Below are 72089 nucleotides of genomic sequence, written 5' to 3'. Positions count from 1 at the left end.
TTTTTACTGGAAGGGTAGCATTAGATAGGCATAGAGGATGAACCTGATTGGTGGACTATCCATATTTATACCGAAGGTCGCGAGCTTCGATTGACAGAAGTGTTTGTATCTGGTCTTGGTTGTGTTGTGAGTACCTTCTGACAACCTAACTTAACCTAACCTAACGTAACCTAAAGAAAAAAAACAGTTTTGCGCACAGACTTCAAAGCTATCAAAGTGGCAACGTTGGATCAAAATTTGTGCGCAATTCTGGATCTATAGTGTGCGCAATTCGGTTGCGGCGAAAACTTGCTGTTTAAGATAAATTTACCGGGGTTCCCGTCCGTCAATCTCCAGATTTGGAGGCGAGAAGCAACGCGCTCCTCGGGTAGATCGTTTGATCACCACCAGTGTCCTTAAAGCATTTGCTGTTATCGCAGTCAGCTCAAACCCGACCGAATGGTCATCTAACATTGTGGATATCGGATCCAGAATCCGAGGTCCGAATACTAAATTATGCGAAACTTGGACATTGAACTCAAATTGCACAGATTACGATCCGAACGCCCATCCCCAACACAAACTCCAGCTGTTTACACGTGACGTCGCCTCTCAATATCTTTAGCCACCTTTCTGCTGTCCCGCCAACTCATATCATTTTGAAGCGAGTAAAAACATTGCCATTTCGTGAACTAGGTCATATTAATCTCGAAGCATCTTTTTAAATTTCTCTAAGTCGCACAACCCCTTCCGATCCACGATTATTTTCGTTCGGAAGCTTCCTCTTCGGAACAGCAAATTATCGGAGATTGCTGACGATGCAGCCAGCGTCAGGAGAAAGGATTCAAGCAAAAGAAAATCGTTTCTTCTGGCTGTTGCTGCATGCTTTCTTAGTCTTCGCCATTCATGCGGAATTTCCGAACGGGGCCATGAAAGTAAGGATTGGAAAAAAGAACAAGTTCGCAGAGTTGGCAGGTATGCAAATTTTCCACACGCTGTTCTAACCGCAGGAATCCACGTGTTGTCGTTGACTGGTTGTATTCCCACACAGCTTAAATCTTGCTTGCAGTAAGAATTTACAGAATTTATCACCAGAATCAATAATCAAGTTTTGTTCAAATAAAACACGGTGCCATAATGTTGGTTGAGATGAGAAAACAGATTTACTAAAGAAAGAAAGGTGGGGTTTCAGATATGAAATGTTGAGTCCTTAAATGAAATGCAAACAGATTGCTGACTCCCGTGGCGGAGTGGTTTCCATAGAGCGCTATGATGCCAGGGTTCTGGGATCGAATTCCGCCTGGGCATGGATGTTCTTTGTAAGTGTCCCTTCATCAATTGCATCATATCATCACTCATCTTCATCTTCGCGATTAGCCCAAAGTGATACACCAAGTCAATCAGTAAATCAAAATACGTCAAATTGTCATATCATGGAGTGAGATAGGAAGACACGGAAGAAACTACAGACTGAAAGAATGCAAGAGGAATGCAAGAAGCTAGTAACTCAGAGACAAAGGAGAGAGAAGAGAAGAGACATAGAGAGTCGAGGGAGGAATGAGGAAGGATAAATTAATATAATAGAAGAATAGGAAAGAGGACAGATAAAGAAACAAGTGGGAGGAAGGGACATCAGGAAACGAGACAGAGGAAGAGAAAATAGGGTAAATATAGAAGCGAGAAAGAAAGTAAAGAAGAATATAGAATAGAAAACAGAACAGGAAGAAAAAAGTGTGCTCGGTGATGCTCGCATTAAGTGGTCGACTTTCAAACCTTCCGCCGAAGTTTTTGGGTTCGAGTCACGGCCAGAGCATGGGTGTTCTTCGTAAGTACCACTTCATCTCTTTCAACTAGTCATCTTCATCGTCGCGATTAGCCGAAAGTAACACAAAACTGACGCTGAAGATCTAAAATAAAAATATGAGGATGTGAAAGAAATTACTGACATTCAGAAGTGAGAAAATAAACACGAGCCGGTAGATACTAAAACTGGAGAAAGATGAATAAAAGTTGGAAAGAGTATACAAGAAAATAAACAAAGAATCTAGACAGAGAAAAAGGTGGAGGGAAGAATAAGTAGACAGGGGTCCGGAAGGTGCTTGAGGGTTAGGTGGCAGCGCCCCCCTTGGAAAATAAATGTCAACCTAAATTTATATATTTCACACATATAATTTCATTTTAGCCACAACATGTTAATTATTATTAAGGGCGTTGCAGGAACATGATGAATATTTTTTTGGCATTTTGGGAGAAAATATGCCTTTATAAAAATACCTTGCTTCCTACCCCCACTGAAAAAATTCCCGTGGTCATCCATGGAAGGGGGAGGGTCAAATGCCCCCTCTTGACACCCACTTGCAGTTGCTCATGGATTCAACTGTACAAGGGGACAGCTCCGCGTGTGTAAACCCTCATAGCACCTGCATCATCTATTAAATCCTGAAAGGGGTTGAAAATGGTGGGTTTATATCGGATTTGATTCTAGCACGAAGCAGATTTCAGCTCCGGGATAAGTTTTGCAATCCCGATTACTGGCAACACTGATTAAATTTTGGCAAGGTAATTACTGTGCTCGTAGGGACGTGAAAGAAAATCCAACTTCTTGTTGCGAGCAAAGCAGAAGAAAGATGGGGGATGCTTCTTTTGTTTTTAGGGCAAGGGAGAGTTTCCATGGAAGGAATCATTACAGCGATGGACCAACAGAAGCGATTTCAATGGAGCGAAACGATCCAGGTTCGTCACGAACCGCTTGAATTGGCAGGTGGGAGGCTGAAGAAGAAGAGGACATGCAGCTGCTACTCTGATCTTCTTCTTCTTCTTCTTGCTTTCATCTCAAGCGAAGGAACCGCTTACCTTGGCAGAGTGGTTCGCGCCATATTGCAGATCTACGGATCTAAGCCTGCAAGAGGTGTAACGTCATTAGTTAATAGCGTGTGTTTTGTTTAACTTATGTTCACTCCAGTGGCGGCAATTGGATTCCAAAACTGGGGGGCAACGCTAGTTTTCTTACCCTCGTAGACAAGGTTAAGCACAGTGCGGGGGCAAAAGTGACAAAAAGGGGGCACTAGTCCCTCACCCCCTAATCGCTGGTTCACGCCATGTGGTATACCCGCGTTTGAGTTTGTTTCAAGTTGACTTTATGTACAAAGAGGCTAATCGGGACTGGACCTACAGTTGAAAGTCGGATCCAAACAACTATATCCTGTCCCAGCTGTCTCCGGAGCAAGGCTGCACATAGCGGCAGAGAAGGGGGGAAATCGAGTGGGCAGAGCGAAGCAGTACACGCTGCTGGGAAGGCTGGTAACTGCAGTCGCTTTGCCCCCTCCACGTAATCCCGTTCCTCTCATTTGTTCATTGGTGGAGCCGTCTCGCGTCACTACTTGCGCAGAGACGTGTTTTCCTTGGCCTGCTCCAGAGCTGGGACAGAGTGTATGTGCCTCACCGGATATCGAACCCGAGGCCCTGGATGGATTTAGTTTATTTTACTTCACTCACCTGCCAGTTTGTGCTAATCGCGAAAATAATGACATGGAAATGAGAAACCTAAGGAGACAACACAACACGAGCCCCACTGGCTGTGACTGGCAGACGCCAGAGCCCGATAGTGTGCAGAATGCAGTCCAGCATGTTCTACGTGGAAGGGAGGTAGGCATTCGCGTGTTTTCGGAAAGGGTCGGCCTGTTACACCCCCGGGCCCTTTGAATACAAGACGACTCCTTCATCAGTACGCAATCGGTCAGTTCCCCGGGTTTGAATCCCGAGCTGAGTCATTTCATGCGGATGTCCTTGCATGGAGGAGCTCTGATGTTCACTCAGTCTCTAATGAATGAGAACCTGGGACAACACTGGCCGGAGCGTGATGCTGATCGCACCACTTCCACAAATAACAGCGATTGTGAATGTATCTGATAAAAATTTCAAACCGGCGTCATTGAATTGTGCTAGATTCACTCTTTAACTTAAATGTATATTTCCAATGGACATCCAATGAAAGTAGACTTCGTCTTTGACTTAAATAGACAGAGTGATCCACTGAAGTGTAGACCGCCGCGTCACTGTTTGCTCTATCGGCAAGCGAAGCACTCGCGGCCGTTTATCGGTATCGTAGAGTGTCGATGAAGCAAGTGCACAACAATTTCCGTAATTATTTTTAAAATTGATTTACTTACCAGATTTATAAAAAGATGTATTCACACTAGTCTCCTTCATGCACACGCATTTTTTATACGTCTTTATTACCTATTAACGTAAGATAGCGAAGGGTGCTAGAAACAAGGGTTGTTAAAGGTCCAGGAACCCATAAATTCTAATGGGTTCCATTCGGTTCCGCTGCAGGACCGGAATCTTTTTATCGCACAACTTAAATTCGGTCCAAGTTGCGTATTGTTCCTTAGAAAAAAGGTTCCTGCACCGAATTTAAATTCATCTGGGGAAAAGGTTCCTGGACCGAATTTAAATTTATCCGGGGGGAAAAGTTCCTGGACCGAATTTAAATTTATCCGGGGGAAAAGGTTCCTGGAACGAATTTAAATTTATCCGGGGGAAAAAGTTCCTGGACCGAATTTAAATTCATCGGGGGGAAAAGTTCCTGGACCGTATTTAAATTCATCTGGGGAAAAGGTTCCTGGACCGAATTTAAATTTATCCGGGGAAAAGGTTCCTGGACCGAATTTAAATTTATCCGGGGGAAAAGGTTCCTGGACCGAATTTAAATTTATCCGGGGGAAAAAGTTCCTGGACCGAATTTAAATTCATCGGGGGGAAAAGTTCCTGGACCGTATTTAAATTCATCTGGGGAAAAGGTTCCTGGACCGAATTTAAATTTATCCGGGGGAAAAGTTCCTGGACCGAATTTAAATTCATCTGGGGAAAAGGTTCCTGGACCGAATATAAATTTATCCGGGGGAAAAAGTTCCTGGACCGAATTTAAATTCATCGGGGGGAAAAGTTCCTGGACCGTATTTAAATTCATCGGGGGAAAAGGTTCCTGGACCGAATTTAAATTCATCGGGGGGGAAAAGTTCCTGGACCGTATTTAAATTCATCGGGGGGAAAAGTTTCTGGACCGTATTTAAATTCATCTGGGGAAAAGGTTCCTGGACCGAATTTAAATTTATCCGGGGGAAAAAGTTCAAGAACCGAATTTAAATTCATCGGGGGGAAAAGTTCCTGGACCGTATTTAAATTCATCTGGGGAAAAGGTTCCTGGACCGAATTTAAATTTATCCGGGGGAAAAAGTTCCTGGACCGAATTTAAATTCATCTGGGGAAAAGGTTCCTGGACCGAATTTAAATTTATCCGGGGGAAAAAGTTCCTGGACCGAATTTAAATTCATCGGGGGGAAAAGTTCCTGGACCGTATTTAAATTCATCTGGGGAAAAGGTTCCTGGACCGAATTTAAATTTATCCGGGGGAAAAAGTTCCTGGACCGAATTTAAATTCATCGGGGGGAAAAGTTCCTGGACCGTATTTAAATTCATCTGGGGAAAAGGTTCCTGGACCGAATTTAAATTTATCCGGGGGAAAAAGTTCCTGGACCGAATTTAAATTCATCGGGGGGAAAAGTTCCTGGACCGTATTTAAATTCATCGGGGGAAAAGGTTCCTGGACCGAATTTAAATTCATCGGGGGGGAAACGTTCCTGGACCGTATTTAAATTCATCGGGGGGAAAAGTTTCTGGACCGTATTTAAATTCATCTGGGGAAAAGGTTTCTGGACCGAATTTAAATTTATCCGGGGGAAAAAGTTCCTGGACCGAATTTAAATTCATCGGGGGGAAAAGTTCCTGGACCGTATTTAAATTCATCTGGGGAAAAGGTTCCTGGACCGACTTTAAATTTATCCGGGGGAAAAAGTTCCTGGACCGAATTTAAATTTATCTGGGGAAAAGGTTCCTGGAACGAATTTAAATTTATCCGGGGGAAAAAGTTCCTGGACCGAATTTAAATTCATCGGGGGTAAAAGTTCCTGGACCGTATTTAAATTCATCGGGGGAAAAGGTTCCTGGACCGAATTTAAATTCATCGGGGGGGAAAAGTTCCTGGACCGTATTTAAATTCATCGGGGGGAAAAGTTTCTGGACCGTATTTAAATTCATCTGGGGAAAAGGTTCCTGGACCGAACTTAAATTTATCCGGGGGAAAAAGTTCCTGGACCGAATTTAAATTCATCGGGGGAAAAGTTCCTGGACCGTATTTAAATTCATCTGGGGAAAAGGTTCCTGGACCGACTTTAAATTTATCCGGGGGAAAAAGTTCCTGGACCGAATTTAAATTCATCTGGGGAAAAGGTTCCTGGAACGAATTTAAATTTATCCGGGGGAAAAAGTTCCTGGACCGAATTTAAATTCATCTGGGGAAAAGGTTCCTGGACCGTATTTAAATTCATCTGGGGAAAAGGTTCCTGGACCGTATTTAAATTCATCCGGAAAAAAGGTTCCTGGACCGAATTTAAATTCATCTGGGGAAAAGGTTCCTGGACCGTATTTAAATTCATCTGGGGAAAAGGTTCCTGGACCGTATTTAAATTCATCCGGAAAAAAGGTTCCTGGACAGAATTTAAATTCATCCGGGGAAAAGGTTCCTGGACCGAATTTAAATTCATCTGGGGAAAAGGTTCCTGGACCGTATTTAAATTCATCCGGAAAAAAGGTTCCTGGACCGAATTTAAATTCATCTGGGGAAAAGGTTCCTGGACCGTATTTAAATTCATCTGGGGAAAAGGTTCCTGGACCGTATTTAAATTCATCCGGAAAAAAGGTTCCTGGACAGAATTTAAATTCATCACGGAAAAGGTTCCTGGACCGAATTTAAATTCATCTGGGGAAAAGGTTCCTGGACCGTATTTAAATTCATCTGGGGAAAAGGTTCCTGGACCGTATTTAAATTCATCCGGAAAAAAGGTTCCTGGACCGTATTTAAATTCATCTGGGGAAAAGGTTCCTGGACCGTATTTAAATTCATCCGGAAAAAAGGTTCCTGGACAGAATTTAAATTCATCCGGGGAAAAGGTTCCTGGACCGAATTTAAATTCATCTGGGGAAAAGGTTCCTGGACCGTATTTAAATTCATCTGGGGAAACGGTTCCTGGACCGTATTTAAATTCATCCGGAAAAAAGGTTCCTGGACCGTATTTAAATTCATCTGGGGAAAAGGTTCCTGGACCGTATTTAAATTCATCCGGGGAAAAGGTTCCTGGACCGAATTTAAATTCATCTGGGGAAAAGGTTCCTGGACCGAATTTAAATTCATCTGGGGAAAAGGTTCCTGGACCGAATTTAAATTCATCTGGGGAAAAGGTTCCTGGACCGTATTTAAATTCATCTGGGGAAAAGGTTCCTGGACCGTATTTAAATTCATCCGGAAAAAAGGTTCTTGGACAGAATTTAAATTCATCCGGAAAAAAGGTTCCTGTACCGAATTTAAATTCATCTGGGGAAAAGGTTCCTGGACCGTATTTAAATTCATCTGGGGAAAAGGTTCCTGGACCGTATTTAAATTCATCCGGAAAAAAGGTTCCTGGACAGAATTTAAATTCATCCGGGGAAAAGGTTCCTGGACCGAATTTAAATTCATCCGGAAAAAAGGTTCCTGGACAGAATTTAAATTCATCCGGAGAAAAGGTTCCTGGACCGTATTTAAATTCATCTGGGGAAAAGGTTCCTGGACCGTATTTAAATTCATCCGGGGAAAAGGTTCCTGGACCGAATTTAAATTCATCTGGGGAAAAGGTTCCTGGACCGAATTTAAATTCATCTGGGGAAAAGGTTCCTGGACCGAATTTAAATTCATCTGGGGAAAAGGTTCCTGGACCGTATTTAAATTCATCTGGGGAAAAGGTTCCTGGACCGTATTTAAATTCATCCGGAAAAAAGGTTCCTGGACAGAATTTAAATTCATCCGGAAAAAAGGTTCCTGGACCGAATTTAAATTCATCTGGGGAAAAGGTTCCTGGACCGTATTTAAATTCATCTGGGGAAAAGGTTCCTGGACCGTATTTAAATTCATCCGGAAAAAAGGTTCCTGGACAGAATTTAAATTCATCCGGGGAAAAGGTTCCTGGACCGAATTTAAATTCATCCGGAAAAAAGGTTCCTGGACCGAATTTAAATTCATCCGGAAAAAAGGTTCCTGGACCGAATTTAAATTCATCTGGGGAAAAGGTTCCTGGACCGTATTTAAATTCATCCGGAAAAAAGGTTCCTGGACAGAATTTAAATTCATCCGGGGAAAAGGTTCCTGGACCGAATTTAAATTCATCCGGAAAAAAGGTTCCTGGACCGAATTTAAATTCATCCGGAAAAAAGGTTCCTGGACCGAATTTAAATTCATCTGGGGAAAAGGTTCCTGGACCGTATTTAAATTCGTCCGGAAAAAAGGTTCCTGGACCGAATTGAAAAACTCCACAGATGAAAAGGTCCTTTACAGTCCAGAATCCATTTACGCTTCCTGATTTTCTCTCCCGAACCGGAATTGAATTCATTTAATATTCCTGCACTTTAACAACCCTACTAGAAACTGGTTTTTACTGAGGTCCTGAAAGTAGACACGAGACTGTGCAGTGATAGGGTGCTTGTGAGCAACCCCAATGGGTGTTATGGCTGTGCAAATGTTTTCTACTGCACAGCGTGTATTTATTTATGATTCATATGTGTTAATCGTCACGTGATGGTTAAAGGCAATTTGAAACAAGATTCCCAGGTGTAAAAGTTCCATGTCGTATATAAATTGTTCTTTAAACTAGTTACGGAAACTTGCGCGCTTGAATCACGGACAGTCTATAGTGTCGACATACCGCTGCGAGCGCCTCCCCTTGCCGATACCGCAAACACTGACGCGGTGGTCTACACTTCAATGGATCGTTCTGTATAATGGCAGTCATCAAAACGAAGTAGATTTCTTCCAGATACCTTGCAATCAAATCATCTGAACTAATCTTGAAGTTCGATTTTCTTTTTTTAACACTGTACAGAGAAAGGAAAATACAAGAAGTAGTTCCGTAAACTTGAATTTACAAGTTTCACACCTAACCATCAATAAAATATGGACATTAGCATGTTAAGCTTCCATTATTATAAACAATGAACGAGGAAGCTATCTTTGGAATCGTGAGATTATTTTTTATGCATTTTTCACATTTATTAACATAATTGCTACTCTCTTTCCAACTCCACCCCCTCTTCTTTTTCGAAAAATACTGAGGGGATTCTTGTGTCGGCATTTCTAGAGCATGTGCTTTACTCTCATTTACCTCGGAAGTGGGAGGGCTTATTTCTCCACACTGCAAAAAAAATATATAATTATCGTGAGAATTCCAAGGCCATTCCCAAGAGAAGCAAGGTCCTTGTGCTGATTGTGTCACGTGACTTGCTTTAGTCTTGACAAACAACCAACGACGTATGAATGTAAGTGTTGGTGTATGTACCTTATTAATATCTGGTTCTTTGGAGAAATTTTGGAGGAAACAGAAAGTACCTTTACCCCTCCAAAAATGGACACCGCGAATCCTGGTGCTAATCTGCCCTGAATTAAAAAGCACTCAGGGGATTTCCTTTACATAAAAAATGCGCGTTAAGTGATCCACTTTCCGATCTCGTCCCGGAGTTCCCCTGGTTCGAGTCCTGGCCGGGTGATGGGTGTTGGTTATGAGTGTCACTAAATCATCTGATCGTCACTCATCCTTGTCGTGCCGATTAACCAAAAGAGGCGGAAAAGGAACGCTAAGTAACAAAAATATACGAAGGAAGCTCACCTTCTGGCAAGGCAACCAATAGTAATCCTCACTTCCACGTAGTGCAGCTACTTGCAGGCCAACAAAGCTCTGGCGCCTGAACACCTTCTTATACGCGTATCTTTCGAGCAGGCCTTATCTTCAGGAAAATATCAACTCGGGACAAGCCCCTGCACCTATCAACCTGTTGGGTGAGATGAGTCAAGGCAAGAGCTTATAAAACATTTTCCTGTTCCCCCAAAAATAGGCAATACAGAAGGTCAATCCGCGTATATGTGTCCGATTTTGGACTAGCACTTATCGTATGACAATCCACGGGACCATCATCGGTTGGCCTCAATGTGATCATCGTGTGTCTTGGCAATAGCCCTGCACCGTAACTTCCATTGTATGAGGCTACGATGAAGTACAGGAAGTGGAATCTTCTGCCATTCCTCCTGACAGGCTTTCCACAGGCCCCGGAGAGTGGTGACACGATGAGAGGAAAGTGCCCGTTTCAGTAGACCAAACACACAGAAATCCATGGGACTAGCATCCGGTGACCGAATGCCGGTATCTGTCGCCATCTGTGGCAGAAAGTTCTGGGTAGAACGAGATGTATGTGACGAGACCTTACACAGATAGGCCTCACTGAGGTAATGTTCACGGCTTTTAAAAACCTTCCGGAGGTTTAATTTCTCACACAAGGTGCGGTTCACAGTTGACTGGGCCACGTGGAGTCGTGTGGTATCACACGTTGCGTCAGGGTTTTTTCCTGTAGTGTCATTAGATGCAACTTCCGAGACACGGGTGGCATCACTGCAGTGCACGTTCACTTCCTCGTCCCCCTGGTGGGCGACTGAATAACTGAAACCTCGTGGTTTTTATGCCGCTTGATTATGTTATTGATGGTCGTCGAACCCAAGGCACATCCATGTTCTTTGCACTGTTTCTAACTTTTTGACACCGTATATTTGGCGTGGAAAAGTGCAACTACGTAGCCCTCCCAAAAAACTGTTCACACTGTGCACACAACACACACTCGTGATAGTGCCACGATACTACAGGCTCTAATCGTCCTCCCACGCTTTTAACCGCTTGGATCGGTCGATTATGTGCACAAGGGTGACGGTTCAAAGTCGGACACATATACACGGATCGACCTTCTGTAGTTAGGCTGGAAATTTCAATGAACAAACAGATCTCTAACTACGCACTGGTGTATATCTGTTAGCTGTGTTTGTCCTGTGTGTTGAGTGCCCTTTTATCAGTGGCGTGCGGGGACATTTTTTGTTGGGGAAGCAGATCCCGAAAACTTAAGATTGATTGATTGATTGCTTTATTTTACTTCGGTTTTTGTGCAACTTTTGGCTAATTTACGAAGATGGAGATGATTGATGACATGATGAAACTGATGAATAGACACTCACAAAACATCCATACCCATGCCGGGTTCGATCCCGGCCCCCTGGCGTCGTAGCGCGATGTGCTAACCACTCCGCCACGTGGGTCGGCGAAAAGTTAAGAAAACCAAGAATCCATTGCTTTTACATGGTACGTTATACTGAAATATGAGCACTCTACCTGATTCTGTTTCCTTAACAAGTCTCTGGTACTTCAAGATGGTCTTCAATCACCGAGTATTTGAAAGGGAAAGTTGAATGTCCTGGCGAAGTAGTTCATTTATTCAAACTTAATTTGGCCTGTTGTCACACGTTGTTGCAACAGACGAACGCAGGTGATTGAATCAGTTTTCACCATTTTAACATATTGCAATATTCACAACTCCATTTTGGCACCACGTAGTGCTTTCCGTAGAAAATAGTAAACAATGGCAGTACTAAAGTTCTTTAAGCTTTCGGTTTCCACTCTAACTTCCCGCAAAAACAAACAAATCAAACGGAAATTCGCACGCCCCAGAAACTTTTAACCTCGCAAAGCGCTTGGAAAAAAATCGTGACCGCGACCAGCGAGTGTTACGAACTCTATTTGGCGGATGTGTCTACGGACGTGATGTCTTAATAGACCGAACGCTCTGAAACGTTTATATTCACATAGAATATGTCATATGCATGTCAGCAATCATATTTTTGTGTTTCTGGTGTGCTTTGAAATTTTATGGTTTATTTAAAAATATTAAAATTGTAACTTGCTTGGTTTATATGCTACAACGCGGTTCGCAACACTGAGGACATCAGTCGATTTCACCGATGGCACCCCGACTTTCTTCCATCCCTTACTGAATGGGATACAAAGTATCCCCCCCACATAAAACAGTCTCCCATTGGCTGATTCAAGGTCGCCTGGTTCTCTTGGGGAATCTTGCTGGCGTTGGCCAGATGGTTTGTCAACAAGCCACGAGAGGGTGTGGATGAACCCATATCGGAAAAGGACGAACATTACAGGTCTACGGCGGGTTGATTCTGTTGAGGTAACCACAGGGAAGACATAATGAATAACTAAAAGTTAAAGAAGTAATTTTTTAACCATAATGCTGTGGGCCAGCACTGCTGGCCTTGTTGTACTGGAGCTCTCGCGCATGCCTTTTATAGCCTCAGTTTTAACTTAGCCAAGGATATTTTTGACCGAGACAGAATATGTTCTTGTTAAGTAACGAATGAATCCATTTGTGTTAAAAATTGAGTTAGCGAGTTTTTAACATACCATTAGAAGCCTGTCCTCAATTTTGTTCTGCCTGTCCCTATCCCGGAAATCTCTGGATCAAGGTCGCGCATAACGACAGAGAAGGGAAGATAGCTTCAGGACTGATAGCTATCAGCCACAGTCGCTTTCCCATCCACGCAATCCCGTTCATTGGTCGAGCCGTCTCGCGAGTCACTACTTGCGCAGAGACTTGTTTCGTTCGCTTGCTATTCCCGAGACAGAGTATATGTGCCAATTATATAAAGATCCACCAATCAATCAAGAAGGAAGCGGTTACGTTTCTCCCCCCCACCCGCCCCCTCAAAAATCTAACACTATGGATGCACCTCTGGTCAACAACATATGCAAATTTTAGCGTTTGAAGGAGCGTGTAAAGGAAATGCATTACACGACACCTTGAAGCTAGTCTGTGACCATCGTCCATGGAGCACGTATCGTCAAATCAGTCTGGGATGGTTCAACAAACAGACAGGACGAAAGGCTTCGACAAACAATGAACGCCAAACACAAAAGCGCTAAGTGTTTAAGCGAGCCTATTCTTTTTTTCTTTTTTATCTAAACACAGTTGAGTTTGATGTTTGAAAGGGAGTGCCTTCCGCACTTACTTTCACCTCACGACTCTTTCGCTAATGCAAAGCGAACGGCATTCGTTCCTTTGTCAAGGGGCTTCATTACCATCGTCCTCGTGTCTTCCTGTGTTTACATTAAGGTCTTCAAGCTACTCTCTGCATTTTTGGGGACATAATTAGCGAAATCTGCGAAGATGGCGAATTTGCAAAACATATTTCTGATCCCTCGAAACCAAGTGTTCTTAATAATTCTCTGAATTATTTTCAATTATTCCATGCTCTTACCTCTAACTTTTTTACGGGGTTTAACCCATCCCCCCTTCAGCTTTTGAAATAATATGAAAAATGCTGTGAAGCAAATTAAAATTGGCCAATGTATCATAGTCAAAGCTCTGCGACAATACTACTACGACTACTACTACTACTACTAATAATAATAATAATAATTCGAATTTTTATTCCCATGCAGCATGGAGAAAAGCACAGCATTCCAAACACAGGCGTCTTTCAGAGTGAATGCGTTGAAAATATACACGAATTCTTGAAAATAAAATATGAGGGCAATTATGATTTAAAAGAGAAAAAAATTGTTTTGTATCTCAGCTGCATCATTGTTCAATGAACATTCTATTTATTTTGTGTGTGTGAACAATCAATATTAACTAAAGAAAGTTCTTGGTTCGTTGTAAGCGGGTAATGTATAGCTAGGCGGACAGAAATACACAGACACAAGTCCACCTTCCCATTCTTTACACTGGCAAGTTTAAATTTCTCATTTCATTCGACAATAATATTAACTATTGTAAAATGTTTTGTTGGTAAGAAGAGCGAGACATTCCAGATGAGAATTATCGGCGACGTTTATGAGGGGGACAACAGCTGAAAAATTCCATACAATTCCAGGCATCGAACCCAGATCTACCGCATGGTTGTCAGAACCCTACCGACCAGATCACTGCATATCCTTAGATGAGTTCCATACTTTGATTATTTCAATTTATTTTCATATATTTTCTTGATTTTATGGAATTTTTCGCACTTAACATGTCTCACCTTGTTGACTAGATAATTATTTCGTATCAAAGAAACAAGAAAATGCTTCTAGAATTTGTCAAAATCCTATGGCTAGAAAGTAATTTCATTCTATTCCATTCATAAATACTATATTTATGTAGATTTTTACTACTTAATAGTAGTAGTGGTATTGGTAGTATTATTAGTAGTAATTCAACTAATTAATAAATGATAAGTATTATTAATTAATTATGATTATTATTATTTAATTAAAGTATAATAAAAGAATGGTAATGTGAATTTTGAGAAAGCTTTAGAAATAATCCCCCCCTTGATGAAATCCTGAATACACTACTGGATAGAGATGTCTCTAACAATACACGATGTGCCAGAACCTAATTTTTGTTGGATACATTAGAAACGATCTCACTAGTTTGGAAAATCAAGTAGCCAAAATGAGCAATCTTATTTTCTGATCCTAACACTATTAGGTGTAAATTAAATTGAGTAGTGATACAAACTACTAGTAGTTTGAAATCAGCAAAACTTTATAATCTATATAAAAAAGTAAATAATACCCATAAATGATGTAAAATATGCATTTGCAAACAAAACCCCCATACTGTGAGAGATCGGATATAATTTCAATACACAGTGTAGCAATATCAAGAAGATGAAAATACAATCACATACTGTACTGCAGCCTATAACATATGCTACTGGAGCTTTACGTTTAAATGCAGTCATTAAGATAATAGTTTCGTAATTTTTATTTTAAAAATGCCTTCTTAGTGTAATATTCTTCTTTTTATGCCAATTATGGATACATGATTAGCATCAGTATTCTTCCATGAATGCATTTTTGTGAAAGTTAATTAATTTTCATTCCATTTATATAATGAAAACATAATCCAAGTTAATAGAAACATGTTCTTTACTTAATGTTTCACAAAGCGTAGAAAAAGTCAAAGTTGTTTTTATGCTCATATAGTCTAATCGGGTCTCGGCCTACTTTTAAAATTAATATCCGAATCTTGTGCCCCCAGAGGAGATTGAACGTGGGATCTCAGGCCCATCAGAAACGCCCGTGAAGTCGAAAGATTCTACAGATTTAAAGAGGACTAGTGAGATGTTAGGCTGTAGGAAGTGAGCTGAGTGAATATTTAGATACCTTACACATTTCGTTGTTCTACCCACGTCTGTGAATGCAGGTGATGTATTACTGACATCACTAAAGATTTTCACCTCATCGACGGAAATGTTAACCAAATTTTTAGCAACTTTCCATGTTTACCTCAAATTCTTTCCAGTGCGAGTGAAAATCGCTTAGTGCTAAATTTGACGACGGACTGTATACTCTTGTAAGCTTTTTACTAATTATTTCAAGCCATCTATAAAACAAAACTCATGAGCTTATACTTTTCTGCTCCTCAAGAAGTAGTTGCAGTGGCTAGGCTGGATAGTTTAATGAACAAACTGTAGTTTGTAATAAGGTTCAGGTACTCCGAAGGTACCGAGTTCGAGCCCCTGCTAGGAATGAGTGTTTTATTGTGATTGTTTCAGTGTTGTTAAAGGTCCAGGAATTTTAATTAAATTCAATTCCGGTCCAGGAGAGGAAATCGGTAATCATAAAAGGGTTCTGAACCGTAAAGAACCTTTAAAGTATTTCAGTTCGGTCCCGAAACCCTTTTTCTTTTTCGGATCAATTTAAATACGGTCCAAATTCCTGAATTTAAATTGTGAGAAAAAAAATTCCGGTTCTGTTACAGAACCCCATTTGAATTTGAAAAAAGATAATTTTTTGTTATGTAAGATAACGATACCTAGTACGTTGATTCCTGGTGAGGGAACGTTTTTGAAGTTAACTTGGCCGACCTCAGCATAACGCGCCACGAAGCCAAAGATCCCAGGTTCGAATCCCGGACAGGCATGGGTGTATCATTGTATTTGTCCCGTGGCTTGCATTTTTTAATTTAGCGTCGCTTTACTTCTACTTACGGCTAATCGCGACGATGAGGATGAGTGACGGTTCGATGAAAGTGACGAAAAGACAGTCACATCCATGCCAGTGATGTGCCGTAGACTATAAGTTTACGTCTACATGCGTTGTCTACACGTAATCTACGCGTAGATTACATTGGATTGTAGTTTCCATAGACTACGTAGACAATCTAAAATGCATTAAAATTAATTTTCAAGGGTTTCATGAAATGAAAGTGACATTTTTAACTATATTGGTAAAAAAAAAGGTAAAGTGTTCCCCTGTGCATAGCACCACGCCATGAAGGCGTATAGGGGGTGTGGGGGTAACGCCCCACACTTTCTTGATCCGGTCGTGAGTGGGGGTGATGTGATCAGCATCACGCCCCTGACCGCCTTTACCCCCCAGGGTTTCCCCCAGGTACCCATGTTATTCGACGCTGGGTGGGCGCCGGGGCCGCTTCCACCGTTATATATACTATATTGGTTCCTAACGAAATCAAAAGAACCCCATTTACAACAAAATTTCTCTTCTCTTCTATTATCAGCTATGGAAGAAGATAAATAGTATGCAAAAAACAACAACAGATGGCAGTCGTGAGGCAAGAGTGATCTTTTTCACATAAAACACTAGAATATTTCCTATATTAGGTTTCTTCCTAGATGATAAATTGTTCGAATTTGAAAGAAAGAGTATGAAAAGTTCTCCACACACATCAGCAACTGATACGCAGTATAATTTTCTTTTAATTCCACGGCGCTCTTTGTTAAGTTATCACCTTTCGCCATGTTGTTTACATACATTACGTAATCTACGTGTATAACATTGTCTACGTGTATAATGTAGACTATCGTTGTTTACGCGTAGACGCACATCACTGATCCATGCCCAGGCTTGGACTCGCGAACCAGTTCATCATATCCATTCTCGTCGTCGCGATTAACCCGAGAGGTAGAAATGGGACGCATAATATCAGAACTAGGATCAGACTATGAAATGAAGACCTAGAAACTTGTGCAACCGTACTAGACAAGGGTGCCCGCAGGATTTTCTGTCAGGGGTGCAGATTTATAGAAACGTTTTAAAATTATTATTATTATCTTGCTATTATTACTGCTTTTATTGTTATTATTTTGTTATTACTACAACAACTACTACTACTTGTTTCTTTTAAAAATTAAATTCATTTGTAATTTCCATATTCTGTATATCTATATACCAGGTGCTTATAATTAAAGTGACGGTGTTCAGAGTGGTACAGCACGGGCTGTAATGAGAGTAGCAGTCTTAAAGTTCGTAGATATGCTAATGAAGTAATGCGCTCGCGAATTATGAAAAAAATAGTTCCAATTCTCGCCACCAGGGTAACAAATGGCGCTGTAAGCAGTCAAAACGTGGAATTTTCCGTAACTCTGACGTCAAAGTCGGTGACATTGCCTAACCATTGTGTGCTCCCTGGTTGTTGTTGGTGACGCTTGTTTGCTTTTTTTCCTTTAGTGGTGTGAATGTTCGCCGACCATTAAAAGTTTGAATTTTTCCATGTAGAAAGCCATGGCAATTGCCAAGAAAGACCGCGCACTGCTGGTGAATTTGTTTTATCAGAGTTGGAGCAACAGCAACGCTGCACTGCGGAAATATCGCCAACAGAAAGGGCTGAGAAGAGGGCCCATGTCAATTAATGGGCTGAAGAAGAAGATGAAGCAATTCGAGGAAACAGGTGAATTGGGTGTTGCACCAGGGAGAGGAAGGTACAATTTGCATAACTGTATACTGACAAAAAGCTGTTTCTTTGTGTAAAATAGACTGTAAGCTTAAATGTAACCCTACTTCAAATAATAACAACATCAATAATAATAATAATATAATAATAATAATAGTTGCTGTAACTTTCGGCCTGTAAGTCACAGAAAACAATATTTTTTGTTATAAAATATCTCTACAATTTCACCTTTCGAATTACATTAACTCTTTCAAGAAATCTCAGGAGGGCAAGTGCTCCCCTGGCCCCCCCCTTGCAACTAGATAAAAAAGGAAAATAAATTAAGGTTTTTATTTGAGTTCCCCTCGTACATTTAAAAGGGGAGAGCTTCGTGGTATACAATAAGCAGGTCTCCTAATCAGTAAAAGCAGCAGAAAGGCGCGAGGGGGGGAGAGGGGAGCAAGTACACGTGATCGTTCCGACTGTCCCCATACCTTCATCCAGCAAACGCTCTTTTAGCTCCAATATGCAGTTTTCGTTTAGTATTTAGGTGTGTCATAAATAGACCTCGGATTTTTTGCTTCTAAAAAGGGTGCTTTTTGGTTCCTAAAATAGGCTCTAAAATCCTAAAATAGGTTCTAAAAATCCTAAAATAGGCTCTAAAAATACTAAAATAGGTTCTAAAAATCCTAAAATAGGCTCTAAAAATACTAAAATAGGTTCTAAAAACCTTAAATTAGGCTCTAAAAATCCTAAAATAGGCTCTAAAAATCCTAAAATAGGTTCTAAAACATCTTAAATTAGGCTCAAAAAAGCCTGAAGTAGGTTCCATGAAATGTGCAATGGTTCAAAATTCATGAAAGATACTGATTAGGTACAACTATTAATAAACAAAATTTCAATTTTTGGATACATTGTTATCGCACAGACACATTTATATTGTTAATATATATTTGTGTGTGTGTGGTGAGAGGCGATAATACGTAAGGTTGAAATAGAGAAAATATCTGCCTGTACCATTGAATTTTTGAAAATTTCGCTTTCAAAAACCAGGAATTATAGTTGAATTTTATCATGGTAATAGTGACCACCCTGAATACATAACAACTTTTCCCCCCTGTTATCCACAGTAAAACTGCGCTTTTTTTATGTGTTGATTATCTTACGTATTTAACATGATCTTTCAACAAAAACAGTCAGTGGTGCAAATTTGAATGTTCAAACGTTAGTTTGCAAGGCATGAATCCCACAAAACACAGAACGATCTACAGGGAACAGTGGCGCCAGTTATTTTGCTTTGTTTACAGGGTGTACCTAAAGTCCCATTAACCCCTCTTTGAATTGTAGGCAAACCTGCAAAATGTTATTTTAACAGCATGTGTATGATGAGAGGATGGTATACCATTAAATCAGGCCAATGACCACTATTTTCTCCAGAAGATCTGTGTGCGCACCGCCATTTTCATTGCTCAGTATTATTCGCCTCCAGGTGCGATGTGAAATCCTCCGTAACATAAGATGTCAGATCTGGTTTCAGGTGGCCATTTTAAGAGAATACCTCAATGATGTGTTCAGAGACAAATGGATTGGACGAGGATCGCCCAATTTACCAGCATCTCTAAAAAGGCCACCCCCAAAGTCCAAATCTGACATCTTGTGATAATGCGCTATAGGGGCACATCAAACAGAAAGTCGCCCATAATCGTTATCAGACAACTGGGTAACTTCAAGAAGCTGTTCGCAGCACGTTTGTTTCCATCACGCCAGCCAAGTTACGGAAGATTTCACATCGCACCTGGAGGCGAATAATACTGAGCAATGAAAATGGCGGTGTGCACACAGATCCTCTGGAGTAAATGGTGGTCATTGGCCTGATTTTATGGTATACCATCCTCTCATCATACACATGCTGTTAAAATAACATTTTGCAGGTTTGTCTACAATTCAAAGAGGGGGTAATGGGACTTTTGGTACACCCTGTAGACCTTTGAAAAACATCATGGACTTGGAGGAAGGGAAATCGACAGAAAGTTAGTTTCAAACACGTTAATCACTGACTTTTTCGGCACCAAAGCAAGAATTAATACCTCTGTGTGATTCAAAAATTCTTAAAAGCCTTAAAAAATACATACAAACTTTTTAAAAAAGTTTGATTTAGGCGTATAAAAATAAAATAGGTTCTAACAAGCAAAATAGGATATTTTAGGCACTATAAAACTTCGTCAGTTGTTGCGTTTTTTAATTAAACGCTGATATAACTTGTTATTTCTTATTTACCTGCAAAGGGAAAAAATAGATTAAAAACCTATAATCCGAGATCTAGTCATAAATGTGACAGCAAACCAGAAAAGTATCTCCCATCCTAACCTTTACATTCTCCTTGTTTTTTCGTAACACCGTCAATGCTCGAACTACGTGTTGTTTTTTTCTTTTCCTGTTGACTAGAGGTAAGCTTGTTGGCGATCGAAAGCACGCTGGCCAGACAACGAACACTCTTTACTGTTCGAACCGTATCACGTGATTCAGACACCCACCCCTTCCTGGGCTCGTGCACCAGTTTCTTCGGGGATTTATTAGGTGTCGAGTGCTGTACGCGGTGGTGTCTAACTGTTCGAATTCGTGCGTCAAATTCAGCGATGTAGGAGTTGAATAGTAACTAAGGAGTTCCTTGCACTCAGTTTTTCTGGAGGTAGGTCACTATTTTGCGTGTTTCTTCACGTGTTACGGTCTACAATATAACCAGTGATGTGCCGTACACTATAAGTTTACGTCTACATGCGTTGTCTACACGTAATCTACGCGTAGATTACATTGGGTTGTAGTTTACATAGACTACGTAGACAATCTAAAGTTCTTTAAAATTAATTTTCAAGGGTTTCACGAAAGGAAAGTGACATTTTTAACTCTATTGGTTCCTAATGAACTTAAGAGAATCCAATTTACAACAAAATACTATCTCTTCTCTTCTATCATCAACTATGGAAGAAGATAAATAGTGTGCAAAGAAAACCAACAGATGGCAGTCGTGAGGCAACATTAGTCTTTTTTTCCATAAAATACTAGAATATTTTCTATGTTAGGTTTTCCTAGGTGAGAAATTGTTCGAATTTGAAAGAAAGAGTATGAAAAGTTCTCCTCACACATCAGCAACTGATACGCAGTATAATTTTGTTTTACTTCCACGGCGCCCTTTGCTAAGTTATCGCCTTTCGCCATGTTGTTTACATAGATTACATAGTCTACGTGTATAAAATAATCTACGTGTAGAATGTAGACTATCGTTGTTTACGCGTAAACGCACATCACTGAATATAACATTTGGTACCTTTTGACCCTCTGCCTTCTCGCTAGAAAGTGGACAGTTTTGTGTGATTTATGAAGCTTTTTCTTCATGAAAGTTTTCTGTTGGTTTTTGCTCGCACGTGGTTTTATGTGGTACTATTGCGATAAAATATCCCGGTTATTTGTGGTATATCGCACCCTGAATAAAATTTTGTTACCCAAAATAATGAAATCTATCCATTAAGAAATGTGCAGATATGCGCTTTTTGAGTATACATACAATACAACCAGTTACAATAAGAAACTGTGAAAGTTGTACTTCATTCATGTGCCACAACTACAAAAGAAAATGCAGGTACCGTTGACCCTCTGTACCCCCTAGAGAAAGTGAAATATCTTGCATGGTTTATGAAGATTTTGTTGTTTATGAAAGTTTTAAGTACATTTTAGCTTTCGGAAATGTGTTGTTGTGAAGTAAAGTACGTCTGTTACGTTTGCATGTTACTTTACTGTGAAGCAGAACAGCGTGATGGCTTCGCGCAAGTGAATATAGGACCCAACAAGACAGTCCACAACAGCAGCTATAATTTTACGTAGTTAGGTTAAGATTGGTACTGATAGTTATTTTCAGCGTGTTCCTTCGCTATTTTAGTGTACATGCAAACAGTTTTACTAACAAAAAGCGGCGAAAGTATTCCGAAATTGCAGGTTTTAACTTACGAGGGTAATTTTTTTTTTGGGATTAAATATGTCCGTTATTTGTGCCTTCCTAATGCTGGAACCACTTTTACATTACGTAAAATATTGAGATCTGACGATTAAAAAAAATTGACGTAATTCTCGAGTGGGTACAGTGGGTAAAGGGCCCCAAAAATGCTTTATACAGTAAATTTCTTTACTGTGGTTTTCTATCAGATAATAATGTTTTTATTTCGTTGGAAGTGTTAAATTCAACGTTGTACATAATATTCCGTTGATAGTTTAGGAGTGTTGAGTTTGATGCTGACAGTAATTTGATTGATTTGTTAGGTTAGGAGTGTTATGGGTTCAACGCTGAGAGCACGTTTTGACGTTTACGTTAGGAGTGCTTGGTTTGGCATTTGCACGTATTTTTTAGGTTTTTTTAGTTCACGTGAAAATGTTTTTCACAAATAAAAGACTGTGAATTACGTACGAGATCGGATTTTCTTTTGCTTACGTCACTTCGCTATCAAATATCTACTTTTTTTGGTGTTTTGCGGACCCGAAAATAATTTTGTGTCACATAAAACCCTGAAATGTATCGACTGGAAAATAATTATGATATTCTCGACAGGGTACAGAAGGTTAAAGGACCGCAAAATCTGTATTACGCCTTTACCCCATATAACTTAACGTTTCATGATTTCTGTGCAAGGTTTTGTTAATCGTAAAATAGCCCGCGTGAAAATCTGTGGCGTTAGTGTTCACGTGAGAGGGGGCGGGTCCGCTAAGTTCTTAGCGTTTTTTAAATAACGTTTGATTTTCGATATTTTTACAACCTTTTTACATTGTAAATAGTAGGTTGCATAGGCGCCGACTTGGGGGGGGGGGAGGCACTTTCTGCCCCCCCCAAATTCACGTAGAAGGACACACTTTATGTATATTTACATATATAAAGTATTATTTATGACCCCCCCCAAATTATCTTAAGTTGGCGCCTCTGGTAGGTTGACTTTCCTAAATTAGAATAATTTTTAGTAAACAAATACAGATATAACAAAACAGCAGAGGCGAGACTACGATTTAGTTCACACGTCGTCAAACTACCAGAGACATTTGAAAATACGTGGCGAGCTAGCAACGATGGATTGAATTTTTATGAGAATTCTTGGATCATAAGAACTTTTACAGGTAGTGAGATTATTCATTTTAATATAGACAGCCGGATGGGGATCCAACTAACTTGTCACGTTAGGTTTTTATTTACAGGATTTTTCACGTAGAAAATTTCGTCATTTACTACTTGAGATAGAAGGTTGTGTCAGGACAAACAGACACGTCGATCGAATTAATTTCTGTTGTTGATAGATCCGTCAGTGTGGGTGAACAAATCCGGAATACATTTGTAGGACAACATTAAGTTGATAGGGTATCGAGTCATTAGCTCTATTAAAAAAATTCTATTTGCCGATTCGATACCTTCTTCCTTGATTTTATTTGGTTCATTTTACTTCGGCTTTCTACCGCTTTGGCTAATCGCATATGATTGATGATATGATGAAATTGATGAAGGGACTCTCACAAGAAACACCCATGCCCAGACCGGGATTCGAACCCGGAACCTCTTCCATCGTAGCGTGATATGCTAACCACTCCGCCACGGATGTCGGCTGGTACCCAGGGTTGTTAAGGCTCCAGAAACCCATAAATTCTAATGGGTTCCGCGCAGGACCAGAATCTTTTTTCTCGCACAATTTAAATTCGGTCCAAGTTGCGTATTGTATTATTTAAAAAGTTCCTGGACCGAATTTAAATTTATCCGCAAAAAAAGGTTCCTGGACCGTATTTAAATTGAGTCTGAGAAAATGTTCCTGGACCGAATTTAAATTCAGTCTAAAGAAAATGTTCCTGGACTGGGAGTTCCGACATTTCCGACACCGTCATTTGCGACACTAAGGCAAAAACTGTTTTTTCCCCGTCATAAGCGACACTGCTTGGATTTTCCCCTACGACTTCTAATTTGTTTACCAGAATTAGCGACATTTGCGTACGTGCAGCAGCAATACCGTCTGTCCAGACAGTATTTCCCGAGGTTCAGATCAGTGGTTGTAATTATCACTTTAACCAATGTTTGTGGCGAAAGGTGCAGGAGTTGGGACTGACAAACGATTACAAAACAGATCCAGACGTGCGGCTGTGTATAAGAATGTGTTCAGCTCTGGCTTACCTCCCTGTGGCTGACGTCGATGATGGATGGCTGTGTGCGATGGAAGATGCGCCAAACCACGACATATTGAAAACATTTTGGGATTATTTCGTTGAACAGTGGATGAACAACTCTGTTCATCAGCGGCTCAGGACTAACAATGCAGTCGAGGGATGGAACCATACAGTTAATGTATTGACGGAAAAGTCAAGTCCTAACGTGTACCAATTAGTGAAGTCTTTAAGATTAGAAGCTGTGTACAACGACTACTTATGTGAGAGGAGGGCCTTGAATCTTAAAGGGAAACGTAGACGACGTCAGTACATTACATTAGATGAGAGAATACAAAGAGCGTTTGCCGACTATGAAATGCATAGAGATCTTAAGCGCTTTTTGAGGAGAATGACGTACGTTCAGAAATTAGAATGAAAATAGTAAGATGTTGGTTCAACTACAAGAGAAACGACGCATTCTACATTTCTACATTGACAAGGGATTTCAGTCTGCTCCTATACTGACAAGGGATCTACAGGGTGGGAAATAACCTTTTGCTAGGGGTCCACAGTAAAAAGTAACAACAATTAAGAAATTACGGTAATACCAAATGTTTACTATGACAATTGTGGTTACAAAAACAAAATTAAAAGTTAGTATGTCCGCCGTTTGCTTCTCTCACAGCACGAAGACGATCAGCGTAGGAGCTCAGAAGATTCGCAAACAGTCCGTATTCCATTCCATTTCACGGAGAACTTGTTCCAGATGTGCAAGGAGTGTTGGCCGAGAATAGCTGTCCGGTCCGCGTTCCACTATAATCAAGGACTCAACTGCGTCCTTCAGAATAGCCCCAAAGTGCTCCGCTGCATTCAGGTCCGGTGATGCACCCGGCCATTCAGAACTGCTGAAGAAGTCAATGCCACTTCGCCGAAGAAGGACTTGGTTTTAGCATTTGTCTTGAAGCAAGGTGCTTTCTCGTGAACTAACTTTTAATTTTGTTTTAGTAACCACAATTGTCGTAGTAAACATTTGGTATTACCATAATTTCTTAATTGTTGTTACTTTTTCCTGCAGACCCCTAGCAAAAGGTTATTTCCCACCCTGTAAACAATCAGTCATTGACAAAGGATAAATACGTCCAGCTTTTAAACACCCAGCTTCCATGATGCCAGTGTGAAGGAAAACTAATAAAGGTTTTAAAAAACACACCAGCTTCCATGATGCTGCCAGTAGTAAGCCTGGATAAAGTGTGACGGGAAGATATTTACACTGTGTCGCAGATGACGGTGTCGCAACTGTCATGGAATATATTTTCCATACAGTGTCGCATATGACGGCAGAAATGCTAGTGTCACATACGACGGTGTCGCAAAAGTCGTGGATATATAAATTGAGCCGGAAAAAAGGTTCCTGGACCGAATTGAAATACGTTACAGATAAAAACGTTCTTTACGGTCCAGAACCCATTTACGCTTGCTGATTTACTCTCCTGGATCTGAATTGAATTTATTTAAAATTCCTGGACCATTAACAACCCTGATTCGAATCTCTATGTGCCTATACCAGGTATTGAACGTGGGATGCCTCGGTTCCAAGGCAAGACCATCGCTGTAATCCCGAATTTGATTTGCCCAGTAGTTCAGAACTCTTCTTAAACAGTAGGTCAAAGTCTGTGATACCATAAAATGAACTCAAACAAAGAAAACTATGGACTTGGGTTTTAGTCAGGCTTGAAATCTCTTCATTGAAGCAGGCCCGTAGCCAGGAATTTCTTATTAGGGGGGCAAACTCAATCCTAGAGGGGGCAAATTTTTAATATATGATGTTGCATGGGCAGATATAGCAAGGCACAGAGGGGCACTTGTACCCATCCTCCAAAAGTGATATGTAACAGGAAAGGGATTACATCTTGAAACTCCAATGAACAAAAAAAGTTCGAGCAACATCAAATAACAATATTTCGATAATGACTTTTCGGAATACCAAAGAATACAAAGATTAAGTTTAACATAAATAGCGACTGTATCTACTTTATATTTACAGGTCGAAAAGGTTAATAGACGATTAATATGTACCAACAGCTTTGGGCTTCTCTGCAGAACTGATCAAGGAAGTCATTTATAAATCGTGCTTCATAATGTTTCCCTCTAGTTTCAGTATGCAAGATTTTTACGCACAAAGGAATCTAACGAGAATCCAACACCACCATTGTGTTGTGTTATGCAAGAAAAATCGAATTAAGTAAATAATAATGTTTACATATTATCTACACTTTGATGAACTGGGTAAAAATTTGTAATACATTTTTTGTATTACAAGAGGTTAAGGTACATATCTCCGAGCAGTGTGTTGTAATATAAGCAGAAAGGATGTAAGTTTCAAATGAGTGGAGGTTTACGGACTTCAGCTGCGTGGCGGCAGTAGCATCCATGTAATACTCGAAAATTTCGCATACCATACGACATACTGTGTGCGCTGTTGTGACCTGATCGCCACCTTTGGTACCATGCACATTAGCGCCGCCTTGTGGCTGAATTCGAAACTTAACGTTACATCATTTCTGCTTATATTACAACAAGCTGCTCGGAGATACGTACATTAACCTCTTGTGTGTAAAGGTTTACTTTTCTGACATCTCAAACGGATCACCCGGTACTTTTCCAACATGTTCAATTTCATATTAGCTAACAATGGAAAACAAGCACACACACTGTATTTTTGAAAGGCAGAATATGCATGACGAACTTATTTTTTTTTACATATGACACGTACAACTTTTATGTACAACATATATTTTACACATATGCAACATGGAGCGACGTAAAAGAAGAAAAATGCATAAGCAACATGTTAACGCTAAATTGTGTACGTATTCAAAATTTCTTTATTATATATATTAAAATACATTACATGATCAATTCATACGCCAAATTGTCTCTCAAATGTGCGCGCTCCTTTTCCTCAAAAGAATTGTTCGTGCATTTAAGCAGCAACAATCTGAAGTATATATATCTGCCCTTACCTCTCTCTCGGGTAATTTAGAATGCATTACAGAAAATGTTGATATTGGGATCAAAGAGAGCAGGAAAATCTTTAGAACCAAATATTTGCAAACTGAAAACAATATTGATTTAATAGGGTGCAAATAATTTCACGGGCTGCCATGGCATTCTCTTTAACATTTTTTTTTCATTTAGATCGTTTTGGCTCCCAGGATTTTGTACTATAAGAACAGCAGAACTTTCATTAGCGAGCGAAGCGAGCAAGAAAATTTTACGAAATGTACTTTTATTTGAATAAAATTTGAAACCGAGGGGGCAATTACCCCTCTGGAACCCCTGCAACTGCCTTGGCCGTCTGGAAGAAAAATGCAAGAAAAACTTGAAAACTAATTCCATCTTGAGTATCCATTTGTACTGCTATTCTTAGATTCTACTAGTCATGTTTCTTTACTTCAATGTTTGCCCCTTAGATCGGACTTCCGACTAAAATTGGGGGGGGGGGGGATAATGCCCCTGTCCCGATGTGATTGCAGCACTTTGTGAGTGTCTCTTCATCAATTTCACGTCATCACTCATTGTCTTGATCAGCTCGAAGTGGCAGAAAGGCAACGCTAAGTAACAAAAATCGAATATCCACTCCCTCTCTCTACCACATGAATCACTATTACCAATAGGTAGACTTCGGAAACAAAAGATAAAGCAGTTCAAACTTCATAGCAACACATCCAAGAAAGACATCCAAACACATCAGGCACCTTTCATACAAGACTTCTCAAAATCTGTTCTAGATACTGAAAATTACAAAATCATTTCCCGAAGTCTGAATCAGGAAGGGATTTTCTCCCCCTAATCCCAGTACGACATTAATCGGAATCCCACACACCTTAATAAATCACAAAATCAATAAGTGTTTTTGTTATGTTGCTAGAGTAATAGAGGATATAATTGTAAAGATTAGTGAGAATTCCAGGTAGGAATATGTTCTGTATTTTTCACAGGGGAGGCAAAGCAGGCTCTCAAGGGGGGGGGGAGGGGCAGCTACGGGCCTGCATTGAAGGTGCCGGAGCCATGACGTAATTCTAACTTACTGGACGTTACATTTAAAACTCCTATATCAGTGGTTCTCAACCTTCGGTAATTTTTTTTTTAGTTTATGCTCGATCCCATAAATGTTTGTTCTTTCTTTTAACTTTATGCACTAATTAATATGTAGCCTTGAAATTAAACATTAATAAATAAAATCATAATTACAATGAGAAATGATTCGATTCGTGCAGACAGTGTTGTCAAATATAAAATTAATTTAAATTAGCGCAGATTACACAGTGGTTCGGATCTCGCTTTAAACTGTAGGCCCAGTCCCGATTAGCCTACCTATCCGCGCATAAAGTGGACTTAAACCACCAATTTAATTAATCAATATTTTAACGAATGAGCACAAGAAATAAATAGTAAAAAGTCAATACATGTGTTTATGAAATTCATATAATTATAATTACCTATTGTATTTCCAAATTTCGGGTGTTGAGAAATACTGTCCTATCTTACAGCTTGGACTTATGTAGTCTCTTTACCCACCAACATATTCTGTACCACTTGCTTCAATGATCCAGATATTGAGAATTTGAAATAACGAACAGTTCTAATAAAAATAATAAGACATCGAGCTTTGTGCGAAAATATTATTTGTACCTATATTCAATGTGAGATAACATGCTGTATGTTGAGGCATAATAAGAGAAGTCGCAGTATTGAATAAAATCAGCACAAGCAAGAAGTTTGAAATGTAGCCTCTAGGTGGCAGGTCTGTCTGCATCTGTGCCAGTTACGATCTGCTGCCATCTGTAGGATTTAACGGAAACCTTTTCCGCATACCGGTACTTGAGTTAGATGCATGTGCAGGAAAAAAATATTGACGTGTGTTGATAGATTCTAACAGTGGCGTGCCCGGGGGGGAGGGGGGTACGTATACTATTTTTAGTAGTCGGCCCTTATTTTGACGTTCTTGTTTTTTTATGAGAGCTTGGTCAATAGGGCGAAGTGGTTAGCACATCGCGCTACGAAGCCAGAGGTCCCAGTTTCGAATCCCGGCCAGAGCATGGATGTTTCTAAGTGTCCATTCATCAATTTCATCATATCATCACTCATCCCCATCTTCGCAAATTAGCCAAAAGTGGCACAATAAACTAAGTAACATAAAGCAAACCAATCGGCCAAGGAGGGGCTTATGACCCCTCAACAACCACCCCCCCCCCTTGCGCACGCAACATTGTTCTAAAATATTAGTCATAAACATTATATTTTTAGGGATGTCGTTAAATAAACATTATATTTTAGCCATACGACGAGGCTCATTCATATGCATAAAGGGATCATTTGCCGTTCAAAACTAACAGGTTGATTAAAATTTACAAGTTAGTGATACTTTTATTAACCAACTTGGGTCTGAGGAGCGAAGGATGATAGTATTTCTCTATGATTTCGCAAATCTAACGTTTATTTAGCAAAATTGTTCAGAGCGCTGTTTTAATGGTATAAGATTCTTAGAATTATTTCTAGAGCACGTGCAATTTTTTCATAATTTTGAATATCATACCGGTTTGTCGAAAGGAGGGGAAATTTCTAGAACTGCTCCGCTGGTGTCTCAACAAAACGAATACCTTGTCACGTGAATGATGGAGAATCTTGCCAGTTTCCGGGGTGTAGTGGTTAGCGTAATGCACAAAGAACACTGGAGTTATAGTTCTGAATCCTGGGCAATGGCTGTAGGTCCCACTCCGTCTCGCAAATATCATGTATTCTTCGTCATAACTAACTAACTCTCTAGCCTTCATAAACTCGAAGGTTCATGGCTGTAGCAACACAGGCTTTCCATCTGTCCCTATCCCGAGCAAGATCTGTATACTCTTTTCCATCCCTACCAATTTCCCTTAGGTCCATCTCAACGTTGTCCCTCCATCTTCGTCTTGGCCTTCCTACAGGTCTCTTACCATCAGGTTTCCCAACAAGAATCCTGTGAACTCCTCTTTCCTCTCCCATTCGTGCCACATGGTCTGCCCACCTATGTCTTCTTGATTTAATTATTCTAATAATATCTGGACATGAATAAAAATTATGTACTTCTAAATTATGTAACCTTCTCCACTCACCTGTCTCCTCATCCCTTTTAGGTCCAAATATTTTCCTAAGATCTTATTTTCAAGTACTCTCAATTTATGTTCCTCTTTCAACGTAAGGGACCAAATTTCGCATCCATATAATAATACAGGCAAAATTACTGTTTTGTATATTTTAACTTTTAGTTTCTTAGATATTAAATGAGAAGACAAAAGTTTATGAAGAGAGAAGTAACTTGAATTTCCTGAATTAAGCCTACTTTTTATTTCCTCTTTAATATCATTTTCATTTGTTAGTATTACTCCCAAGTATTTGAATTTGGAAACTGGTTCAAACGAGTTGTTATCAATAATTAGATTGTGATTATTACCTAACACTTGGTTTCGGTCTGTAAGCATATATTTAGTTTTCTCTTTGCTAAGTTTAGCTGCATTGAAAAATATTTTAGCATTATTCTGAAGTGTATTTATATCATCCCCTAATAAGTCTACATCATCTGCATATGCTAACAACTGAGTCACACCATTTAATTTTAGTCCTTCGTTATTTTCTTTTACCTTCCTAACAGTATATTCTAAGGCAAAATTAAAGAGCAATGGAGATAATGCATCTCCTTGTTTTAACCCATCATGAATTGTAAATTTGTCAGACATATTAATACCCACACGAATTTTACTTTCTGTTTCACTGGTGCATACTTTTATCATACTAACAAGCTTATTAGGTATTCCAAACTCGACTAATATATTATATAATTTATCTCTCTTGAGCGAATCATATGCTTTTTTGAAATCAATAAATAGCTGATGGACATTTTGATTATATTCCCACTTTTTTTCAAGTGTCTGTCTAATGTGAAAAATTTGATCTGTAGTTGATCTGTTACTTTTAAATCCACATTGATAATCACCTATAATGTCATTAGTATATGGGGTTAGTCTTGTTAAGAGAATGTTAGATAATATTTTATATGTTGTTGAGAGTAGAGAAATTCCACGATAATTATTGCAATTCATGTCATCACCTTTTTTTAAAACATAGGAACAATTATGGATTATTTCCACTGTTGAGGGAGTTCTTCTTTATTCCATATTAAACAAATTAATTTATGAGTTTGACATATTAATGAATTTCCACCATATTTAATTAACTCAGCTGGTATTAAATCAATGCCACCCCTTTCTAAATTCATTTACACCTTTATATAAATATCTGATATTTTTGTTTTTGCTGTTTCTTTCAATTTCGTTAATTTTACTTTTCAAGTAATCTCTTTTTTTACTTCTGAACATGCGGTTAACTTCTCGCTTTATTCTATTATAATTGCTTCCTCATAAACACAATTAACTCAAGAGGTAGAAAAGAGAGGAAAAATAACAAAAAAGAAATGACTGTTACTTTGTGTAAATTATGTCTGCAAGGTTTAATTTAACTCTGAGCAAATACAGGGTGGCCCCAATTAAACCATTCCCAAAACAAAGCCAGTTTTTATCGTCAGATGTTTTTGTAGTTGTTGTCAGAGTACTTCTTGAGTGACGTGTTTTGGTTTATTTTGTCAAGTGATTCAAAATCTCAACTGCAGTTGCGATATTACACACCAGTAGTTCCAAGCTACATTCCAAAACGTTCCGAGAAAAACCGACATGTGGCGCTTCCATGCGGACAAGGCCACTACCAACATCTGGTCTGGGCAGTGGAGCGTGTGGCACTCTTGTGACTACATTTGCCCAAGTTTTAATATGTAAGTTACAGACGTACTAGATTAAAAATACTAACACTCTTAGCAAAGTTGGGTATTTTTTTGGACCACCCTGTATGAGGATGGCATAAATAATATTTCATTATTGTAAAATACATATATATATTTTTATTTGGCACTGAACAATTTCATAACATTATTATTACTTAATTTAAATTAAACTTACATGTGCTGTGCATGACTTAAAATTAAAACAATATATACATTAATTAAGAACAACAATAGATTGTTTATTGCTAACAGAGTATTCACTGGAACGAGCTTTCGAGTGTAAGATTTCTTTGATATCTATTCAGGCTTCCTAATGAAGATTATCTGTACAAGTTCTGTTCCTGCATTTGGTAAAATTAAATTAATGACACCAAGATCATAATACTTTTAAGTTAAAGCTTATTAGTTTCTTTTAAGCAGTCACGATTCTAATGTTTGGCCTTTGAATAATTCACGTATTTAAATTTACCCATTTCACAAGCATTTGTAATTTCAAGAATATAATACTGAAATGTAAATTTCTATTTTTATCATCGAAAATAATGTGCATTTTTTGTAGTTCTTTTAATTTATAAAAAAATACGGTAGGCTATGTTGTGCTCTGAACTAGATGTTGGTAATTTACATATTGGACACAAGAATTCGTGTACACTTTCTCTCCTATTTACTTAGGAACTGAATTCACACTCTTGTAAAATGAATTCTGTTTTCTGATTAACTTCACACTATGTATTCAGGTCTACGTGTCAAGAACCAGACGTCCATTGGCTGGGACTTTCCCTTCATTGTGATTGGACCGCGGTACTCAAACTCGAACTGTGGATCCATGTTGTCAGGTCGAGTTAGATACCTGGAAATAATGTATGTACAATTATCATCACAATATCATTGACAGTACACTGTGTTTTTTACAATATTCAGTCTCTATGCAATTCACTCGGTAATCATTCAGATATTGATTGCTTTGTCTGCTTTCTTAATTAACAATGTCCATTTGTGTAATATGAAGTTTTCCATCGATTTTGTTTAACTTTGCAGACTAACTAGTGTTCCATTGTAGCCTCAAGTTTAGTAACTAGACTACGTTGTAAGATAATTTTTAGTAAGATATTCGGCCACCAAAACGAGGCTGGCCTCCAGGCGCGTAGCCAGCGAGAGGGCGTGGGGGGTTTCAGGCGAAATCCTTCAAATATCTAATTTAAATAGTGAACAGTGATAATTAATTTTACCTCATTAGTAGGATTGAACATCTATAATAATAAGTTGTAATAGGAGGGTTGCTATTTATGTATCCGGAATAACAAACAAAAAAAAATATGTATCATTGAAAATAGTTTTATTGTTTTTCAAAATATTCTCCATGATGATCGATGCACTTTTGCATACGTTTGAACCAATTCTAATAGCACTTTGTCCATTCCGATTGAGGTATCTCGAAAACATGCATTTTGAACGCATCAATCGCTTCTTCTGGCGTCGAAAATCGTTGACCACGTAGGTTATTCTTCACGTACGGGAACAAAATAAATCATTGGGTGCTAAATCAAGGCTATACGGTGGATGACCCATCGATTCAATGTTTTCACCGGTCAAATACTGAGTTGTTTGGACCGATGTGTGACAACTCGAATTGTCATGGTGAAGAATGATCCTGCGTCGCTGGTTGTTTTTTCTGAATTCCCCAAAGACTTCTGGCAAACAAATGGTTGTGTACCATTCAGAATTGACGGTTCTACGATTCTCTAGTGGCACTGTAGCCACATGTCAATTTTTTCCAAATAAACAGGCGACCATTTGCTTCGAAGTGTTTCTTGCACGAACAACTTTTGTTGGGTTTGGCTCATCTTGGAACATCCACACCGTCGACTGCTGTTTGCTTTCAGACTCATATGAATAGATCCAAGATTCGTCACCTGTGTAGATGTTATGCATGGCTTTTGAAGCACCACGATTGTATTTTGTGAGTATTTGTTTGCACCAATCGACACGAGCCTTTTTTTTTTTTAGAGCGATTGAGGCACAAGTGGTTCGGATCCCACTTTAAACTGTAGGTCCAGTCCCGATTAGCCTTTCTATGCATAAAGTGGACTTACAACTAAAACTCTTAAACAAAATCAAATCATTATTGCTGCGGTAAATGGTGCTCGGTAAAGCTTCGAACTTACTTCAAGTATTCTAAACAATTCCTAAAATTCTGAAAAAAAAATTGGTACATGTCATTACACATTCGAAACCGTTACCACACACACTATTATGTCGGAACAAACTCTGTCTCGGTGGAACTATATTATGCGCACATGTTTGAGTCTTGATATGTTCAAAAATTGCTGAAAGTATTACCCCTTTCGTACCCATTTTATGTTCCGAGCTGCAGAACTTTCTTTGGTAACACTTTACTATAGGGGTGACGGATTTCTTACTTTTTACAGGAAAAAGTACTTACGCAAATCATTTTCTGTAGCGTTGTGGAAGTTCGTGAATGTAGTTTTGATCCATTTTAATGCGAATGCATGTTGTTTTCTGCGAAAATATCTGTCCGATACGCTGTTTCTGCTGTCGCCAGTTGCTTTCTGCACGAGAGCACAATGTTCCGTGTGTTAGATGATGTAAACCCCGTAGTCAGTGTTTCAAACTCGCCGTGTTTTCACCATAACATGACGTGTCGAGTATTTTTTTTTTTTTACTATGCTTGCCTAACCTAACCTAACCTTACGGAAAATGGTTTGTGGGGCTAACGTGAATGGTTTTTGGGATTAACGTCAATGGTTTGTGGGGCTAACGTCAATGGTTTGTGAGGCTAATGTCAATGGTTTGAGATGTATTAGCATAATTTCAAATCCGGGCACGAAAGTAGTTATTTTCGGGTGAACAAAGTTGCAACACTGCATAAATCGACAAAACACTCTTACAATGCGCGATGAACCAGTACGCTATCGCCATAATGTGTGTTACAGAATCGAAATAACGAGTAACAGTAAGTACTCGTAAATGTAAGAAATATACATTATTTTCATTAGAAATTCATTATTTCACCTAAAGAAATGTTCCGCATTCCAGAATAGTACATTAGCTATGTATAAAAGTGCGAAATAAATTATTTATTGGTGACACCCCTATAATATAGTAGTACCCATTTTCTTATCTTTAGATATAACGTGAATTTACAGTTTCTTTATTGAGGTCTCCAATAACGTGCACCACAAAATCAATACTGTTGACGTGTCCTAGGAACGGAAACCTTAATAAAGTCTGTCGTATTAGGAAGCCTTATTTTCCAGCCAAGTCCTCACGCTAAAGTTTTTCTTGCTCTTATTAAGCTTACATTTTCTATCGTTGCTCGAAAGTGCCATCTGTTGTTCAAACATTGAGGCAATTTGCAAGTGGTGGTGAAGTATATCTTTGGGAAGATAACCGATAGAACATCAAAGATGGATTTTTGCTGGAGAACGCTGGACGATTTCTTTGGAGACATTCCGACTCTGATGAACCTCAATTGTCTCTCAGTTCACTGGAGACGCCACGAGGTTACTCGGAACCTGGCCAACTTGATCCGAAGAGAAGCAGATCTCGCAGACTCGTGCCGAAGAGTTGTGGATGCCATCAGCGACTTTCACAGACTCGCAAGAACTCGCAACGCCAAGACATGCAAAGTGGGTATTTCCCACAACCTTCTGTTCGTCGCCGCTAAACTGTGTTATGAGTTTTCGCTGAGGGACAGCGAGGCAGTGTCGAACTTGCTGGACAATATCTACTTGTGTGAGGGTTCCTTTGAGAAGCTGTTCGTTGGGGGTGTTGTGGGGTTGAGGGTGTCGCGGTTTGTCTGTGGATGGCGATCGGACTTCGAAGATGAAGAAGAGTGTCTGGAAGCTCTTGAGTACTTTATGGACCATGCTGTGACGTCAAAGCTGACGTATAAGGTTCTTTATAATGTGCAGCAGCCTTGTACTGCGAAAGCCACATACACGTGTCGTTTTGTTGACGTCCCGCTGATGTCCTACGACAGAACACCTCCACTGTTCATGGCCTCGCACATGTCCAAACCGCAAGCGTTGCTTCTGTTACTGAGGTACGGTGCTCGAATAACACCCAACTCAAGATTTGAAGATTGGTTCAGCACCAATCCTATCTATTGGTGCCCCATATCCTTCCAGCTCAACGCGCTAAGCGGAGTGGCTAAGCGTTTCAAGCGGGAAGCGGTCGTCCCTTATCCAAGAGATGCTGTCGCCTGCTTGCGTTTCCTCACGAGGGCCGTTCCGAAGCTACGAGTTCGCCTCCGACCAGAATCGAAAGAGGACTTCGACGAGTTTCATGTAAACGAGGCCGGCGAGTGCGTGATCCACCCTCGGCTTCACGAGGACGGGGTGATCCCACCCTCTCTCTGGCTCCACCCTCCCCTGCTTAAGCACATGTGCCGATGCGTTATCAGGAACGTGTTAAGAGGGAACTGGCAACTGCCTATGGGCATATACAAGTTGAAATTGCCAGTCAGTGTGGAGAAGTATTTGGATTTACAGGAAGATTGAAATTGTAGTGTTGACATCTACTCTTATTGAATTGGTAATTCCAATAATTTTACACATGTATTTTTATTTATTTATGAATGGAAATATATAGAAGAAAGTACAGGTTTCAATGTGCAAACAATGCTTAGCGATTCTTCTAGCTTTTCCAAACCACATGGCGACCCAATATGTGCTTGGGTCGAGAACTGGATTTACGTTCTGTTTCTGGAATCTGTGTAGCAAGGCCGCGCGGAACGGTAGAGAAGGGGAGAAAGCGAGTGGACCAAAGCAGTGCGCGCCGCTGCAAATGGCTGTTAGCTTCAGCCGCGTTTTCCCTTCCATGCACTCCCCTCCCCTCTCACGCGTTCATTGGTCGAGTTACTTGTGCAGAGAACTAGTTTTCGTTCGCTTGCTCCGGACTTTCCCGAGACATAGTGTATACAGGGTGTCTCATAAGTTATAGCGCAAACTGACACAGGTGAAATTACACGATAATAGAATCAAAAAAGTCTCCGTAAACATTGGTCCGCAAACGAGCCGTTTTCGAGATAATCGCGAATGTGCGATTACAAGTCGCCACTGACTTAATTGTTTGTAAACGTCGTCCTAGTTGGTAAAATGCAAATAATGTGTGCTAATGTGTGGTTACAAGCCGTCATTGATTGCATTTTGTAAACACCGACTGCTTTACTCCTTGCGCTGTCCGAGGTTTGCTCTTTGTTTACAAAACAGAACATTTCCGAGAGATGGCATTGTAATCAAACAGGATGTAAGTAGAATGTTCAAGGAAAGCAATGAGATCTCCAATTACTTTTCTTACTGTATTATTAGCATTTTACCAACTAGGACGACGTTTACAAACAATGAAGTCAGTGGCGACTTGTAATCACACATTCGCGATTATTTCGAAAACGGCTTGTTTGCGGACCCACGTATACTGAGACTTTTTTGCTTCTATTATCGTGTACTTTCACCTGTGCCAGTTTGCGCTATTACTTTTGAGACACCCTATATATGTTGAGACCCGGGTTAACAACATCGCGATATCGTCTACATTCAAGTACACTTGTGATTAATTATATTGTCCTACATGTGAAATCTTATTTTTGCCATTTCTCAATACAGTTGACTGAAAAAAATCCTACATTGTTTAATAAAATTTAACAACCCTATGAAATATGATACCAAAGATTACATATGGACTTATTTACATAATTCCAGTGATGGTGTTTCCTAGTACTGTGCAATCTCTCCTACCTGCTTCTTATTTGAACTCACCGATAGGCGTCTTCGGACACGTTGATCTTCCCAGGGTGCCCTGTCGTCTCTGTCCTGCTTGTGAGGTTGACAGTGTTCCCGAACAAGCAATATCGAGGCATCCGGTGGCCGATCACTCCAGTAACCACTTCTCCAGAATGGATCCCTATGGTAATTTGCTGGAACAAAAGATATTTATACTTTACGTCACGGTAGGAGTGGTATTCTTATATAAATCCTTGTTTCTAAACTCAAAATTCAACGCTACGTTGTCGCAACCTCAATCTTCCGAACTGTTTTATCATCCCTGTTCATAGATGGCGACAATGTTTTAAGTAATGTTTTTAGCTCATTGAGAAGAGCGGGTCTCTTCCACTGCCTGTAAGAAGTTTTTATTATATCCTTTCTAATATATTGTGTTTGTGTTCGTGTTGCGCAGGTCCCTCTAGAACCTTTCACTTTTAACCTATCTCAGGGGTCTCTTTACTCCACTTTATAACTTTAAGGTATAAGTTTTTGATTAGGTGATGTTTTCAACATCAGTGCGTAGTTAGAGATCGGTTAGTTCATTGAACTCTCCAGCCTAATTATTGCCTATTTTTGTGGGATCAGGAAAAGGTTTATTATCCATTTTGCCTTGACTCATCTCACTCAACAGGTCGCTAGGTGCCGTGGTTTGAGGCGAGTTGATAGTTTCCTGGAGATGAGGCCTTGCTCGAAAAGGTTTATTATCCTAGGTGATGTTTTCCTCGTATACTTACAGTGGTTAAAGATGAATATCGTGCCAACGCACCCATAAATTCTCATACATTCATTCATTATCGCCACCTCCTACGCAGCGTAGTAGAGTGCTAAGAAGCCAGACGAATCGCGTATAAGGAATAAACAATGCGCTGCTCACACTGGTACTCTGGCGTGCGTCACCGTTAACAAAATGGAATCAAATCATTTTGTTTTTCGACCTAATTCGCCATGTAGTGTTATGCGCTCCTTGCATTTGTCTTCTTGCGTTGTTCGCACGACAATAGTGAACAACAAAAAAAGTTTGCCGACTTGGTTTACGGACGTAAACCATCAGGGACACGTCAATCAAGAACGTAGCTTAAAAGTGATTTTTCCAACAGTAATGTTTCATTGCCATTTGGGTACATTCTGAGACTTCCAGATGGCGTAGTGGTATCGTCGTCGCCTTGTAATAAAGAGGACCCGGGTTCGACACCTGGTGGAGGCACATAGTGGTTCGCATCTTACTTTAAACTACAGGTTCACACCCATTAGCCTTTCTGCGCATAAAGTGGACTTAACAATGAAATCCAATAATTCGATACGTTCTGCACATCAAAATGTACCAGCACACTGACGCTTTTCCTGATGCAATGTGACCACCACATCGCTACAACACTCATCAGTCGAACACTTGAGAACATGGCAGTCTAAAGATTCTGCTAGAAAACAGATTCAATGTGACGCTAAGGAATTAAAGGAATGATGCTAGAAAACAAAGCAAAAAATAAAAACGAACGATGGAAGTGTAGCAGAGACGATGAAAACATAATATTGGAATAGAAATGCAGGCAGGCATAATTTTTTCAGGAAAATATATGGTTCGGTTCATTTTGCTTCTTTCAATTAGTCAAACTATTAAGGAGTAGACTTACAACTGGTTCTCCGTCCACCTTCACTTCCTTCCCAAGGTCCATCATGTCCAACGCAAGGCGGGCGATGCAACGTGCATGGGTCTGGCACGGTTCTGGAAGACCGCTACTGGCCATGTACTTATCCCCCACGGTCTCTACCTGAAACAACATAAGTACATCAATATCCAGTGACGTCATTGGAAATTATCATTATCATTGGACTCAACCAGGCTACTCTGAACCTTCTGAAAGGTGTGGAAATAACAGGAGAATGCATTTGAACCTTAACTAGATGTTTATCCCTCGTACATTCATCCTTGGTTTAGGCACTTAAAATTAGAAAGGATGAAAAGAACCATTTTATATAATTTCTCGTATTAATGATTATCACAAATCGATCACATTTAGGCTATACATATAACTTGGGAACTATAAAAAATACACTATTTCACTCATGAAACGTGTTCTTGCAGTCTCTATTTCGACCCAGTTCTATAAAGTGTGCCACTGTATGTGAACAGGAGTGTACAAGGCTAGCAATTGTGGGTATGCACTGCATGATTGTATATGTGTTAAGGATAATAATAATAACCCGTGGCGCCACAGCCCATTGGGGCCCTGTGGCCTACCTCAGCCTCACTCCCACCTTCTCACTCACTTCACCCGAGGTGGAAGATCAACCATATACGGGGTGACGTGTGGTCAGCACGACGAATCCTCAGTCGTTGTTCTAGCTTTGACCTGGTTTAGCTACTTATTCGTAGCGCCCCAATTTCCTCACGATGGTGTGTGGTCACCGGTCTCATAGGTCGAGATCTCGAGAGAAAAGTTGTTAAGCTTCCCGAGACGCGAAACTGTGCACGTCCCATAGCCGGAGCCCAAAGCATGACGCCTTAAACCGCACGGCCACGGTGCGGGACTATGATAAGGGTAATATTCTTTCTTTCGAGGATTCGTACTTTCGAAATGAGGCGTCAAGCAGAAAAATGTTAAGAGAAGTCGTTGGTTTTACTGACGCCTGTACATTATGCTGCATATGTTGCTTATATTAATTTACAAATCCGAGGCGAGACCGAGAATTATCCTTCTAGAGAGAGAGGACAGTGTCAGACCATATCGTGTCTTCTCTTGAAGCCCCCTTTAGAAAAAGAAACCTCATTTCGGAAACAAGTAAGTGAATAAACTCCTTTAAAAGTCGCACGTATGCTGAATATGTTGAAATGTGTTGAATTAATAAAATTAATAAATATACAAATTATATATATTATATATATATTAAATTAACTTGATATTTCAAATATAGATTTTTACTCATTTCAGTACTATATCGTCATTACCAACATAAGTATGCAGTCACGAAAATCGTAACAGTAATGATTACTATTGTAGTCAAAGTCACTTTAAAATCAAACAAAAAAGACTCTAGTGCCACCGCGGTGGCCGAGAGGGCTGAATATCAGAAAAATGACCTAAAACAACAAAGTACATAAAAACAACCTTAATGTAGTTCATTATCCTTTGTATAAAGTGCAGCTTATTTAGTGTTTTAGCTCATTTGCTTTGTATCTAACGTAGGTTGTTTAGTATTTACTGCAAATCAATTATCTTTTTTTGGTACTGAATTAGTCCATTTTCTTTAGTATGCATCACAATTTATTGAATGATTTAACCCGTTTCCTCTAGCACCTTTCAAAATTTGCATCCAACTCTTTACATTCACTTAGTATTCCATTTAATATAATTTTAGTATTGAAGTTCATTGTGGAAACCAGCTACAGTTTGATTATACATTTATGATAGATCAATTTCTCGAGAGCAGTGGGGCCTCGATTAAAACTAAGCATATTTTGCAATATTATTTCTGGCAGGTTCATTCTTCTAGGATCTCAACTTGTCTTACAATCTTCTTTTAACATACAATTATGAGAAGCGACATCTGGCATTACCTTATAAACATTGGGATTCTTCTTGGGGTCCGTGAGAACGTCGAACGTGGTGTAGAGTTCGTTCAGCATTAGGACAATCTTCATGGCACCTTTGGAATCTGAGTTCTTTGCGCAGTAGTCGCTGAAGCCAACGATGCCAGAGAACAAAAGAGTAACGCAATCGTAGCGCCTCGCTGGCACTGGTCGCTTGTGCCTCAGCTCGTTTGCCACGCTGATCGGAAGCACGGAGTACAGCAACCTATGAAATGAGGAGATTTGATTAGATTCTTAAGCCCCCCATACATAGACGTAAAAATAGGTCGAACCTTTTCCATCGAGATAATCAAAATTACGAATGTCTCCGAGAGAATTCGGGACAATCGAGCATTCTTCTCCCTCTAGGGGTTTGTATAAGATAAATTCCAAACTGATTTTATTTCATAAATTAGAAAAAAAAAGTATTACTTTCAAAACTGGAGATATATTTGGAAAATATATTCCGATAAGGTTTGTAAAGCTCGAAAGTGAACAGCACAATTCCTTCCTTAATTATTACTCCCTCTGTCCCATAATTATTGTCCGGTACACCTTTGTTTGTTCTCATAATAATTGCCCGATATTCAAAATGTGACATTGGAGTATACAGAAAAAGAACATGAAACCCGGAATGAGTCATACAACTTTATTACTCAAGGATCAGTACAAATTGTGCTTTCCATCATCCTCTTCGTCTGTCATTCCTGTACTATCATTTTGGCATACCGGACTATAATTATGAGACAGAGGGAGTACTTCCTTTACTTAAACCCAGGGCCTCTCAGATGGCGTAGTGGTAACGGGGTCGCCTTGCAATCACGGGATACTGGGTTCGATACCCGATAGAGGGACATAGTTGGTCCGATCATAATTTAAGCTTTATGCCCAGTCCCTATAAGGTCCAGTCCCTATCAGAATGAGAATGAGAGGGGGGTAGGGAGAGAACGTGGACAAAAAGAGGGAGGGGGAGCAAGTTGGGGAAAGACAAGAGAAAGAATAGAGAGAGTACAAAAAGAGGGAGAGAGACGAAAGAAAGTGGAAGATAGAAAGAATTCGATGGAGGAAAAAAAAGAATAAAGACGTACGCAACCCTAAAAGGAAAACATGTCTTTTCTCCTTGAATCCATCCCCCAAAAATATATCTCGGACACAACTGCTGTAATCACCATTGTAACAGCATACATTAACATAGGGTTAAATTACTTTTTAATTAATACTTACCGATCAGTCTTCTGTTTCTCGCCCTCCAGTTCTCGATACGTTTGCTGGAGTTTATCGGTTAGTACCTCCAGGTTCCTCGTGAGTTTGTATTCCGCCTCAAACTGCTCGGATAGTAACACGAGGTCACGTGTTGCGTCGTGCAGCGGAATGTCGCTGATATAGAGACCTCTCCTGGAAATAACAAAACGGTCTTTTGTATGTGTTCGGTCTAAATACTGGCTTCCACAACTAATTTAGCACAATTGTTAAATTATTAAATAATGGGTGTAACTTGGTACTAAGTCTGTGGGGACGGAGTCGAATTTGGGGGGAAGGGGCTCCCGATGGCGTAGTGGTTGTGTCGTCGCCTTGTAATCAAGGGCTTCCGGGTTCGATACCCGGTGGAGGCACATAGTGGTTCGGATCCCGCTTTAAACTGTAGGTCCAGTCCCGATTAGCCTTACTGTGCATAAAGTGGACTTTGAACACCATTTGGGGCTTACCTTTGGGGCAGAATCAATAAGTTGTCTATCTCATAATGATAACCATGTAACAGTTCTTGTATTTAGCAAAATAGCTAAATGACTGTTACATTTGTGAAATCACAAAAAGTACACATTACTTTACTCCTGCGGTCCCAGGAAGTTAACAATAGTACCATTAACCTGTAAAAATAAAAATAAAAACTGACAATTTTGGGGGACAAGTGCCCTCCTTGGCCCCTCCAAGTTTTGCCTATGTTCCGAACGGTATATTATGTTATCAAGAAAAATGTCACTATTTCACTCTGTCCATAAAATAGCTATCTCTATATCCAATAATTTCTCCACATGATTCCTATTGGTCGCAAACTACAGATTAGGTTGGCACCAATCACAGCACTGCGAATTACAACCTTGTGACATTTTATTACCCAATTTTCTCTCCTGAAATTATTTTGGAAAATAATTCTATCTGACTTGGGGCGTTAATAAATCTGTAGAATTTCCTGTTAAACTGGCAATCAACAGTATTGAAAAATATTTCAAGCAACGAGGCTTCATAGGTCATAAAAGACATGATCAAATTTAGGATTGAATGAGTTTCGAAACACCCTGTAGTATAAATTTATCTTTCACAGTAACTTGCATTCAAATAGGTTAACAATTTTCTACAAACCACAGATATTATTCTAACATCAACTAATTTGCTGCAAATGATATCATACCATGAAGTTAATCTCATATACAGTCAAGGACACTTCTAGGTTGCAACAACTCTTGACTTTTAAGAGGCTCTTACAATTCAAGAGTGTCCATGACTGTACTTACTGTCAAAGCAGACTTACTGTTTTAAAATGAGCAACTGAACTGAGAATTACATTACTGTATCTGGTCTTACAACCCAGTTAGTTTTGAAAACATCCTTTCCGTACAAATTTTTCACGTTAACAAATTGATAATCATGCGTAACCGTCGTGGAATATTCTGTAGGAAATGTCAAAGCATGATCGATTTATCAGGATAGTTCTTATCTCTCGTCTACATAGTTTCAACTCTTGAACTTCGTGTTAAGCTAAAGAGTATAAAGATGGCTAAATGGTCTAGGCCGGATTTGACCTAATAGTTTATATTCTGTGTCTTTAGTTATGTTTTGTGAAGTAATGGTGTACATGTACAGATGTGAGAAATGTTTATTTTATAAATGAAGTGTGTATTCAGGAACATGTAGATAAAGTTAACACTCTGCTCATCGCTCTAATATTTTATAATATTTGACACAGCTAAAATCCTCCATCAGAATACTCATGATACGAACCTTGTTAAATCATCCAGATTCATGACGCTGGGATAGCACAGAAAGATCATCAGGTCCGATTCTGGAATGTAGAGCATCTGGCCCTGTGTTGGAAAGAAATATCCGATTGACACATATTGCTTTTAAAATAATTGAGATGGATAGATATCAAAATAACGTTGCCAAACTGTCAACATAATATCACTTTAAACTGTAGGTCCATTCCCGATTACCTTATATGTGCATAAATAGACTTAAAACGGAAACACTCGTATATGAGTATTGAATGTATAGTTATCAAGTTTGAACCCCAATGTATAGAACACGTATAAATGAGCGCATCCAGCTGAGGGAAAGTGGGGCACTTGCCTCCTGGAAAACAAGTGGTGAAATATTTCATTCTGTTCACTGTGGCTCTTTACGTGCAAAATAAAATAAATGTTATCGCCTTTTCAAATAAAATATATTATTACACTCCATGATAAAAGTGTTGTTTTTACTCCTGGAAAAAAAAAAGTTTTCCACGCCTGAGAAAAGTCGGAGTACGCCAAATGGCGGCCGCAGAGGGTGGCCAGGGGGGCACATACCCCTCCTGAGATATGTGAAAAGATTTCATATAATTAGAATGCTGAAATTCTAGCGTGAAGACATGGACGATGGGGATCGTGAAGTGAGAGACAGCAGATTAATTGCAGATTATCTTAGTGCTGGGGATGCTTTAAGAGGATTTCTCTTAACTGAGGGAAAGCATCACTCCACTCCCCCCCCCCCCCCAACTTTAAACACTGCGTTTTCTGTCAAGTTTTGTTGTGTTCAAATTTCTTATTTTTTTCTGATCTTTTTAGTTTTTGGAGAGGCCAAAATTTGTTTCCTAGTTTTAATTCAGTCTTTCTTTCAGGTTTCCTTATGCATCTACGGTCAAATTCTTACGTTTGGCAACGCTGTCAATAACATTACATTACGAGCAACAAGTTTAGTTAAATTATAAGATGCATTCCCCCTAGCTTACCCGAGCCGTACGAGAAAGGTACTTACTTACCTGGGGGGGGGAGGCGCTCGAAGGCTTACACTTTTTATATCATTAAAATTCAATAAACCATTTTTTTTATTGAATCACTTCTTCCTTTGTAGATTATAACATGTGTAGTTATTTATTAGTTATACGAATTATAAAAAAATACTATCATTAATAAAAAATAACCAATTATTGCAAGTGTGTCACTCACATATTTTACCCTTCACTACAACTAAAAAAAATATTTTTTTAATGATGCTTTTTTGTTTGTAGAGATGTGCAACGTCCGTCTCGAGAAAGGTGCCTACTATTTTACACCTACACCTACCAGAGTACGTCTACTGCGGTGCAAGACAACTAGCTTGACAACGACCAATCAATAGCACCAGACGCTCTGCAAAGTTTTGCCCATCATGCTAACCTTTTCTCCAGCGGGCATGAGACACTATTTCAATCATGGTTCGGAAAAAAGTGCAATTGCCTAAAGTTAGAGAAAGTTTAATAACTGTAGCTGGATCCACTTATGCAACTGTAAACGTTGTAAGTTTAGCACACGCCCGTGTAGGATATTACACTCACTTGGCCAATATATTGCCACACAATGGTGGGAGAAAGGCTTCTCCAAACTGCCGTAAACTGGAGACAGGTACACTACTCCCTCTGGAGTCGTATCCTTAGCTCCAACAAACGTCAGGAAAGTACAGGCCTTTACTAGCGCCGACTTCTGTAGCTGCAGGCTTTTACAGGGAACTGTTGGCTTTCGGGGAACAAAGGGGCATCTATTAGGGTCACCCTCACGATAACCGTAGAACTTTATCTGCCCTGTAATTTTACCTTCTGGGAGGTTGCCTAAAAACCCAACGCCACACTACCCTGGCGAGGTGCCGCAGGTTGATAGGGTAGGAAACCTCTCGCAGCAAGCGGAGCGGATCCTCTCACTCTAAAGTGGATTTTTTTCTCTCGCCAATAAGCAGAGTGGGGTATCTCTCACTCGAAAGTGGAGTGGTTTCTTTTGCCAAAGGCAGAGTTCAACCTCTCTCGCTGGAAGGCGGAGTGCGGCTTCTCTCGCCCGCAGGCGGAGGACAACTTCTCTGTGCTTGGCCTCTTGCAAGAGCTGAGTGCTCCTTTCTTCCAGGTCAGTTTTGTAAGAGAGATCTTATCGTGAACCTAGCTGAAAGCCAACTGAAAAACATGGATAATAAACCTTTTGGATGGATAATAAACCTTTTCCTGCTCCCACAAAAATAGGCAATAATTAGGCTGGAGAGTTCAATGAACTAACCGATCTCTAACTACGCACTGGTAATGATCAGGCTGGAAAGTTCATATGAACTAACCGATCACTGATTCTTCGATTAATTAACCGATCAGAATATCTGCTGCGCGGCTGGTTATATATCCTCGGTTCAAGTAGCGCCTCTAGCGCTGTTCACGCGAACTACGTGGAACCGTGCTAGAGCAGGCAAGGCCAACTCTACGGCAGACGATTGAACTACGTGCTCAAGGCACAAACAATAAATATATATTACAGGGCTAGCATAAATGATTCATTCGTTTTGAAAAGGCTATATTTTCAAAAGTATTACACGTACACGCATGAAAGATATATGAAAAGAACCACAAACTCACCAAGTTTGTATTGTGTATTCCAGGTGGCAGCACGAGATCTATCTTGCCAAAGGTGAATATTTTCTGTGCAGTGTCACAAACAAAGATGTATTGGCCGTTTTTCTTCGCTGAGCAAACTGTGGCCGGTAAATGTTACCTGGATATGTTGCAGTTGTGGTTGTTCCCGCAACTCAGTGCTGACTTCAGGGATTTTTTCTTCCAACAAGACGGGGCACCTCCTCATTGGAACATCCCAGTTCGTGACTACCTAAACGATGAACTTACGCATCGCTGGATTGGGCGTATTTGTGAGGATGACCTAGCTTTGTTTCCCTGGCCTCCCAGATCTCCTGATTTAACGCCCTGCGACTTCTTCCTGTGGGGTTACGTTAAGGACCTTGTTTACGTACCCCCACTACCGCAATCCTTAGTCGAGCTCAAAGAACGCATCAGTGCTGCAGTGCAGACCATTGACAGGACTATGCTACAAAATGTATGAAATGAGCTCGAGTATCGTCTGGACGTGTGTCGTGTAACCAAAGGGGCACATATCGAACATTTGTAGAGGGTGTATAAACTTGGTGAGTTTGTGGTTCTTTTCATATATCTTTCATGTGTGTACGTGTAATACTTTTGAAAATATAGCCTTTTCAAAACGAATGAATCATTTATGCTAGCCCTGTATAATATTATAGGCTACTGCTTTTCCGGATTCTCTGGAGTAGCGACGCGCAGAGGGGAAAGCTTGTAGGCGGGGCCAGACTAGGTGGGGAAGGGTGCGGGATGAAAGCAACGAAGTGCTGCGCGTTGTAACGGCCGTAAAGCAAAACTCTTTCTGCTGCCAATTTCTTCTTTTATTCTTAACAATGGCCAGTGTATTGTTTTACACAAATAACAAATAATATTGCACGTTTATTTGTCTTTTGATGCTACGAAGAACAGAAAAAAATTAAAACAAATTTAAACATACATTTTCAAAAAACATGCAAATAACCAGAAACTATGAAACATCATGTATCCAAATGTGTTGTAAACAAGTCTGAAAAACATCTTTCAAACACTTTGTTTTAACATTTGTAAAAAAAAACAAAGCCATGTGTTTCAAACTTTTCAAACAAGTTGTTCTCGAACACATTCAACACTATGAGGCGCTCTCCTGAATGCAGAGTTCCCCTAGACTTGCGAGCTGACATGTTTACTACGGAACTACTGGACCGCGAATGAGCCCCCTCCCGTGGATGCCCCTCCCCTCCGCGCGTTCATTGGACGAGGCGCACACCCTTCAACATGCGCACAGAACGCGTTCGCGTTCTCTTACTCCAGAGAATCCGGGAAAGGAATATAAACGTCTGCTAAACGTTAATAAACAATTATAAAATAAATGATACATATTCCTTGCGACCACGCAGGGCCATATTAACATTACAACTCAGCATAATATGCTAACCCAGATCACCTCACCTCATTATCAATAGATCATTTACAATGAATGGTCAACACAAATAACGTTGACAGAATTAGCAATTAACTTGGAATAATAACAGTCAGAAAGTAAATAATTGTGATGGCCTCGCAGGATCATTACAGGTGCAATTGTTTATTAATTACAACAATTGCCATTATTACCAGCCCTTGTACACTGTCACTGACAATTACAATAATTGCCATTATTACCAGCCAATTGTACACTGTCACTGACATAAGTGTGTCAAATAACACGCATTCAAAAATGGCGTCTGATAGGCCCAACAAGTGCATTTTGCCTCCTATTTACATTACGTTTAGGTTTTTATGAACAAAAGCAATATTGAAAAATATTGCGAATACCCTAGTGAAAAATGTAATAAAAAATAAAAATTTTCAGTTGAAAATTTGAAAAAAGGAAGAATTGTGGGCCTCGCAGCCCGCTGCGTTTGATTCCAACAATTTTTAATCATCCTTAATCGACTTCATTGTTGATGTGTACTTTAATTCTTTACTGTGTTGGATATACCTTTAGTCTCGTGAAGGAAAATTCTACTGGGGTGTCCTGTGTTCCCTCAATCGCTGAGGATTGCATAACCCCTTGTTTTGTCTTAAGGACATACACGGTGTTGATGTGTGCCAGAATATTCTCAAACGTGAGCTCCAAATGGGGGCGAACCTGCAACATAAAGAAATATGGATTTTATTTCTATTTTGTAAAAAAGAAAATATGTGTAGACTTATTCTAACTTGGCTTGTTATTGCTTTGAAACTTTTATATAAGTGAATGACATATTTACATAGAAGATTATTGGATTTTAATTCGAAACTTGTGTACCTTCTTACTATATAGTAACCAATTCAGTTTGAAATAAGTATGCTTAATAGGATAGATAAAGTTTGTCATCCTACTTTCATATATAAATATATATATATTTAATGAGTGTCATCTTAATTCACGGTAAATTAGTGAAGTGTTTTTGAAAAGTACATTGAAAGGTATTAAATAGTAATATTACATGTTGTTTTCCGAACATTATTCTTCAGTTAAATATTAATAAGTTTGATATAGTTATATTTTTCACAGCAGTGACATCTGCTAACCGTAATTTAAATAGTATGATTGTTTAGACGAGCAGCTTGGGCGACGTCCTTATATTTGTCAGGATCAGTCGTTATGATGTCAAATATTTATTCGTATGTTCTGCACCCAAGTCTTAAGAGCGCCAAGCCTTACCTACTCACATATTATTTCTACTATTATATGCTTTCGGTAGTAGGTTACGTAAGTCAGCTTTGGAGCTGTCAACATATGTGTGTTTGTGTGTACATTATACAGGGTGTTTCATAAAGGACTTTTCAACTTTGTAATTATATATAAATTTATTCACACGCCTCACAGAGCTGGTTTTGGAGTCATTTTGTAGCAAAATACATCAAGTTTTGACTCGCATAGTAGCTTAGTTCCGAATCACAGCACCGCTAGTGCTAGCGACAGTTGTACCAAAATGGCTGCCTTTACTGGCTTCCAGCGAGTGTTTGCAGAGTTTACAAATTGACTTTCAGCAAGAGGGCGCACCGCCACACTAGCTTAACAACGTCCTGGAGTTCCTCAGTAACCGCTTTCCAAATCAGTGGATAGGTCGAGGTGGGCCAATTGCATGGCCACCTCGTTCACCAGACCTGCCACCTCTTGATTTTTACTTCTGGGGATTTATCTAGGATAAAGTTTTCAGACCACCTGTACCTGCTACACTCGCTGATCTCGGAGCAAGAATCTATGCTGCTGTTGAGGAAGTTACGCCTGACATACTGCAACGGATTTGGCAAGAAATCGACTTCAGATGGGATGTCTGTCAAATTAGCAATGGAAGTCACATTGAACCTTACTAACTTATAGGGTAAAAACTTGATGTACTTTGATACAAAATGATACCAAAACCAGCTCTGTAAGTCGTGTGAATAAATTTATATATAATTACAAAGTTGAAAAGTCCTTTATGAAACACCCTGTATATATATATATATATATATATATATATATACACACACACACACACACGCACATACATACACACACATACTACACGTATATCCAAGTTTCTGGAACCATCCCTAGATGCTCCTATTATATAAAAAAGTACTCGTAATATTGGAATGAGAAACTGGTGAATTGACAACACTTCATAATAACCGTGAAATCAAGTTCAGACCTTAATCTAACCCTCTCATAGTAACTTGAAGACCATAACAGATTTCCATCTGATTTTTTTTTAAAGTCTCGTTCATTGATATTTTTAATTCTTGAATATACAGGCCAATTCCATGTACAGATGTTTAGAAATTAATATAATACACCTTTACAAGTATTTTCTTTCAAAGTGCACAAATTATAAAGAGAAAGCATTGCAGTGTTGTAATTAAAAGTTTGCTGATTATTGCAATGCTGTACTGTGGTTTTGCAAAGAAGAGAATTAGACTTAATGAAGACAATATGTATAATTTTAGTGGCATATAATCTAAGTTGGAAACACTGATAACAAAAATGTAACGTAAATGCTTTTATATTTGTGTCTGAATTTGGAACCCGAGTAACGAAGACTGTTACTGAACAATAACATGAATTTATGCTTAACCGTCAAAATGTAAGAATATTAGTCAAAAAATGAGTTACCTAAGCTTTAAAAGTGGGCTTACCATGTCGAGAATATCCGTAATTTTGCAGCATGTTTCGTTGACCTTTGGCATGACTCTTGCCACTGTGGTCCCTGTTTGGATGATGTTGAGGTCTCTGTCGAACATGATATGGAAGGGAAAGACCCTGCAGAAGGTGGCTGGGCTCACTTTGGGCTCTGAAAATCAGTTTGAAATCATTTGTTGTCTACCTATAACTGCAATAAGCAAGATTACTGCTTCATTTGCAATCTTTAGAGGCAAAACATTACTCCCTGAAAACTTACACTTCGTTTACACCCTGTGTCGGGAATCTGTGGAGCAACGTCGCGCATAACGATAGAGAAGGGGAGAAAGCTAGTGGGCGAAGCAAAGGAGTTCGCCCTGATGCTAACGGTGCAGCCGCGTTTTCGCCACTCACTTCCCCTTTCACAACTCATTGGTCGAATCACTATTTGCGCACAGACTTGTTTTCGTTCGTTTGCTCCACAGATTCCCGGAAAAAGTGTGTATGAACAAAACTTCTCATTAGGTGGCGCTGTTTATATTATATACTGTCTTGATAGGATTGTCTTGCGATATAAACGGGCTCAAGAACAACCCTTGCAGACAAATATTAAACATACATGTGTAATATAAATATGGCAAAGCTCTGTGCGGATTGCTGGTATTTAATAATTTACCTCGGACAGAAACTGTCGCTACCCATAAAGAGTAATAACGAAAAAGAATGAAATATTTGAGTAACTTTGAAACGAGAATGACGATGATGAAACCTGTACTTTCCGAAGCATAACTTGTTAAATTTGAACTTTTTATGTGAGGGAAACATTTCATATTAAACATATTAATTTTAATAAGATCAAAGCATAGTAAAGTCTCAAAATGTTATACAATAATAGTTTATAAAATAATTGAAAATATTAAGTACAAAGAACTCAAAATCGCAGGCATTTAGCCATCACACTGTTCCGCCGTCACCTATTATCGCGTGGAGATCTTAGACCAGTATTGGGGTGACGGGTGATCAGCCCGACGAACCCCCAGCCGTTATTGTAGGTCTTCTTGACCGGGTTACGCTCACTCACTCGGAGCTTCCCAATTTCCTCACGATGGTGGGTTGCCACCGGCCCTATACGTAGGCCGAATAAATTCCGACCAGAGCCGGATTCGAACCTACGCCGTCCCGCAGCGAACGATCTCAAGACGAGTGAACGCCTTAACCCACTCGACTACGGAGGAGGACACACGAAAAAGTTGGTTAGCGAGAAAGTTTTCGGTTTGTCGCGATACACGTGCAGACCAAGCAAGAAAAGTGTTGACAATTGTTTGAAGTTATTTTTAGAAGGCATTGTTACTACACAGCACCGTTATTTATTCCGCAATCGTAGTTTGTTTATGCGGGCTGTCTCGCGTATCAATTCATTGCACGCCAACGAGGTTACAATTCAGTTGCAGGCATTTGCCCCGGTTCGTAGGAAGTGCAGTGTGCTTTATTTTCCGGAAAAAAATATATCTTAATGTTTGTTTTGTGTTTATTTAATTCTGTTTATGTTAAAGATACAACATTCAACGAAAGAAGTAATAATAGTTGCGTGTATTACACATATGATGCAAATGTAAAATGGTAAATAGTTACGTCGAAATATAAAGATTTACATGCAAATCTTGAAGTAACTATCGCTTTTTTTAATGCATCAAATACATAGATTTTGAAGATTTACTATACGATATTAAGGAAGTAAATTTGTCACAATCATTAGCGATTAACAGCGACTCGATGCTCCTCCGTTTGTTTATCTGGCAACGCCGCGCTCCATTTAACCCATACTGACATTTAAGGTTGAGACGCTCCATAGACAGACAGGTATACCGTTTCAGTAGCCATGCTGATCCAGTCTTTAGGGGTTTAAAACTCAGGTGGTGTGTTTTGCCATTCATATACGTATGTGCAATATTGATAATAATAACGTCTCAATGAGTTATCTGTTTATATACAACATTTATTTACACTTCTACCCTTTGCCGTATATACATCTTTTCATAACACATCCAATATCAACTGCTCCCGGTGGCCTTTTGTCCCATAACACAGAGAATTGCATTTATCAAGACTTCATTCTACGAGCGCACCATTTACCATAGCGCTAACCCGTCCCCGCAGTTTATCACGCAGAGGTCCCTACGCATAGCTAAGGCGCTTACGCTCTGTGTGTATCGCAGCATCCAAAAAACTGTCAATCCGTTGAGGGACGGCCACTTTCTGCCATCTGTGAGCCTGAAAATCTGAGAGCATAAGAGAGACCGTAAAAAGTCGGAACCGGTATTTATACCTCCGACAAACGACCCGCCCGCCAACCACCGGGGCAAGTCCTATTGTTACCTTTCCAACGGAGAAGCCGTTGAGAGAACCCAACCGTTGGCTTGAACCTAGGTCAAAAGATATACACTTTTACATACATACTTTCCAATTTCCAGCTGTGTGCGTAAACACCACACAGCAGTAATTAGTACCTCTCACCATTGATGTCCGTCTACGCGTAAACAACGATAGTCTACATTCTACACGTAGACTATGTTATACACGTAGATTACATAATCTACGTAAACAACCTTTTCGAAAGATGATAACTTAGCAAAGAGCGCCGTGGAATTAAAAGAAAATTATACTACGTATCAGTTGCTGATGTGTAAGGAGAACTTTTCATACTCTTTCCTCCAAATTCGAACAATTTCTCACCTACGAAGAAACCTAATATAGGAAATATTCTAGTGCTTTATGGGGAAAAGACCACTCTTGCCTCACGACTGCCATCTGTTGTTATTTTTTGCATACTATTTATCTTCTTCCATAGTTGATGATAGAAGAGAAGAGAAATTTTGTTGTTAGGAACCAATATAGTTGAAAATGTCACTTTCATTTCATGAAACCCTTGAAAATTAATTTTAATGCACTTTAGATTGTCTACGTAGTCTATGTAAAGTACAACCCAATGTAATCTACGCGTAGATTACGTGTAGACAACGCATGTAGACGTAAACTTACAGTCTACGGCACATCACTGCCTCTTACACCTTACAATCAAGCTTACCATGAATAGCGAGTTGCTCCAAAAACGAGGACGAAAGATCAGTGAGCTACACATCTACCCAGCATATCACCACGTAACAAACATACCTTTCGGTATGTGGGATCGAACTGGGTTGATGTAGCTCACTGATCATTCGTCCTAGTTTATGGAGCAACTCGCTATTCATGGTAAGCTTGATTGTAAGGTGCGAGAGGTACTAATTACACACATATGAAATCATATTGAGATAAGTACCTACCCAGAGACAGTGTTTCCAACTCGTCGAGTTCTGCAGCTGATTCTTTGATCCCACCAGCCTTCTCAGTGATGATGAACTGGACGTGGTCGCATTCCTCCTTGGTCCTGAGAATATCCACCTCAACAACCGTGTTGTGGAGTTTGATAGCAACCGCCTGTGTAAAAAAAATCGTTTAGTTATACCTATCGCAATGTGTATTATGTGCAATAATATTTCGTAAGCAGTATGCACATTAAACGTTTTTGATTCGCGTGTATTACGAACATTTCCGGCGTTGGGTACACAGGAATAATATAACATCTGCAAAATTAATTTTCACCATAAATATATCCCAAGTTTGCCCTTCCGTCCTTGTCCCTGGAATCTGTGGAGCAAGACCGCGCATAACGGATAAGAAGAGACGAAAGCGAGTTGGTGGAGCAAAGCAGTGAGAACTTCTGCAAACAGTTGGTAGCTGCGCGTTCATTGGTAGAGCCCTCTCGAGCCACTACTTGCGCAGAGGACTTGTTTTCGTTCGCTTCCTCCAGAGATTCCCGAGACAGAATACCTATTTCAAAATTAGTGTTTAAAAGAAACCACGTCATCAAAACATGTGCCCTTAGCAAAACGAACACCTACAAACATGAACATAATCAGGATTTCTTCCAGGGAGGAGCCAGCAAGATATTTTTTTTAACATAGGACGTACGAGGCATATTTTCCCATTCCCACATAATTATGTTGTTCCCTTCAGAAAACTTTATTTCAGTTTGAAGTTATCTTGTTCCTGCAACGCCCTTACAACATCATAAATTACTCTGTCTGGAATGGATTTATACTGTATGTGTAAAATATATACATCGACATTCATTTTCCTGGGGCAGTGGTCCCCCTTGACCCTACCTTTCCGGGCACCCATGGCTACATACAGTGTCGGGAATCTCTTCGGGAATTTTACTTCATATATTCTACTCGTATATACCTCAGTAATATCAATCTGAATTGAATGTAGTTGGCAATACTTAATATATTGGACTAACAATTTGTAACGAGATTGTATATTTTAAAATATTATTTTATCGGGTGTAAGGAAGAAATCTCTCAAAAAGCACCCACGAGTCATGCTTACTTTGGACTATTTTTGCAGGCTTAGAAGGCTCTAGCGTCTGGACACAGGGATATGGTGCGGGAAACATCCAGCTTAGTCACTAAAATTAATTATTATGAGCTGTAAATCTGGCCCTTCTAACCTAATCACACATGCTTTATTAGACTTAAGCGGAATTATAAGCTAGGAGTTGTTGTTAGGAAAGCCAGGTTTAGAGCTCTTAGAAATTAATTTTAGTGGCTGTTAGTTAACAAAACGTAGCAGAAATACAAATTAAAATAACAAAATGAAACATTATTCATATATTATAGTTAAAATATTTTACTTTATAAGGAAAATATTTCAGTAACACTTTCATATAGGGGTGACGGATTTCTTACTTTTTACAGGAGAAAGTACTTACGCAAATCATTTTCTGTAGCGTTGTGGAACTTCGTGAATGTAGTTTTGATCCATTTTAATGCGAATGCATGTTGTTTTCTGCAAAAATCTCTGTCCGACACGCTGTTGCTGCTGCCGCCATTTGCTCTCTGCACGAGAGCACAATGTTCAGTTTGTTAGATGACGTAAACCCCGTAGTCAGTGTTTCAAACTCACCGTGTTTTCAATAGAACATGACGTGTCGAGTATTTTTATTTTTTATTTTTTTTCTTTAAAACTATGCTTGCCTAACCTAACCTAAACTTACGGAAACTGGTTTGTGGGGCTAACGTGAATGGTTTTTGGGGCTAACGTGAATGGTTTGTGGGGCTAACGTCAATGATTTGTGAGGCTAACGTCAATGGTTTGCGAGGTATTAGCATAATTTCAAATCCGGGCACGAAAGTAGGTATTTTCCGGCAAACAAGGTTGCAACACTGCATAAATCGACAAAACACACTTACAACGCGCGATGAGCCAGTACGCTATCGCCATAATGTGTGTTACAGAATATAAATAACGAGTAACAGTAAGTACTCGTAAATGTAAGAAATATACATTATTGTCGTTAGAAATTCATTATTTCACCAAAAGAAATGTTCCGCATTTCAGAATAGTACGTTAGCAATGTAAAGAAGTGCGAAATAAATGATTTATAGGTGTCACCCCTATAGTAAAGTAGTACCAATATTTCTAGCAATGAAACATACCTTTACTATACCTATGACTATATACTCAAGTCCAGGTCTGTCTGAATAGTAGTGAAGGATGAGGGAGCCATCTTCTGGCCGTTCCGTGCAACGAAAGGAAGGCGCTCTCATGCCGGGGTACAGAGTCCCTAGGTGGTCGTGTAAGGCATCTAAATTCTGTAACAGAAAATGTATGACATTAAGATATTCCTTCAAGGGTATGGAAGTGTGTGTCGTCGAGAGAATTAGGGTTTATTTCAACAATACTCACCTCAGAGATTTTTTCTTATAAAATGTTCGTCATTGTGTCTGTTCCCTTTGTGTGTGTTCGCAATATTTCAAAGACTGTGGTGCATTTTAGGAGGGTATCAGGTTTCAACCCTCTTCCCCTCTCTTTAAATGTAACTTAAAACAAGGGTAAAGTTTCTCCGTGCACATCGCCATCACTGTTAGTCACCATTCATTCACACCGTCCCACATAGCAAGAAGAACGCATAAGGAACATGTAAGCCTCCCCGATTGCGCAGCGCTAACGCCGTCGCCTTGTAATGAAGAGGGCCCAGATTCGTACCTGGTGTAGGCACATAGTAGCTAAGATACCACTTTAAACTGTAGTTCCAGTCCCAATTACGCTATCCTGGCATAAAGTGAGCTTTAATTATGTATTACCTATTGAGACTTCGTTTGTAGCATCGAGTCCTCGACAAACTGCTATTTTACACAGACTGTATGCAACTGCGCTGCACAAATTCACTGTTACTTTGACAATAGATTTGCAAAACCAATAAATACAATAGTAGTTTACATAAATTATAGATTCTATTTTTTATTACAAAAATCATCAGTAAGGAAAGCGATATAGTTATATGTAAAGTTATAGTATATGTACGTAAGATATTAAAGACTATTTGAAATGAAGAGTGAGTCCAGATATTCTGTTGATTTTATACTATTAGTGTATTATGCTGTTTTTTACTGTTTTCCGAACAGAATAAATTAATATCATTAGGAACTCTCCTGCCATTTAGCGTTGGGAAAACAATTTCGACCATAAATAAAACTTTTTTAGTGCATAGCTATGTAAAAATAAGAAAGCAGGAAATAAATGTGGCATTTAAAGTCTTATTTAGTAATCCACAGACCTGTAGGAAATCTCTTGGTGTTGCTCCGAGCACTTGAAGTATCTTGTCAAATCCCGAGTCTTGGCAGAAATCGAAGAACATCTTCCCAAACAGTTCCAGAATAGCATTCGCTGGAATTTCTGGAAAGGGAAACAAAGATATAAAGCTCTGGAATCTCTTTAGTTAATATTTGAACAAAGAGATGGCGTTAGTGTAACGAAAGGTCGTTGTTTCAGGTTGTATTTTTATTTTAGGACTCTTAACTTCAAGATTGTTAAAGAACTATTCTGAAGTTTAAATGTAAGCAATTTCAACTTTACTTTTTACGAAGAAATCTTAAAGAGTTTCTTGAACTTAGAGATTTTTTTACTCTCTCCTAATGGAATAGTGGGGTTGCGTTTTTAGTACCAGTTAGATATAGTGAAAACACATTTAACTCGTTTATTTCCGAATTATTTACATTTGTACTTACCTTATATGCATAGCGGAACATTTTTCAACTTGAGATTGTTTTTTCACTGAAAATTACGCTTTTAATTTTTCACATTACAAGTATTTATTGGTCGTTGCTAATGGCGGGCAAATCTTGACTCACGTTGTCTATCGTCAGCTGATATGCAGTGTCGTCAGCTGATATGCAGTGTTTCCAAACTTATGAACCGAAAAATGCCGCACAAACTATTCACAAAAGGTTTTTAAGCGAAAATTGATCCACAAACCATTCACGGAAGGTTAGGTTAGGTTCAGTTAGGTTAGGCAAACAGAAAATTAAATTGAGAAATAAAAACTGCTCACACGTCATCTGGTAAAACTACCGCGTGGTTGCTACACTGACAGGGGGTTACATATTCGAACGCACGGAACATTTGATTCACGTAGTCGACGGTAATGGTGGCACGAGCTATCGTGCAACGGAGATACATTAATGTCGAAAATGACATTATTTACCGGCCGAATAAGTTGCATGAATGATAGAAACAGTATTCCCAGCTTCCTAAAGTCCACAGGAACTCAATTCCGTAAGTACTTTCCCGTCATTTCTCCTGTAAATTTGAAGAAGTGTGTTTTCAATATATCTAACTGTTACCGCCATTTTTTTAGCAGTTACTTCTATAGTTTTTAGGCAGTAGGAGGTCTTTGGACCTTAGTCGACATCCATAGTCACGTCACTGCTATTGTGATGCTACAGCTCTTGTTCAATTTCATTTGAAGGGTCAGGGGGTAAAACCAGGTAAGTCAAGTTTCTGTCTTAAGCGAGTGGCGTCATTGCTGCAGGATGCTATACTGGATTTTACAACGTGCTTTTCTTCGTTTCATTGATTTGAAACTTCCATTCATCAAAGCATGTGTTTTTTGTAGATTTTCATTTACATGTTCAGCAACATTTCGCAAATAAAAATTAACTATTCTGGAGTTTGACGAGCTTGGACTTACTGATTTTTGTCCTACGACCTTTCATTTAATCATCATTCAACCTTATCGTCAGGATTGCTTAAATTTGTAGATAGGTGACGTAAAATTAAAAATAAAAATGCATTTGTTAAATTTCCTCGTGATGCTTAAACTGATATCTGCCATTTTTATCTAATGGACGAAGCTAAAAGATGAATTTTATCTTTGTAGGTATGGAAAATCTGGGACTTTCTCTACGACACCGGAGGATATGACAGGATAACGGTAAGTACCAGATTCTGAAGGAAGTCGTCCTGGCAAAAGATCTCTTGAAATATCGACCAGGTGAGTTCTGTAAGGTTTACAAGCTTTCGAGAGCTAACGTGATCTTCAGGGTAGAAGTGAGTTCTGAAAGGTTTCCGAACTTTCGAGAGCTAACGTAATCTTCAGGGTAGAATTGTGTTCTGGAAAGGTTTCCGAACTTTAGAGAGTTAACGTTACTCTCATCTTCAGGGTAGAATTGTATTCTGAATGGTTTCCGAGCTTTCGAGAGCTAACGTAATCTTCAGGGTAGAATTGTGTTCTGGAAAGGTTTCCGAACTTTAGAGAATTAACGTTACTCTCATCTTCAGGGTAGAATTGTATTCTGAATGGTTTCCGAGCTTTCGAGAGCTAACGTAATCTTCAGGGTAGAATTGTGTTCTGGAAAGGTTTCAGAACTTTCGAGAGCTAACGTGATCTTCAGGGTAGAAGTGAGTTGGGGAAAGTTTTGCAAGCTTTTGAGAGCTAACGTCACTCTTATTTTCAGGGTGGAAGTGAGTTTGGGATAGGTTTCCGATCTTTCTAGAGCTAACGTCACTCTCATCCTCAGGGCAGAATTCTGATCCATATCCGAGAGAATCTTTTCATCAATAACCATTGAGTTCCAATTAGTGATATAATACGCACTGTATATGTATGTGTATACTAACCCAGGACCTTTTCAGCTGCGGATACTAAGTTATACGTGATTTCATCTTCATATATCTGTCGCACCAGGAATTGTCCTTCCATAGAAACATCCGCATTTTTTCTGCAAAGGAGACGATATATTTGAGGAAAGAAGATACATACAAATATTTACATACATTCATATACAGAGCATAGCCAGAAACTTTTGCATGAGGTTAATCATTTTGAAACACATAATGAATTATGTAATCTCATTTCAAGAAAGAACACTAGACTAGTCGAGAGGTCGTATTTTGATGGCACGTGGTACACAGAAAGGAATTTTAAGTGGTAACAGGTCACTTCGGCCACAAGCACATTTTATACGCAACTTTTTTACGCACAGAACTCAAATTAGGTCCGTTGGCACAAAAAATTATTTGTTTCGTGGACCTACTAACACATCTTTCCTTGTAATGCATATTTGGATGCATTGAAGTAAGCTTGCATGGCAAGAAGTTATACAGACATGTGTCATAAGGTGCTTTTTTTTAAGCTTCTGTTCGTTTGGTGCACTAAAATGCATCAGTTGAGCAGACCGACAGATCATTTCAAAGAAACCAAAATTATACATGTAACTATGGCAATTGGTGCACGAAAAGTGCACGAAAACGTATTTTCAATATTAACATAAATCCAACTTTGCAACATGTTAAAAAGCTATTACAAATATTTCGTGAATCTGATCGTTTTGCTACACATTTCCCGTCTATTCCGAAAGTCCACAATTCACTGTTTTGTTTCCTCATCGTCGCGATTATCCCAGAGGGACAAAAATGAGAGAAATGGTCAACAAATAAAACATTGTAGTGCATCTTTTAACCAATTTACTGCATCCAAATCTCCAGCGAGAGGAATATTTAAGGGACAGATAAAATTTCTCGAAGAGACCGGCCCCATAACTCCCCAGTAAATACGCCACTGTTTCCCACTGATTGAGTGAAATGTTGGAGCTAGTATCGGAACTTGGGACGATTGGGGCTAAATATTTCATTTGAACCTTCCCGATATTCCATTAGGGTTCGGGGACCTGTCCTGGTCGGATGAATATTGCATCGCGGAAGGGAGCTCCTCCGACAGAGGTTTCAAATTTTCAGGCCTTAATACATTTCTCTCGAGATCAAGTTCTTGCTACATGATTTTTCTCTCTCGCGTGGGCCGCGGGAAAGGTTTCGGCGTTGCTTGGGCAAATGAGGAGGAGGTGAGCAATATACATGAATAATCCATTAGCAGGAACATAAAAATTTCGAGTTTATTGTTACATCTGGTTACTTTCACATGGTTTTAAATGTGCTTTTGTCATAAAAGTGCAGTTGTTATTAGTTTTTTACTCCCTTCTGTGTACGGAGTTTCTCTCGTTTATCCAAAAGAGACAGAGAAGAGAACTTTAGAGAGGGGTCCCTGGTTCGAATTATGGCCTGGGTGTTCTTTCCGAGTGTCTCTTCATCAATTTTATCACTCATGGTGGGGGTACATGGCACGGTAGTTCGGGTCCCACTTTAAACTGTAGGCCCAGTCCCGATTAGGCTTTCTGTGCATAAAGTGGACTTAAAACAACAAATAAAACAAAATCGCCACTTATCCTTATTGTCGCGATTAGACTAAAATGGAAGAAAAGCCACGCTAAAGTAATTAATACAGTAAAACCTCGTTAATCCGAACTAATGGGGGGATAAGTTGACCGGTTTAACGAAAGTCCGGATTAATTGAAATAACCTAAAAGAACAGTAGAAAGTGGATTAAAACTCAGTTTGTAGCAACAAAACACGTTTATTATGGTGTATTAAAATGGCATAGGCCTAAATACACTACACAAAGTCTGCGGGAAACAGAATTTCATCAGTGGTTGACTGCCTTTTCTTTGGGAAATTCCCTTGTTGACTTCTAGCCACATTTAAAAACTTGCATTCTGCTTTTTTTTTTGCCTTTTGCCTGTAAGGATTAAGCGAAGTCCGGCTTATCGGGGGTCCGGATTAACGAGATTTTACTGTAATAATAACAAATAAAATTGGAATGGTAAAGCTCTTACACAACAAATACGTGAAATATATTTATATTTCTGCCCTAAGAGAGGCAGGCGGATGTAAGTCCAATTTTGCTCAAAATAAGTGCTAATTTTTGGTCATTGAGGTAGCGCAAGTAACAGGTAAATAGGATGTATGTTAAATCTAACTTAACTAAATCTAGTGTAACATAGCAAACCTAACCTCATGCTTTTTCCCTTCTGTAAAATCATTTTTCTTACTTGTAACCTTTTCCCCGTCCATTATAGATATTTGTAGTCGCTTTCTTAACTCTGGACTATCTCAACGAGAAATGAATGAATGTACCTCATTGATAACAACGTTAACGTTACTTCATTGGTTCGATACATGGCACATTGTGATTCGGATTCCATTTCTGTAGGTCTAGTCCAGATTATCCTATCTATCGGTGACGAATTCAGGGGGAAATTATAAAAATTTCGCCGAAAATTTCAATAACCTGGCAGCAGTGTTGCCACAATCTGAGGGCATAATTTCCCTTTTCAAGGGGCAACATTTTCCTTTTTGCTCTCACTTTTTCCCTCACTAAAAACCTTTAAAGATAATAGTAATAAATAGTACATAATCTGTAACTATTAATGTTACATCACATCTTCTAAACACTATGAGGTTAGTACTCATTATGCAATATAAATATAACTGTCTGCATGCTAAAGCTATGTGCGTAAATAAACGAGACGTTACGGGACGAAAATGCCGGTATCTGCGCCATGTCTCGCGCTATCTCGGCCCAGGACCAAAACGAACGCACTCTAGGAACACCCTACTTTACGAAGTTTCAGTTCTTCTCGAGGGAAAGATAAAATATACATAGAAGGGATACATTTCATGATTTAAATGTTGCTAATTTCTCATTCCTAATTAGTAGTACTTTCTCAACGGTAGATACTTTAATAAATTCGTCGGCACGGTCTGAACTCCATTACGTCATCCCTTTGAAGTAGTCTCGCGCTTCTAGCAACATTTTGAACAGACCTGGTACATTTAGTGAAACGAGAGACGAGGGTTAAAAATTTTAACTTACTTGATTTTTTCCCACGTTTCTTCGCCAAATGTTTTGAGCACCAACAACTCCAAGGCGTAATTCACAAAACCGTACTACATGGAAGAAAGAGAAACAATAGTAAATACAACACTGAATATCGAGGAAAATTCTTTACATTGTTATGTACAACAATGTGAAAGTATAAATGATATATTAATCTGTGGACCAGTGACCAAATTCAAGAATTCGATATAATTTATGGATACTAATTTTCCTTTATGCCAGTTATATGGGTGTGTAAGGACACAAAAGAAACATGATTGCCATTTCAGAGTGGTAGCTAATAGATATGGCGGCCAATCCAAGATGGCGGAAGTTGACTTTCGAAAAAACGACTGTATCTCTGAAACCAATGGTCCGATTTCAATGTTCTTTTTTTCAAATGAAAGCTTAAAATGTCTTCTTTATTTAAGGTTGTCTTCGTTTTTCGATAGGAGCAACCGTTAAGTAGTTAATCACGGATTAGTCCAATACAATTTCGTATTTTTTACTAATAATTCCATGTTTATCATTAATTTACTAATAATCTAGACATCTGAGAAGAATTGTTTTGAAAAATAGAAAATATTTTACTAATCACACACACCATGCATACACACGGCACTATACTAATTCATATCGAATTTACTTAAACTGCAATAATCAACTCTGAATGAACAGAATGAAGGATTGCATACCTCAGTGCGTCGACGAATGAAATGTTTTGAACGAATGACTTTGAATGTGTATACTGCCATTATCACAAAATGAAAAAATGGGATTTTCATCTTCATTTTCATAGTAATGCTATCGCAATGAACAATTGATGAAAGTTGATTTCGTAGAAGACGGAATATCTTAATCATAGTTTGATCAGAAAATCAAAGATTTAGGTGAAATGTCTCCCAAATTTGTTTTTGTTTCGTAAAATATATATCTCATTCTATTCCACTAATAAAGTGATTGCTGTGAAATTGCATTAGCATTTATTCCTTGGGTGTGTAAATGCGGCATTCTTCGTATTTACACTGACATTTATTAGATAACATTAAAATTTTAAACAACCATTGTGTAAATTTGTAGATATTTAAGTTCATGTCGTGTAAATTTTTACTAAATAAACGATGCCCTCTCGTGTTGAATTTTTATTTGTATGCAGGCAGTAGCAACGCCATAAGGGATATATCGGGTGATCCGTTTGAGATGTCAGAAAAGTAAACCGTTGTGTACAATAGGTTAATGTACGTATCTCTGAGCAGATTGTTGTAATATATGCAGAAAGGATGTAAGTTTTGAGTGAGAGCAGGTTTACAGACTTAAGCCGCGTGGCGCTAGCGTTCATGGCAGATAAAGATGGCGGTCACGCTACAACAGCGCACAATGTATCGTATGGGATGTGAAATTTTCGAGTGTTATATGCACACTAGTACAGCCACATGGCTGAAGTCTGTAAGTCTGCACTCAGTCAAAACTTACATCCTTTCTGCATATATTACAACAAACTGCTCAGAGATACGTACATTAACCTATTGTACACAACGGTTGACTTTTCTGACATCTCAAACGGATCACCCGGTAAATTTAACATTGAGGAAGAGTCAAATATGCTGGAAAGGCGGGTGGGGGGGGGGGGAGGATACTTGAATAAAGTGGTCTTGTCCTTAGCTATTCACTAAAGATGACGTCAGTGTCCTGTAGTCTAGAGATAAAATCGTGCTTGCTTGTAAATCGGATCATTTCACCTTAGAAAGAAAATTCCCAAAATTATATAGTGCTGAGCAGCTCTCGTAAGGGAAATTACGTAACACCAAACCTAACTTTCTCTGCCGTCCATTGCACTGAAATGGAACACCACAAGATACATTGTGACTGGCCCAGAAATATTCAGTTGTGTAATTTGTTTCATACTGTTTGCGTATTGTATCAGAGGCATGGTGTATACCAACTTTTTGTTTCTTAAGTTCACTGTTTATATTTGAAGAATTTTACATGTTGAAATAATTATGATTCTATAAACATACGCATTACACGAATGCAGTAACGAGATCAGATCAACAGTTATTACCTACGTGTATTTCGAACCGCTGATATGAACCCATGATCCTTAATTTTAAGGTCACCTCGCCAGATTCCATACCGTGGTGTAGCAGCCTAGAGCGTGGTATATAATTGTACACAAAATATTCATTGCCTACTGCAGCTAAACTTTATGATATAAAATTAGTAGATAATCCAATGTGCGGTACATGTAATGTACCAGATAACTTAGTGCATAAGCTAAGTGAATGTCAATTAATCAAAAAATCCTGGATATATATTAAAAAAAAAACACGTGAGTATAATTTGTCGTACATCAGAACATTACAGTAGATATTCTTTGATACCCTTCCTTTACATATTACCCAAGAACAAAACGTCACAGTATACAATGGCTCTTAGGGCAATATACTCTTTTTGTATCCATATATAGGCAACAAAATTTTCACACCCAATTTATCAGTTATCTGCACCAGGAATATCAAATGAATCCTCGATGTAAAAGAGGTATGTTATATGCAAATTTCCTAAATGTAATATACATCTCATAATGTCCTGAAATGTATACCATGCACAATAATATGTAATAAATACATTAAAAAAGCGCGTTAAATGGTCGACTTTTAATTTCGTCCTCGAAGTTCCGAGGTTCGAGATCCATTCTGGACATAGATTTATTTGTGTTTCTCCATAAGTTTTATCTAATCAGTCATCCTCATCGTTGCGATTAGCCAAAATCGTCAGAAAAATTACGCAAAAAGAACAAAAATACAACATCCATGGTGTAGTGGGTTTGAATCTTCTGTAAGACACTTTTTTTTTGCTATGTGTCGGTTTTGCAATCAATTTCACCAATGTAGTATTTAATTATCATCGTAGCTATTAACATAGAGGCGCAAAAATGACGTACACAAAGCTAACTAGCTCTCTAGCCTTCTTAAACCCGAAGGTTCATGGCTGCAGCAACACAAGACTTCAATCTGTCCCTATCCTGGGCAAGATCAATCCAATCATTTCCATCCTAACCGATTTCCTTTCCGGCTATCTCAACGTTATCTCTACATCTTCGTCTTGGCCTTCCTACAGGTCTCTTATCATCAGGTTTCATAACAAGAATCCTGTAAAACTCTTCTTTCCTCTCCCATTCGTGCCACATGACCTGCCCACCTAAGTCTTCTTGATTTAATTATTCTAATAATATCGTATAAGCAGAGGTTTCTTTTCTTGCAAGAACACTGACGGAAATTATTGTGGTTTGTATTGTGTTCCCTTCATGTATATTGGCAAGCGAAGTTGGAATTATCAAAACACAAACTTCGCTGTTTACACGTTCTGCATTTAAAAATAATGATTGTGCTGATACAACGGTAATGTTTTTGTAATCAATTCTTCGTTTCGCGGGTTGCACAGCCTCCAGACCGTGACTCAACAGTTTTTATTTTGTAATTCCCAACAGGATAAGGTTTTACCGAAATATACCCAAGACATACTTGTTATGTAATGCGGAACACCTTACGTGCAGTAGATGATAAGCCGCAAATATATGAACGGCAACATTTCTGAGGATATTCAAGTATGCCGAGAGGAATATTTACTTACGTGTTTGCTGTGCAGAAAAATATAATGGATCTGTTTCTGAATGTACTCAGGATATTTTATGTACAGACGAAAGCAAAAGTAAGTCGCACATACAAAGCAAATCCTCGAGTTATTTAAGCGTTTCAGGATACAATTACGGCAAGAAATGCATGTCCGTTTCAGCGAACTTGTCTCCAAGTTCACGCTACACCAGATTCCGTTCTTAATTGCAGCATGCCTTGTAATCAAGGGGTCCCGGGTTCGAGGTACAGGTACGGTGGTTCTGATCTCACTTTAAACTGTCTGTGTAGTCCCGATTAGCCTTTTTGTACATTACGGACCTCGTAGCAAATTAAGTAGAGCTTTAACGCTTGCATCTTCTAATGAGCGTATCTACAGGTTTGTATGCATTAAACATGCCAGTTTAACGTGAATATCATAAAGTGGACTTAAAAAAATCTATAAATCGATCAACGACACACACTTTTTCTCTTTATTGTACAATCGAGACTACATTTCTAACCCAACACAAGCTTCCAAATACTTTTATTTGTGAGTTCTATCGAGCAAAAACACGAAAGTTGATTAATATTTCGCAATTGCAAACTATTTTTCATCCACTAGCCGAGTCATTAATTTTAAAGTTTCTTTCTAAAGCCACAAAACAAAGTTAATAAGAGAAAAGTACTTACCATAGCGAATTCTCTCTACTTATCTTGCGCACGAGCTGTTAAAAACCTCAGCGAAATACCCGCCTGAAAATATATCAACGGGAGACTTATTTCCCGTCGGCTGTCATCGGTTTCTCGTTAGCACACTGCATATCGCCGTTCCTCTTTCCACATGAAACAACTTGGAAGCGAGAGTCCGAGGAACACAGCTTTCGTCCGGAGCAGCAGCTCTCCAGCTCTGACATCGATTCACATCACTTGCGAAAACTCTGCTCTTCCCCATTTGCGCTCAGTTCCAACTCTCGCCAAGAGATGGCAGTAATGTGTGCGCAACTATCTTTTACAGGTTCTCGGTTAGTTTAAGCTTCGAGTATGTATAACAACTCTTTTCTTTATTACTAAATATTATGTTCAAACTACACGCTACATCTTTGCGCTACTATTACTAGAGAAAGGAATGGAAATTGCACAAAAATAACTTTTAACGGATATAATTATGTTATTTATTGTTATACAAAGCTCAATGTTTTCCGAAATGGCAAAAAATCAAATAGAAAAATCAATATGTTAATAACAGAGAAACTATTAAAATTTGTTTTGACTTTTCATAATTGAAGCTGCAATGTCCATGTTGAGTATATGTGAGCGCGGATAGGCATTCTATTGTTTTTAGTTCCATCACAGCCCGCCAGATGGTAGGAATTAGTGTACACAATATGACAGAGGTGATTTTTTTTTTCTTCCGAGCAACGTTAAGAAGTGTCGAGTATCCACCAAATTCTCCCGATTTAACAACGTTACATTTCTACCTATGTGGAACTGTGAAGAATGATGTGTATCCCACAAATCCACAGACACTGGATGACAAGAGACATGCGATTGCGACTACCTGTGCTTCCCTTCCCCTGGGAAACCATATCTGCTGTCTGTTGATCTCTCGCTCTGTTGCAGTGTTGCACACGATAGATATATTGCTGGCAATAAACATTTAAATTTAAGGTATGTCACACCAAAAAAGGGCATACTTCCTGTTCGTGTTATTGACGTGCAAAGAGCGTAAACACTATTTTGGGACACTCCGTATATTCCATTATATTTGAAAGCAGGGCAGAATTTCAAATTTCGCGCTGACACCACGCTGGACACTGAAGCTAATCCCGCTGAAAACAGCCTGGACTTTAAAGGGTTAAGCAGAGGATAAAAAACTGACGGAGCATTTTGTTGTTAGCTGTAGGTTTAAGAGACTTAGGCCGTGTTCTAATTATAGTTTAATTTAATATAATGCATATTATATTAAATTATCGCATGTCTCTTGTCATCCAGTGTCTGTGGATTTGTGGGATACACATCATTCTTCACAGTTCCACATAGGTAGAAATGTAACGTTGTTAAATCGGGAGAATTTGGTGGATACTCGACACTTCTTAACGTTGCTCGAAAGAAAAAAAAATCACGGTGGCTCAGTTGGTAACGCATCTGACTACCATGCTCAAGGTCCCGGGTTCGATCCCTGGCCGGTTCAAATCCGGGAACTTTTCTAACGGTGGAAGCGGCCCCGGCGCCCACCCAGCGTCGAATAACATGGGTACCTGGGGGAAACCCTGGGGGGTAAAGGCGGTCAGGGGCGTGATGCTGATCACATCACCCCACTCACGACCGGATCAAGAAAGTGTAGGGCGTTACCCCCACACCCCCTATACGCCTTCATGGCGTGGTGCTATGCACAGGGGAACACTTTACCTTTTTTACCTTTTGCATATTATGTAATAATAAGAACCTCTCTTTATAACATAAATTGGAAGACCGTACTTGAAGCGAGGATCCTCCGAGTATGCTCTTGCTGTGCGGTCTTGAAGTCGTGGACTGGAAGTGAAAGTCTTTCGAATTGCACTTCGACTGCAGCGCCAAATACGATCAGTAGCTAAAACTGAGTACTCGTTGTGTTCGTCGATATTTATACACTTGTTTTTCGCCATAGAAATCACATAGCATTTTTCAAGTGCTCGTACACATACTGTACATTTCCACACATTAGAAGAACTATTATAACCAACAACTTGCTGGCCCATAACCTGTGCCAGGGGTGCCCACAGGGGGGAGGGGGGAGACAAAATTTTATACCATTTCCATATATCTTCACACAAAAATGGGGACGGGGTCGTTTCGTTCGATTGACTTGTTATTGATTTTTAGTTTTGGTTATGTAGTTTTTCTACCTACCTGTGGGTGATCGCGGCGATAGGGTTGAAACGAAACACCACCTCTTATGCCTTTAGAATCGGTTTGGATTGGGGGGGGGGGGGTGCTGTTCGCATTAATATAAGGTTAATCGAGCAGATAAGCTGTGAAGAATAAGGTTCAGTACACTAACAATGGCAGTGGCCTAAGCAGTTTTGTACGTTTTTTTGTTAGCAAACATGAAAGTGAGCCTAAAGTAACTAAAGTAAACATATATTGTTTAAATATGTCTGTATTATATTGTCCCGCAAATTTTATCTGACCAAAATAATTTGAGTAAATAATTCGGCATAAAGGGGGGATGTGGTACCTTTAGGGGGGAGTGCGTCATAGGCCTGGGGGGTGGATGGGCACCCCTGACCTGTGCTGCTGGCTTTCTACCTCCGTGATTTTAAACAAATTAACAACGAGTGCGGAAACCACGTGACCTAGTCACCAACCATCTGTACTGCGAGCTGTGTACTTGCGTACTCTGTTCTTGGCCCTTTCGAACTGTACTAGGTGACGTCCTTTCCTCCAAAACCATAGGCGCCGACTCCATGGAGCTTGGGGGGCTCAAGCCCCCCCCCCAATGTTAACGATGTGGGGGCAGAGCCCCCCAAATAATTTTGCTTAAGAGGATCTAATGTATTATTTTGCTTCTCTTGTAAAGTTTTCTCTGAATTGTGCCTAATGAACTTAACTTGAAATACACATTTGAAATGTTCTAGACCATCAACTTTGGGGGGCTGAGACCGCTAAACCAACTTTGGGGGGGGGGGGCAAAACACATGACTTAGTACTATATATTAAGTATGTAATTATGTGTATTGTTAAAGTTTTTACTAAAAAGAGTTTCAAAAGACGATGTCCATGAACTAGGAGAGTGGATGGGACGTTCGGGCTACAAATGGCTCTCACATGACATTCAGAATGAGATCATTGATATATTAGGGAGATCTGTTTTGCGCTCCGTGGTAGCAGATATTAAAAGTCGGAAATATTTTGCTATTATGGTTGACGAAACTTGTGACATATCCATCCATGGACAATTTGAACTGTGAATAAAAATTATATTTTTTAGGAATTCATGGGCTTTTATGAGATTCTGAACACTGATGCCAAAACTTTAAAAAGGGAGAGAGTGAGTCATTCATTAATTTATTTCAGTGATCAGAGCCCCCCCCCCCAATAATTTTGACAAGTCGGCGCCCCTGCCCAAGACACTACTTCAAGTTTGTACTTTGTACCTTTCGGATGGAGCCATAGCTTTGTTTGTAGGGAAACTAATTGAATAACACTGTAGCCGACTTCCTTTAAGGAGTGGGTATCACTACGCGATACGACGCTAGGGGTCTCGGGTTCGAATCTCGGCTTGGGCATGGGTGTATTACAACCATATACGAGTACAACAGTATTGACTTGAATTGCCTTCTGTTATATGGCCACTAATGTGCAACTCGCATGAAAATACTGTGGAGAGAACACAGAAGAAATGTTTGAGTATTTATATTATATAAAATAAGCCAGTACAGCTGCATGAATTTAATTGTAAGAGCCTTTGTAATAGGCGGAATATTCTGTATCACTTATACTTACATAAAACTGTAAACGGTATATTAGACAATAGTTATTTCCTCAGTCAACTACAATTCAATACGAGAAAAAGTAATTTACGTGGGCGAAACTTACTGATTCCGAAAATTCCTAAAACTCAAGAAATATTAAGTAGAATGTGTGATTTGTATAATACGCTTTCAATGAATAACCAGGCCTTAGAATTATAATTGCCATTCAAACTATATAAAAATGATTGAATCAGAATTATGACAAAAATGCACTGTAGTCATTCCGGTATCACTATTCTCCTCATTATTTTCCATTGTATTCTACAGAGTGGCCAAGATAAAAGAGGCCCCATGTTATACGTGATATAAAAAGAACATTAAGCAAGTAAGAGCTGCATTTATGTTACAAGAATTTTTTTCGCACGTTGTGTGATGACGTGTTGTTATTTCTTACCGCTAGGGTGGCGCTCGAGCAGGGTCACGTGATGTCGAGCAGCGATTGAGTGATCAGTGCTGCGTGTTGTGAAGTGCTGCAGAATGCCTTTGTCAATCGAACAAAGAGTGTTCATTGTTGAAACGTACTTCGGATGTAAATCGTTTAATACTGTAAACGAAAGGTTCACGATAAAATATCCAGAGACAGCTGCTCCTGCGAAAAGTGTTGTGCAGAAATTGATCACGAAATTTAACGCCAAATGTAACCGTCTAGAGACAGTTTGTTCGCCGGACAATACTGAACGTGTTCATGAGGCTATGGTAAGGAGTCCACGGAAATCAACTAGACATCTCTCCTCCCAACTAAACATGAAACGAACGTCATGCCAGAACATGTTGCAGCTGTTACGTCCATGAAGCTTTCAGAGAAGAACGTACAGTTTCCGCAGGTTTATGGCCTCCCAGATCGCCCAATCTGCGACCTGTGATTTTTATATTTGTGGGGTATTTTAAAGGGTAAGGTCTACAGTAACAACCCGCATACAGTTGAAGAGTTGAAAACAAACATTCGCAATGGGATTGCGGAAATCACACCAAATGAATTGGCAAAAGTTTTCAGAAACATGTTTAGACGTGCTGAATTGTGTATCGAGGTTCATGGTGAACATTTTCAGCACCTCCTGTGAACTATTGACCTATTGAATGTTCAGTACGTTGTTTTTCATAATAATACTTTCCTACTCT

The 72089-nt window shown here is 39.3% G+C and overlaps 2 protein-coding genes across 2 annotated transcripts; one reads left to right on the top strand and one right to left on the bottom strand.

Annotated features, from left to right (window-relative positions):
• Nucleotides 1-32241: 32241 nt before the first annotated feature.
• Nucleotides 32242-67236, bottom strand: Gycbeta100B (guanylate cyclase soluble subunit beta-1-like). The gene is made up of 14 exons (XM_083130289.1): nt 67147-67236; nt 62840-62913; nt 59752-59852; nt 57410-57528; nt 56289-56444; nt 54072-54225; nt 50766-50920; nt 48598-48747; nt 44003-44085; nt 42227-42397; nt 40991-41228; nt 39066-39203; nt 37429-37586; nt 32242-32498 (listed from the first exon to the last, which is right to left on the bottom strand). Exons 1-14 carry the CDS (start codon nt 67147-67149, stop codon nt 32369-32371), a joined length of 1830 nt encoding a protein of 609 aa, XP_082986415.1. The 5' UTR covers nt 67150-67236; the 3' UTR covers nt 32242-32368.
• Nucleotides 35065-36176, top strand: stops (SOCS domain-containing protein stops). Its single transcript, XM_083130288.1, has one exon. The coding sequence runs from the start codon at nt 35077-35079 to the stop codon at nt 36169-36171; it is 1095 nt and encodes a 364-aa protein (XP_082986414.1). The 5' UTR covers nt 35065-35076; the 3' UTR covers nt 36172-36176.
• Nucleotides 67237-72089: the final 4853 nt, after the last annotated feature.

This window comes from Lepisma saccharinum, chromosome 10, assembly GCF_977018435.1.
Source record: "Lepisma saccharinum chromosome 10, izLepSacc3.1, whole genome shotgun sequence".
Taxonomy (NCBI): domain Eukaryota; kingdom Metazoa; phylum Arthropoda; class Insecta; order Zygentoma; family Lepismatidae; genus Lepisma; species Lepisma saccharinum.
Note: the sequence above shows the minus strand (reverse complement) of the source record. Positions and strands in the feature narration are given on the sequence as shown.

What these genes read in the sequence shown, in the direction of transcription:
- stops (XM_083130288.1), top strand. Translation starts at nt 35,077, where the DNA reads ATGGATTTTTGCTGGAGAACGCTGGACGATTTCTTTGGAGACATTCCG.
- Gycbeta100B (XM_083130289.1), bottom strand. An exon ending in CGCAGCTGAAAAGGTCCTGG is followed by an intron (nt 57,529 to 59,751) that starts GTTAGTATACAC and finishes TTCCCTTTCCAG; the next exon opens with AAATTCCAGCGAATGCTATT. An exon ending in AGAATCCCAATGTTTATAAG is followed by an intron (nt 39,204 to 40,990) that starts GTAATGCCAGAT and finishes ATGTTGTTTCAG; the next exon opens with GTAGAGACCGTGGGGGATAA.